The sequence below is a fragment of the Quercus lobata genome, chromosome 1 (assembly GCF_001633185.2).
Source record: "Quercus lobata isolate SW786 chromosome 1, ValleyOak3.0 Primary Assembly, whole genome shotgun sequence".
NCBI classification, from domain to species: Eukaryota; Viridiplantae; Streptophyta; class Magnoliopsida; order Fagales; family Fagaceae; genus Quercus; species Quercus lobata.
The window spans coordinates 44462928-44535016 of record NC_044904.1 but is presented as its reverse complement, the minus strand read 5'-3'; the positions used below and the strand labels follow the sequence as shown (position 1 = coordinate 44535016).

Sequence of the window (72089 nt, the reverse complement as noted above, 5' to 3'; positions counted from 1 at the left end):
CCATACTAATGATAGGCCGTTCATTGCACGGTTTAAAAAATAAATGTGTAACATATTCTCGCTCTATTATTAGAAATATTTACAACAATTTATATATTTATAATTATATATATAAATGATATTTATATATTATTGTTTAAAATTATTAACCAATCCCTATTTGAATAATGAAAAGATTATCCCTATTTGAACATTTTCCCTTATCAAACATTTCTATTCTCATAAAAATAATCCCAGCACTTTTAGTCTTGTAAGTTGTACACCAAACTATATACTTCTAAATTTAATTTTCAAATGGATAGAAAAAAGTATTAGGTTGCCGATTATAAACGTGGAAATAAAAATGCATACACATGCACAAAAAAAGGGGGGAAAAAAACTCTACATGCTAATTAATTACAAAAACTCAATGACATAGTGAAATTGATATCTAACTTGAAACTAAAGTATGTGTTTGCGTGTGTCTGTCTTATGTGTGTGTATTAGAAATAGAGGTAACTTACACAACTTTTAAGAGCAACAACCATAGAGACAATAAGCAACATGACTTTATGGTAATTTAGAGTGATCATTTTCTGAACCATGCTTTTCATCCCAATCTTCCTAAGCTTAGATTAATGAGGCATCATAAGAACCTTAGCAGATTCTGTAAGAAATACATATAAAAAAAAAGACCTGAAATACTACTACATGCCATACAAAAAATAATACATACTAAATACAAATTTTATACCGAAGACACACAAAAATTGTACAAATAAATTGATTCCTTTAAAACTAATTTTTTTTCTTAAAATTTTACAAATATTAAATTGAATAACCATACTGGATGTCTTCTAATAATCTGTATTAAATATTTATCCAATATACACCAATCAAAATTTGATACTAACCTCAAAATAATGACAATTATTCTCAAGCTCATAGAAACAATCAATCTTTGGCCATAAAATACTCGGTCAACCTGAAAGTTTTAATACATAAATGAAATATGCGAGCTAAAAACATGAAAATATATCAATAAAATATTTGAGCTGAGAGCATAAAAATATATCAAAGAATAACGTTAAAGATAAATCAAAAATTAGATAGAGGAGTAGTTGACAGTGGAGATAAAAATAGAAAATGCTTAGGAATTGTAATTTCCCCATTACAATTCCTAAGCATCATTGAGATAATGCAAATCTTATAAATATAGAGAGTTGAGTTTGTATATTTTTTTAAGGAATGGGAATAGTTATAGAAGAGTAGTAGTTTCATACGTTTTGGTAACCGTCACATCAAATTATGAAAGGTTGGGATAAACCTATAAATATAAATGTTAAAAAAAATGTTTAATTGAGTCTTAGAAATGGAAAATTAACAGCAACTCCCCATCGTAATGGGGAAAAAAAGAAGCAATCGTCAATCCGAATGGTAATTAAGAAGGAGAAAGAGACGCGGAGAGATTTGCTCAATTTCTAATGTTGATGGAAATTAATAGGGTAATAGGAAAATGAAGTAATTATGAGGTGAGAGAGAATAGGTATTGAGATGTAAGGAAAGGAAAAAAGTCATAATTTTTTTTTGCCCTTTGGGAGGAATCAACGGTATTAGGAAAAAGATGAAGACAATGAAGAGAGAGATAATTTGAAACATACATAATTACGAAAAAAATGACATAAATAACCACAAAAATGTGAATTAAATTGGCTTAAAAGTCATTACATTAAAAATTCAATTATAGAATAATGGAGAATTAATTATCTTCATAAATGAGATTTTTTTTTATTTTTTATTTTTTTCTTCACCACTTTTTTTGACAGCAAATCATATGTAATTTAAATATTCATTTTTACAACTCATGGATTTTAGGTTACTAAGGAAACTTTTATTGTGGAATAAGAATGGAAATATTTATGGAGCAATTAAGAAGTTTATAATGGGTAATTATTAAAATGGTGGAATTGATAGGGCATGTGGGTGCAAGTGCCCACGACGAGTTTTGGTTCTCCTCGTGGGAAGTACGCCTTGGCCTAGGGTGGACCTTGGCAGGGGGTGTAAATGTAGTCGCCACTTATATTAGGTCTAGGAATCATATATATATATATATATATATATAGCGTCCTTGTGAAATGAATGATCTTTACCAGAGCATGTATCTAGAGTTTAGGTATGGGGATGGGAAGGTGTTAGGCACCCAACCCACCCGACCCGTGGGTCAACCTCCACTCATTGTGTTCCACATCCTAATCCCATCAAAGGGTCTTCTAATATGTTATTCTACACACACACACACACACACACACACACACACACACACACACACACACACACACACAACATGCATCTAAAGCAATCAACATGGCATATCATCCCCAAACCTAGCATTCGTCTATCAAGGCACAAGTGTATATCACCAAGGGTAGCAAACATCACATCATGGCATTCAAACAAACATATTAGCAAATATTTAGACAACTCATGTTCAAAATACTAAAATGCATGTTTATGTGATTTATGCATGACTCACCTTGACTTACCTCATTGCATCACAGCACCCATGGATCAATGCATGTTCTTGACATTCAACAAAGATACAAACCCTAATTATACTTCTAAACAAAAATAAAACAAAACATGTTAAATTACTAACATAGGACTCAAACATGTGGAAAACAAGTTAAACGGAACCTAAACATGTGAAAGAAAACAAATAAAAAGCAAAGAAAACAAAATCTGGGTTTCTGGGCATGGGGTATGTGTGCGCATCCCAATTATATGCGTATACACACTTCAAGTATGCATATGCATACATGAAGCATGCACACGCACACACACCCAGAAACAAACCTAGAAATACAAAACAGAAAAACAAAGCAAAACAAGAAAACTGACAACCTATCATGCTTATAAAACGAACATAGAATAAACCTAAACTAACACAAGCAGATCAAAGCAATTAAAAAAAAAAAAAAAACAGAAGAAATTGAAGAAGCCAAAGTTTGAACCTTTACCTTAACACAAAAACTCTCTAGATCTTTGATTTGACTGTTCTCCTCAGTCAATCTAATCAATGACAAAACCAAAAGGTTAGTAAACTTTAGAACTCAAAGGCCAAGACCAAAATAAGTCCCAACCAAGGAAAACTTGATTTGATGATGTTTTTTTGTGTTAAAAACTCCCTCTTTGATTCAATATTTTCTAGTGAATCTTGTATATCTTGTCCTCCTTTGAAAAAGTGCCTTCTATAGATTTTTCATGGTGGTAAAATAGAGGTGTGGGGTGGCTTTTAGATGATGTGGGATTCGCTCTACACAAATTTATGTCCAAAAAGCTTTCATTTCATAGTTTCTAGAACCCTAGATGCGTGCGCATACCCTAAGTATGCATATGCATGTTTCAAGTGTGCTTGTGCATATGCATACGCAAACTTAGGGTTTCCTGTAGTCTTTCTTTTCCAAAAATAAACTCTCAAAGTCAAGATTTTGTGAGATTGGGCCCCAAATCAACCTTGGACCTCAGAGTGATGTTGTCATTGGAGAATAGGGGCCCGAGTCGTAAGAGGTATAGGATGAGGTGTCTACAGTGCAAATTTAAGTTTCTTTATTTATTTGTGACACATAGCAAAATGATTGACACATGCCAATAGTTATCTGTCATGTGACGTTTGAGAAGTGACATGTACCACAAGTTGTCTACCATGTGTATGAGAGACCTCACTTCTTGAGGGGTGCTCTCAAAAAGAGATTTGGGTGCTTAGGGCACCTCTCTTTTGGGTAATTGTGTGGAGTAGCCACTTATTTTTTTTATACAAAAAAATAAGAAAAAATAAAATACAATTACATGTCCAAAAATACTTCAAATGTCATTGATTGAATAAAAAAAACTACAATTTGGTAGATTAACCTTACAAGGCTTTGGTCCTAGTTACAATCTATGCGAAAAAATACAAAGCTTTGGTCCTAGGTACATTCTACCAAAATTAAAGACAAAACACTAATCTACTAACCAAAATCCTAAGTTCAGGGGCTACCTTACAGAATGGTAAAATGTTAGGCACCCATTCCACCCAGAAAAAGTCTGGTCTTCTAAACTCTAATGACCATCATACTTTGAATGATGTTGAATGATATGTTGTAACACACATGACAGACACTTGACAAAAATTAATTTAGACAAATTTGTCTTATGAATATTTCCTTTTTTCAAAGAAATATTAGATCTGTCTTGAAAATTAAAAAAATGAGAATTGATTCGTAAAAATTAGATTTTTTTTTGCAAAGGAAAATAAGAGATTTGATCAAGAAAAATCAGATCTGTTTTCTTGTAAGATAAAAAAAATGAGATTTGATTTGTAAAAATTAGATATGTTTTTGTAAAGAGTAAAAAAATGGGATTGGGTTAATAAAAATCAGATATGTTTTTGTAAGATAAAAAAAATGAGATTTGATTTGTAAAAAATCAGATCTGTTTTTGAAAGGGAAAAAAAAAAAAATTAAAAGAGGATTCACATTCATGAGACAAACTTACTATGCATGCATCACATATTGAAAAGAAAGACTCTAACTTAACTCTTAATTCCTTCTTTGAAATTTCAAAATTTGCAATTTTATTAAAAAAAAAAAAATTTCAGAAAAAAATTCAAATATGTATTTAATGAAAATACATATCCGTTTTATGACCAGAAAAATACAGATCTGAATTTAATGAAAATACAAACTAGTTTTGTGACTAGAAAAATACAAATCTGTATTTAAGGAAAGGCAAAAATGCAAAACTGACCCTCTAACTTTTAGCTTTTGTCATTTCGGTCCTTTAACTTTTAGTTTTGTCATTTCAGTCCTCTAAGTTTCAATTTTTGTCAATGTAGTATTCTGTAGGTCTCAGTTACTACTCCGTTAAGTTTGACTTTTAAAAAAAAAAAAAAAATTGTAATTAAAAGAAAAAAAAACTATAAAAAAAAAAAAAATGGAAGGCCCCTTCAGTCTTCATCCTCAACCTCCCTATTCTCTGTACTCTCTACCTCCAAATGCTCCGCTCTGGCTTCTCCCCCAATGCCTTCACTTTCCCTTTCATTCTCAAGTCTTGCTCCGCTCTCTCCTTTCCAATATCCGGCTCACAGCTCCATTGCCATGTCATCAAAACTGGGTGCGACCTCGATCCCTTTGTACAAACTTCTTTAATCTCAATGTACTGTAGATGCTCTTCTATTGAATATGCACGTAAGGTGTCTGATGAAAATGGTGAATCAAGAAAGCTAACTATTTGTTACAATGCTTTGATATTTGGGTACAACTCAAATTCAAGATTTTATGATGGGGTTTTGTTGTTTCTTAAAATGAGGGAGGCGGGTGTGTTAGTTGATTCAGTTACAATGTTGGGGTTAGTATCTTTGTGTATGCTTCTGGTGCATTTGAGTCTTGGGATGTGTCTTCATGGTTGTTAAGGTTGGTCTAGATAGTAATATGTCTATTTCAAATTGTTTGCTTACAATTTGAGAGAGAGACTGATCTTGAGAGAGAGATTGAGATTCCCTTTTTCCATTTTCCGGTTTTGATTTCAGGGGAAGGGGAACAACGTCGTTCCCCTTACTTTTTTTTTTTACATTTTTTTTAAATTTTTTGTTAATTGCGAAAATTAATTAATTATTTTTAAAAAATGCCAAACTTAACTGGAGGAGTAACTGATACCTAACAAAATACTACGTTGACAAAAATTGAAACTTAGAGGACTGAAATGACAAAATTGAAAGTTGAGGACTGAAATGACAAAAGCTAAAAGTTAGAGGGTCAGTTTTGCATTTTTTCCTTAAGGAAAATACAGATCAGTTTTGTGTTTAAAAAAATTCAGATCTGTATTTAAGGAAAATACAGATTAGTTTAGTGTTTGAAAAAAAAATTTAGATCTGTATTTAAGGAAAATACAGATCAGTTTTGTGTTTGAAAAAAATGTTTTGATGATCATTAGCAAACTTTGAAATCAAAGAAAAATTCAAATAGACAATCAACTAAAGAACATGTCAAAAAAATTCCAACTAAGTATCTAAGCATGGCAAACATGAATTAAGAACAAGGCATAATAAAATCAAACATATTAACCAAATTCATGCAATGAACAATCACAACATATTAATTAATGGAAAGGAAAAATAGATAGAAGAATGAAACTAGATACCTCTTGCATGAGTGTGCTCTTCAACAGAAGAATATTTTAGAAATCAAAGAAGTTTTCACTTCTTTGAGGTCTAAAATACTTTACTTACAAAAAAGAAGTTCTTAAACCAAAAGTCTCCAGAACGTCTTTAACGTAAGGGGAGCAGAGAAGTCAGAAAAAGGGTCCAGAAGAGATTCCTAAATGTTGGGAGGCCTCCCCTATTTATAGAGGTGTTAGTTGATGGAAAAATACATGTTTGTATCGCATACAAAACATGCACAGTGGAAAATTAATAGATCTACCTCATTCGCAATTGATAACATGTGCTACATAAATTTCAGAATTCAAGAATAAGAGAGTGTACCTTGGTATGGTGAATTTCAAAACCAAAGATCAGAAGTTCTTGAGAACACTTTCAATCTTCACTCCAATTCCACTTGTGCCCAAGAAGTGTGGTCTCTCAATCAGTTTCTATGAATTTGTTCAAGGGAGAATTAGAAAGTGTCTAACACTCACATACATACCATTTCATGTTCTTAAGAAAATTTTGTATGTTTCTCTACTTACAATTGATTATCTAATTGGGCTAGCCTTTTGGGTCTTTCCAATTGAGCTTTAGTATGTGGCTTGGAGTGAGACCAAAATGGAAAAAATAAGACACTAGCTCCAATGGGCCTTGGGCTTTTCTGTCAAATCTTGACAAGTCCAAAGTTACCATTAATTATATTTAATACCACCATATAAATATAATTACACTCTAGGTCTTATTAATAAATTTTATCCCAAGATTTTATTATACACGCAACCCCTTCATAAAATATTCGTAGTAATACAAAGTCATAAATATAGACTGCTACTTTATAGATTACTGCATCTTAATCCTTGAGCACCCGGTTTAATCATTTAAGTTATTCATCATATATTTATGAAATCCAATTTCATAAATATATACTTTAGTAACTATTTACTAAAGTAGTTAGACTTAACATTCTGAATAACAAACCCATTAAACTTATTTCAAGGAAATATTTTGTATCTTCATTAAGAGACTATGAATTCCATCTTAAGAATATATGTTCCATTAACGCTAAATGTGGTTGTCCAACATACTGAGGTTTTGACCGTTACTTTAGATCTCACTCCTGATATATCAAAGCAACCTACACTTCATGATTAGGTCCATTATTCTCTTAGGATTAAGAGTTCATGTAAAAAGAAGTCATGAGATTTATTATTCATTTGACAGTCGTTACAAAAATAATAAATCTCACAGCGATCCAGTTCAATATGTTTTTAACTCTTAAAACATATCAACACATCAACTAGAAGTTTCCACTTCCATGATCAAGAAAAATCATATTAGTTGATATGTTATAGTCTTCACATATGAAATGCCCAATTTCATCACCGATTACGAACTAAAATTCTGAGTTTACAAAGAACCTATGATTTATATCTTCGGTGACTTTTCACATAAATCACATGTTATGCATCTCATGGACTATATGATAATATCCAAATATTCATGTTACCATCATTTTAGATAATAATAAAGCAACTTTATTAATCACAACATTATGTCATACATAATGTTACCATACATATGTCATACAAAATAACATTCATAGCATCATACAATAGAATTTTAGGGCACTAATCCTAACATTAGTTGCTTAGAAAATAAGCCAGGTTTGCTTAAAAATTAAGTCCAATCAGCTTAAAAGATAAGCAAAAAACGTATGGGGAAAATCCTTTAAAGAAAAAGATTTGGGTAAGAGTAAGTTGAGTTTTCATATAAAAACCAGTTTCGGTACTTGGATTAGATCTTTTTACTCAAAAGTCCTATTAAGCTGAAATTTTTACACCTGAAGGGAAATTCGATTCTCTACAACTTTTTTGGAAATAGCCCAGTCCGAATTTTGAGTTCTACTATGCCAAAAGTGCCTTGGAACATTAATCTGAAATATGCTACTTGATTAGCACGTTTTTGACGTGTTTTCCAACTCTAAAACTGTATTTGGAGCTTGGACGAATTTAAGAGTTATTTTCATGATAAACCTCATTCCAAAGTGATAATTAGGACTTTTAAAATAATTATTGTGAATATAATTATCCCAAAAGCCTAATTATCTACAGTCTTTAAATATTATCAGCTTATTTGTTTTAATCCCATGCAACAAATCTCACTTTAAGAAAAATACTTAACCAATCACAAAAATTCATTTAATTAATTTTAATCATTAACCAATCAAAATTAATTTCAATTAATCACACATGATTGGCTTCACCCCATACAATGCATGTAGACTGTGAAAACTTGATCATGTGATATCTTTTAATTCGAAGGTCCGATTTGGGAATCGAACATATTGTCACGATCATTAGAATCTCAAAATCATTTTATGATATGCAATGAATGAATTAATGCATGTAATACAACTATGATTTTTTTGGGTATATGAATGGTCATCCTAGCCATCTTCCAAGATTAAATTATGGGTGCAAAATCAAGTGTTTACAATGTGACATTTGGGATGTGTCATTATTTTTTGCATTGTGAATGAGATATGTGTCACCATTTTGAAGGATCCAACTTTTATAATATATTATAGATTCTTGTAGGACATTAGTTTATAAAAAAAAAAAAAATTGATTATCCGTTTGTAAAGTAATTTTCTCCAAATTTTGGTAACAAAAATAGTAGAAATAGAATAACATTGATTAAAAGACAAAATTTGGCTATAAATTTGGTTGTAGCCTAAGGCTACAACTTCCTTTAAAAAAATTAACATTGCAACATATTTTGAGAATCTAACTGTTGGATTATAAGTTCTTTATGCTTTTAACACATATATCGAATTTTGTGTTAATCGGATGTTATTTACTATATGATCTATAAAATTATTTTTTATGAATAATTTTCAACTACAAAAACTTACAATTTGAACAATCGATTGATGACATAGCTATTAGTTTTTGATTTTTTGGAATTTTGCAAGGGTGAAGGATATAAGAAGAAAATACAATCTAATGGTGGATTTGTCAAAATTCACATTCAATAAAAATATATTGAGTGAAGATGTAGCTAAACTTAGTCTTTGATTAAATTAGACCACAACCTCTAACTTTTGTTTGAAAATTGTCTTTATACACTTTACTTTCAAATTGTTTCAAAAAAGGTCATTATCGTCATACAATAGATGGAAAAATTTGACATGGCAAATAATTTTTTTTTTTTTTTAGGTTGAAAACTCAAAAAAATATTATTAAGAAACACTGGCTAAGTCAACCTAAAAAACATCAAAAAAGTTTGGAGGAATAGACTCCATCCAAATAACAAAGCTAGAAACATTAATCGCATGCCTAGCCAACTTATGAGCAAACTTATTACCTTCCCTCCTAGTATGAGAGTAATGTAATTTAGAAAAATACCTAGAAAGTATATTAACATCATCAATCAAGAAACCATAAGCCGAAAGAGATGGATCCTCATCTTGAAGAGCTTTGATAACAGAGCTCAAGTCACCTTCCAGAATAATACTATTGATGGTGATCAACCACAAGTATTTCTTCATCCATAATGATCGTCCAAGACCAGCAATGTCCAAAACAACCTTCAAAAAGGAGAAAGAAGAAGTACACATCAGAAACATAAAATAAGGGTGTACAAGCATGTCACTAGTCATCCAAACGAGGATCTGGTGATCCAAAAAGAACGTGGTCGTCCATACCGTGGTCGTCCATACCATGTTAGAATATGGACGACCAATAAACACTTAGTAAATTTCTGAGTATTTTCTATAATCTCAAATGGTTAGATCACTAACCCTCACTTTCGGAGCGTGAGGTGAATTCTCCAAATTCGCTTCACTCTCCCCACTACGTCCATACATCTTTCATAATGTTAGTGGTTCCTAACAAGTAGACTTACTCCAAACTCTCTATAAAAGGAACCAAGCTTCATCCAACCAAGGTACGTTTTTACTCTTCATTCACTCACTACTCTTGTGTTCTAGAGAGAAAAATGACTTAATCGTCAGAGGGTCCTTGGCCAGTTCACCCCGGTCACCTTCGATAGTCACTTCCTCTTCAGGTTATCCAACCGTTGTGAAAGTCCTAAGCATTCAGCCTACTAATTTTCGTGCATCATCAGTTGGCGTTGTCTGTGGGGAGTTTCTAAGTGTTAACCACTTTGCTTTCTAAGACAAAAGGTTGCATGGTTCGGACTAGGTCGATAGCCACGAGTCCAAAACACTCGGAGAGTGGAAATGCTTCCAGTCATCCAAACCATGCACTAACATCTCTACCAGCGTCCCTCTAACAGCAGTTGCAATCCATGGCAGATGCAATGGCAGACTTGACACAACAAAACCAAGAATTAACTACGGAGGTCAATAGAAGGGGGCAATGTCGACACTGATGTGCAGAAGAGCTTGGGTAGAATTCAAAAAACGAAAGGGTGGAGAATAGCGTTGAATGAGGAGATTAGTCCAGAGGCATCGTCACTCGAAGAGTGCCACACTTGGAAAAAGAAATGGACCAGATGAAGAAAGCCATAGAATAGATGACGGATTCCATGAGGAAGGCGAATCATGTGGATGATCTCGTCCACATAATTGACTTTCCCTTTACTATCTCCATCACGAGTCTTCCTTTACCCTCTAAGTTTAAAATGCCTACCTTGGATTCATATGATGGAACATGGGATTCTTGTGATCACATTACCATGTTCAAGATGATGATGAACCTCTAAGGTGTTCCAGACGAGATCTTGTGCAGAACCTTTCCTACTACGCTGAAGGGCCCAACTAGGGTATGGTTTGGCAAACTACCACAAAACACTATAACATTGTTCCAGGAGTTAAGCAAGTTGTTTGTCAACAACTTCGTCGGAGGCTATAGGCATAAGTGCTCCTCGTCTAGCCTGCTGAACATAGAGCAAGGAGAGAACGAGAGTCTTCGGACTTTTATCAGCCGTTTTAACAGGGAAGCCCTGCTGGTAGATGAGATAGACAACAAAATCCTCTTGGTAGCCTTCTATAATGGAGTTACCTCCGATTTGTTCATTCACAAGTTGTATGATTAAGAGCCACAGATGATGGCCGAGTTGATACATTCAGCCCAAAACTTTATGAATGCTGAGGATGCAATCATTACTAAGAAGAAGAAGAAGGCTAAACGAGTGGAGGCTGGGTACATGCACCATCCAGAACAAGGCCCTTGTCCAGAGAAGGCCAAGACGGGAGAAAAAAGAGACCGAGATGGTAGGAAAGTAGGATCGTCCCTAAGATGATATTCCAACTACATGCCCTTGAATACTCCATTTGACCAAGTGTTGATGCAAATTAAGGATGACCCATCCTTGAAATGGCTGGAGAAGATGAAAGGAGATCCAAGCAAGCGGAATAAGAGCAAGTACTATTGTTTTCACCGAGATCATGGGCATGATACTGACGAGTGCTATGATCTAAAACAGCAAATTGAGGTTCTTATTAAGCAGGGAAAGTTGAAGAATTTCCTTGGACAAGAGCACAAGGTCGAAAGAATACCGTTAAAGGGTAAAGCAGAAGAGCTAATTTATCCACCATTTAGAGAAATAAGGGTTATTATTGGGGGAACATCGGCTGCCAGCTCGTTCAGATCCAAGAAGACCTACCTTCGAGTAGTTCAGAATGTTAAACTTATTGGTTGTCCACCTAGAGCCCCAAGGATGGACAGGCTAGCTATAACTTTCACTGATGAAGACGCAAGGAGACTACACCATCCTTATGGTAACAGTACGGTCAAGAGGCAGCAGTACCCTTTAACGGTAGTCTTTCGTCTCTCATGGCTCAAGGGAAGTGTTTCACACCTTCTCTAATTTATTTATTTTACCTATTTATTTATTTTAAATGAATATTGTTAGTTGGAATTGTCGGGGTGCTCTTAACCCCTTATTCAATAATTCTGTTCGTGATTTAGTTCATAGTTTATCCCCTATTGTGTTGATTATTACTGAAACCAAGGTTAGTGGCACCAGAGCCAAAAATATCACTGATTGATTACCTTTTGATGGAGCCATTCATGCTAATAATATCGGCCTGACTAGAGCATTGTGGGTTCTCTGGGATTCAGGTCAGGCTGAAGTGATTGAGTTATCGTTTACCGAACAGGAAATTCATGCCATCGTCAAGGATTTGTCTCTGGATATTTCCTGGCTTCTCTTAGCTATTTATGTTAGCCCTAGATATGCTGAAAGGAAGCTGTTATGGGAAAATCTTTCCACTGTTGCTGGACTACACTCCTTGCCCTAGGTTATTGCTGGTGACTTCAATGAAGTGCTAAATGGTGAGGAGAAATTTGGGGGCAGAAGAGTGAATCTAAGTAGAGCTATGAAGTTTCAGGAGTGCTTAATAACTGTAGAATGATTGATCTTGGTTTCTCCGGGCCAAGGTTCACCTGGTCTAACCTTCGCCCACACACTCAGTTAGTTCAGGAGCGAATTGATAGAGTGTTTGTGAATACTGAGTGGAATAACATTTATCTGGAAGCGAGTGTTACTCACTTAGAGAGGGCTCATTCAGACCATTGTACCATTGTTCTTAGGTTGAATCATAAAGCTAGTGTGCAATTTACCCGGCCGTTTAGATTCCAGCCAATGTGGTTGTCTAATCCTTCGTTTCCTAGTGTGGTAAGGGCAACGTGGAGTGCTTCTAATAGCTTGGATGCCACGGTGACAAACTTTGCAGCTAAGGCAAAGGAGTGGAATAAGAATCATTTTGGCAACATCTTTCACAGGAAGTAGAGACTTGGTGCTAGGCTTAAGGGCATTTAGTTTGCGCTTGCGGATGGCCTAGTAGCTCTCTCATTAATTTGGAGAGGGGCTTAAAGGCTGAATATGCGGAGGTTTTGCGCATTGAAGAAGAATTTTGGAGTATGAAGTCGCGTATCACCTGGATTATTGATGGAGATAGAAACACGATTTTTTTTCACATGTCAGCCCTTGTCCGTAGAAGAAGAAATAAGATTACCTGCATTAAGGATTGAATGGGGAATTGGTTGAATGGAGATTCTGTAGTTGCTGAGTTCATAAGGCAGGGTTTTATTGACCTGTTCTCCTCATCGCAAGTTAGTGTGCCTATTGCAGATTGGGTTCCCCCTTGCTGGCATTGTAGATTGGGTAATGAGGATAAAGGTAAATTAGAAGTTCCAGTGACAGATGGTGAGATTTTTGATGCTCTTAAAACCTTCAAGCCTTATAAGGCACCTGGTCTGGATGGGCTTCATGCGGGTTTCTTCCAGCGTTTTTGGCTCATTGTTGGGAATTCTATCAAAGCTGAGGTAAAATCTATTTTCTCCTCTGGGGTTATGCCGGAGCATCTAAATAAAACTCTTATTACGTTGATCCCGAACTGCAAGAGTCCTGAGTCTCTATATAACTACCGGCCTATTAGTCTCTGCAATTCAATTCAGTCTACAAGCTTGTCACCAAAATTATTGTTGGTCGGTTAAGACATCTGCTGCCTTCTTTGGTCTCTCCCCTTCAAACTGCATTTGTGCCTGGCAGAAAAGGGGTAGACAATGCAATATTAGTCCAGGAGATAGTGCATTCCATGTCAAGGAGGAAAGGTAGGACAGGGTTGATGGCGATAAAAATTGATTTGGAAAAGGCTTATGATCGACTCGAATGGAGCTTTATTTGAGATACTTTGAAGTTGTTCAACTTTCCTAATCATTTGATATCTCTTATTATGAGTTGTGTGTCCACCTCCTTTATTTCTGTGCTAGTTAACGGTGGGGGGCTTGACTATTTTTAGCCTTCTAGGGGAATTTGCCAAGGGGACCCCTTATCCCCTTACTTGTTTATTTTGTGTATGAAAGTGCTAGGTGCGCTAATTATTGAGAAGTGTGAAGCCAAGCTTTGGGACCCAGTTAAAACTGCTCCGGGGGGTATAGCATTCTCTCATCTTTTCTTTGCAGATGATTTGGTTCTTTTTGCTAAGGCTGATCGAAAAAATTGTATGGCCATAAAAGATCTTTCTGAGACATTTTGTGTGCTTTTTGGGCAAAAGGTGAGTGCTGAAAAGTCTCGTGTTTTCTTTTCCCTGAATGTCTCTAGAGATGCTTATGAGGATTTATGCAGACACTTGGGTATCGGTCTACACCAACTCTAGGGAAGTGTTTAGGATTTCCTATCAAGCATACATTAAACCCTCATGATTTTGGTTTTGTCATTGAACGGATCCAAAGCCGTCTTGCTGGTTGGAAATCCCATTTGCTTTCATTTGCACGAAGGCTTGTGCTTACGCAAGTTGTCACTGGGGCCATCCCTAGTTATACCATGCAGTGTTCTATCCTTCCCCCAAAAATTATCAAGTGTGTAGACAAGCTTAATCGAGATTTCTTATGGGGGTCTACTAAGAATAATAAGAAAATCCATATGGTGAACTGGAAGAAGGTTATGAAGCCCAAAAAAGATGGGGGGCTTGGATTACAGACAACCAAGGAAAAGAATACTGCCTTGCTTGCTAAACTGAACTGGCGTATGCACCGTGAAAAGGATTCCCTATGGGCTCGGGTGTTGACTTAGAAATACATTAATCGTAGGAGGTTTGTTGGGAATCGGACTAGTGTGGGAAGAATTAACAGCTGCTTTTCTGTGTGGAAAGCTATTAAGGAAGGGGAATCTGTTTTTAACAAAGGCACCAAGTGGATTGCTGGTCGTGAGAGCAATTTATCATTTTGGAATGATAAGTGGCTTAATCAAGGGACTCTACGAGAGCTTATTGCCGGGCCTTTTAATAGAAAGGAAGAAAATCTTTAGCTCAAAGATGTCTTTAATCAGGGTCGATGGGACTTGGGGTGTACCTCCTTCGACTTTCCTTCGATTCTATTGCAGGATATTAAAGCAAATCCTATGCCCCTCATGACTGTTAACTCAGACCGCATCTCTTGGTTTTTGTCCCCAAGTGGAGAATTTGTCTTGAAAGATGCATATAAGCTTGCTTGCACTGAAGATGGTAGCCATACTTTTTAATCTTGACACTGGTAGTTGGGTTTGGAAGACTTCTACACTTCCAAAAATCAGGTGCTTTCTTTGGCAATATTGTCACCTAAGTATCCCTATCAGAGAAACACTTGCTTCCGGAGGTATGAACATCTCTAATCTCTGTCCTCTCTGCAATAATGAAGCTGCATCAATCATCCATATGTTGAGAGATTGCCCTTTGGCCCGTTAGGTTTGGGATTCTCTTCTTCCTCCTTCTGTTTTAAATTCCTTTTATGGCTCTTCCTTGGTGAATTGGTTGCGTTCCAATTGTAATTCTAATGCTTGCTCTCATTTGGGAATTTACTGGGATGTTATGTTTCCTTTTGGTGTTTGGAGTATTTGGTTGCATAGGAATAAGGTTGTCTTCAGAGGCAACAATCCCCCAAAGCTGAACAGCTATGAAGTGATCACTAAGGCAGTCGAGTTTGCTTTCTTGGGTGTGAATGGGAAGAATGTTAGAGTAAAAACTACTATTTAGGTGCGTTGGATATCTCCCCCGGTGCAGTGGGTTAAACTCAATTCGGATGGTTCTTCAATGGGCAACCCGGGGCGTGCGGGTGGAGGAGGCTGTAGAGAGGGAAAATTCTCGACCTATCACAAGCTGACACGTCACATTACCAAGTCCACAAAATACAGCCAATTACAAAGCACCATGTATTGCTGCTAGGTTTTGCCATCACTATTTAGAAGCCAACAGAAATTTGTCAAGTGTCATGCAAAAACCAATTACGCATCAGCGCACGTGTAAGCGATGACACAGGCAGCCTCGCACGTGTAAGCGATGACTCAAGCAATCCAGCACGTGTAAGCGATGACTCAAGCAGTCCAGCACGTGTAAGCGATGACATAAGCGAACCAATCAGGCTGTGACATGTGTCACCAATCAGGCTCCGCCACGTGTTGCTCACCCACCTCCAAACTCCTATAAATAGAAGTCTTCCTAAGACATTTAGGGGGACCAAGTTTTAGAAGTGAAGAAGCTCTGCAAAGATCAAGCCTCAAAACCTTCAAGAACTTCAAGAATTTCAACCCCAAGATCGGAGAACATTCGAAGCAGAATCATCCAGATCATCTGCCTAGATCCTAAAGTTTGCGGGAATCAAGCCAAAAGTGTCCGAAAACATCAACAAATCACAAGTCAGTGAAGCTCTACGGATCCAAGCCTCCAAAGCCCCGAAGAACTTCCACCACAAACCTTCGAAGACGAAGAACATACGAAGAACACGAAGAACACGAAGAACGCGAAGAACAAAGGATTTCTAACAAGCTCATAGCCAGAGATTCATTGTAATTCTGTTTCAGCAATCTTCGATCCATCCCCCAACCAAATTGAAGGATATTTTGTGTTCAAGTCAAAACCACATTACCACAAATCCGATCAATAAGTCTTGCAAGGAGATCGAATCAGAGGATCACTCTTTTGTAATTTCAGAGAATTGTACTACACAATCATCAATACAAATTCGCATTTGTAAAACTATTTTGCTTGCTTGATTCATTTCGAATCGAGAAATTTAGTCGCTTACAGAGGCATCATTAGGAATGTAGAGGGCAAGTGGATCAAAGGGTATGCGAGAGCTATTGGAAATACGAATAGCGTTGCTGCTGAATTGTGGGCATTGCGAGATGGAATTCAATTATGTTTAGAGCTGAATCTTCTCGCGGTGATAATTGAATTGGATGCGATACTGATAGTTAATCTTCTAAGGAGTACAAACCACAACCCAAATGGAAATAACAATCTTGTTGCTGATTGCAGAGAAGGTATGGCTAGAATTCCAAGAGTTAAAATCCAACATTGTTATAGAGAAGCTAATAAATGTGCAGATGCACTAGCTAGGAGGGGTGCGCTGCTCCCTTGTAATTTTCTTGTTTTTGATTCTCCCCTAGCAGATGTTGCTTTTTTATTGAGTTTAGATGATGTGGGGTTTTTGTACGAGGGGACTGTTGCCCCTGCTTCAGTTGTTTTGTTATAAATCTTTCATTTTCACAAAAAAAAAAAAAAAAAAAAAAAAAAAAAAAACTCCATAATCCAAATCCAGAAGGTCACGTGAGTAGAGAAGAGTGAGTTTGTACATCATCGAAGCCAAGCACAACTCAAGCAGTGGCATCAAATGTAAGTATGTAAATACAGACAAAGTACACCACCAGAACACAAAAAGACCAGAGTGAAAGTGACACGTCACAAAGTGTACGATTTCTGTATAAGATGCGTCATATTCTTTGGCCGCGTACATACACAAAGTCACAAACCCCATTTATATATATATAGTAGTCTGCCTCTGCCACACGCCGCTCTAAGTGCCTAACTCCTTCCATTAACAAAGAGGTTCCTTCAAGCAAAGCCTTTGTTTTTAAGGCTCACGCTTAAAGATGCCAGAGCCAGAGACTGATATTTATAATACTACTACTTTCAAGTAAAGCCAAAGGCTCTGGTTTTTAAGAATCACTCAAGTATATAAATATGGCAGAGCCCAGAGGGAAAAAAATAAAAAATAAAAAAATAACAAAAGAAAAACTAATTACAATCTCAAAAGAGATAAAAAAACAAAATAAAACAAAACAAAAATGCTAGGATCAAATTTAAAGACAAGAGTTTTGTTACAAGTTATAAGTAATAAAATAAAAATAATAAGCTTATTTTGGATTTATCGCTCACAACTTATTATATAAACAAATTATGACTCTAATTATGGTCTTAATTTCAAAAAATAAAAATTCTATTACAATTTTTTTAATAAAATATACAACTTTTATCATAAAAAAAAAGAAAAAGAAAAGAAAAAAAAGCTGTTGTATATTAAATTTGGCCTTAATGGTGGATCATATCTCATCACTATCCCATCATCTTTCGCCCGCGGACACACCTTCCCATGAGGACTCTGGTCTAAGCAAGCCAATACACCACACAAACACTCTAGTCTCTGTCTCTGTCGGAATTTTTAGTTAAAAGGGAAAAAAAAAAAAAAGAAGAGAAATACTACTCCAGCCCAGTGAGTCTCAGTAGGAGAAGACCCCTGTGAGAGAAACAAACAAAGAATCAAGGAGTAGGGGATTCTCTCTATGTCTTGGGGTGTGGACTAATTGTCCTACGCGCGTGTCCAAACCTTTTTATTTTTATTTTTTTCTCTTCTAACTCATCATCTTCTTATACGATAGAAGAAGCTCCAAAATGTCATTATAAATAGAATAGTATTAGGTATACATAAATTAGTATAATTTTGTTTCATAATTTATTACGTGATAAGTTATAATTTGCAAGAGTGTTATAATGGATCATGTAGAAACACATTTTTACCGATCACAATTTATTATATGATGTTGTGGCATAAAATTATACTTATTTATGTGTCTTTAGCTCTACTCTTATAAATATCCTTTAGAGTAACTTTTTAAAAGTTTATTCTCTTTTAGATTTTTTTTTTCAAATTCACTTATTATATTCTTAATGGTTGTAAAAATATTGTATCTAGGGACATAATATTATATATATATATATTTATATATATTTTATAACTTTTAATATGATTTATTAGGTTTAAAATTTTATTTTTGTATAATTTTATTAGTAACATTACTTTTATTATCTACGAATTAAAATAAATAATTTCAAAATATTGTAAAAATTATTATATCTCTAAAGTCTAAACTTATTGTATTACATCTTACCTTATCATCTAGAAAAATTTATATTTTACTATATTATTTTTTTTCTTAAAGGTTACTTTGATTGTCAAAAAGTAGATTCTTTTCATTTAGTTGGTTATTTCTAATTAGGTACCCAAAGAGGTAACCACTAACGAAATAAAAGTCCACTTCTCAATATTTAATACTAATTTTCTTGGTATGAATATGAAGCATCAAAACCTCTTTGAAAATTATGATAAAAATAAAGCTCTCATAATAGTTTTTCTCTACTTTTTTTAATTATATTTTATTAAAACCTTAGTGAGTTGTCAAGTCGTCCAATAAACATAATATATATATTAAAATGGGCAATATATAACCTTATGAATGCATGGCGTCCATGGATTGGAAGACAAAGTTGTCTAGAATGTTTGGAATTGCTTGGTGCATAGAGAACAAATGAACAATTCACTTTTACATAAAGTTGAGAGAATAATAAACAAAACAAAAATTAACTAGGATTTGTTTAAACTAAATTGGAGAGTGTAGTGGACGCACTTTAGCAAGAGATTGAGATGGGCAATAGAGATGTGTGTTGGGAAACTAAAATCCCAAGTCAGAAAGCAATAATAAAAGCCTGATATCTAAAATTATAGTAGTAAAAATCAATAAAGGAGCCGTACTGATACGCTATCCTCTTCTGTTCTTAAAGATACATCAAAAGATTTTCTTCAATTACACACACTGCCGCTCTCTACTTCTTCTTCTTCTTCTGCTCAAGCCAAAAATTCTTTCTTAACTCTTTACTTTCTTTGAAGAGAGAATCTTAAGGTGAGACATATAAAAGGACAGTGAGGGTGTATAGTAACACAAAACAGAACAACAAAAAAGAAATGCAGAGTTTCAAGGCAGTTCCAGCTAACCCACAAATGTACTACCACTCCAACTTCTTTCTTCGGTACTTCTCTTTCTTTTTCTCTTCTCTCTATCTTTTTGTCTTCTGTTTTTGTGTTATGAGTTGGTGAATGGTTTTGTTTTAGAAAAATATTATATTTTGGGGTGCAAAGTTGTTTTGTAAAACAAGGTATCTCTGTTTCTTTTTGTGAAACAGGGGAGATGGAAGTGGGAGAGACCAGACACGTTTTTCGGATCTTGGAGAGCTTGAACAATCCGCTGCTGCTTTTCATCACGATGATGCTGTTGATTTAAGCCCAAGTATTCTCTTTTATATTTTATTATATAATATAATACTATGTCATTTTTCTTTCCTTTTCTTTTTCTACGTTAATAATCTTTAACTGCTTAAAAATTCATTGTCTTGTAGACTCAATCTTCAATATAAAACCGGTTAGTGTTGCTGTTGTTCCTAATAGCCTACACTATGGGACCTTGAACACGGTATTTATTCCCACCCACCTCTCTAGAGGCTTACACTACATAAATTTGAATGTTCAATGAACCATGATTGTTACGTTTCAATGCCTATTTTGATGGGTGGCTTTTGGGTTTGTGTTGAATTGCTATGTATGGTTGTGTAGAGCATTGGGTGTGTGGACACTGGGCAGCAATTCGGTATTGGTGCTGCTTTGGCAAACGGACAGCATATTGAGAACTGGGGTGACTCTGCCATGGCTGCAGACACCAGCCAACAAACTGAAACTTCCACAGATGTTGACACCGATGATAAAAACCAAGTATGCTCTGGTTTTACCTTGTCTCTGTTATGGAATGGGTAATTTTTAGCTTATTGGTGGATCAACTTAGGATTGAGCATTGTTTATTGCTTCTGTTTAGTTTGCATTGCATTAGAATCGTACTTCACTTTACATTGTAGAACTTTACTGTTGGCTTAACTTACACGATGAATCTATGATACTCATACAATCAAAAACTAAATTAACTAACAATCCTAGTCTAATGTTGATTCTGAGATTGGAATGCATGACTCTATTGCAAAATCAAGATTTTTTGCTTACAATAAGTGCGGGGAGGGGGTGGAGGGGGGGGGGGGATTTGAACCCAGGTTCTCTTCATTGGTAGAATTGAGCAATGATACTGAGCTGCAAGGCTCTTGGCATTGTGAAATATAGATTGCTACCTTGATGTAAGATTTGGAACTTTAATGTGGCTAGGATGCCATTTGATGAATTGCAATTTAGCTAATTATTTGAGCTTGCATAGTTTGTTGGGTGTATTTCTCTGACAGTGGATCTCGATTATGTTGTAGTTTCATGGAGTTCAGAATGGAGCACTTGTGGCTGTAGATTCCATGGAACAATCTAAGGGAAAATCTGGTGACCAAAAGGTTATTAAGATGAAGTTTCTTCAATAGCTTGTGGTTACCTAATGCAGTTTTGTGTTTGAAGGTTCATAATTTTTTTGTCTCATTATCTTGCAGATACTCAGAAGGCTGGCTCAGAATAGGGAAGCTGCAAGGAAGAGCCGTTTGAGGAAGAAAGTAATACTCCTATGCTATTATTTGTTATAATTCTTCTATTTCATTGGTTTATGGGGGGTTGTTTTGACTCTTCATATGTAATCATTTTTCAAGTCATATGTATTCCATTTTATTGTTCTCGATATATTTAGCTCCATTGTTTATCAATTAATCTTATCTATAAGGCCTAGATGATCTTTGAAGTCTCAACCTTTGTTTGAGATTTTGGAAGCTCATGCATTGCTTTTGTTTGGTGCTCCAATTTTATTCTCCAAGGTGTTAATATCAACGGTAAAATTCATATATAGGTAGCTATGCTAGAATTCAATATCAGTTGGGAAGATTTTTCAATTTTTGTAATTGATCAACAGCTATTAGATGTTTCAACTATATCAATCTTTAGTGAAATTGTAGAAGCACAGTGGTCATTTATGTTGGGTATTCCATAAATGTCCTGGAGATTGTTGCGGTATATATCTGCAGGTTGGGTTTGAACTAAACACTGTTTTTGATAATGTTTTCAGTGTACTTTTTGGAGGTTGTTTCAGCAATTGGCATTTAGCTCCTATTAGTGTTCTCCCTACCTTTCGGTCAAAGTTTAATTTGACATGATGCTAGTTAGCTCCCTGAATTAAATTATGTACCAATCTGCTGTAGAGTAATATCTTAATTTAATGAATGAAACATATTTGGGTCATTTATAGGTTTTGGTTTTGGATAGGCATATGTCCAGCAGCTGGAGAATAGTCGACAAAGGCTAACACAACTAGAGCAAGAGCTCCAACGAGCACGCCAGCAGGTGCAAGTTAATTATTTTCAATAATTTTTTTTTTTTTTTTTTTTTTTTTCGGTGGTGGTGGGGGGTTGGTTCTTTATTTTTCTTTATCATTGATATCTCAACTCTTTCCTTCCTGGGGTTAATACCATAATGCAGGGTTTCTTTATTGCACCTGGTATTTCTGGGGATCATAGTCATCCAATGGCTGGAAATGGTAAGGAATTTTGATACTTGCATATTCATTTTGTCTGTATGCCATCTTAATGCCTTTTCTAGATCATTCTGCACCTGGTAGCAATTCATTATGATTTTTTCTCATTGAATTTAAGATAGAAAGGGTAAGAAAGGCTTTGCACCTTGACAATACAGATCCTTGGATGGTAAAAGTTGTAGATGGATGATTCTGATTGCATGGTTTTTTCCTATTGATTGTCCTTCCAGCTGCCCTAGTATTTGATATGGACTATGCACGCTGGCTTGATGAACATCAAAAGCTGATCAATGATCTAAGATCAGCTGTGAATTCTCATATGGGTGATAATGACTTGCGCCTTCTTGTTGATGGCGTAATGGCGCATTATGATGAAATTTTCAGGCTGAAAAGCATTGGTGCAAGGTCTGATGTATTTCACATGCTTTCTGGCATGTGGAAGACACCTGCCGAGAGGTGTTTCATGTGGTTGGGAGGATTCCGTTCATCTGAACTTCTCAAGGTGATTTATTATATGATAAATTTAGTTACATATATTATTTTTCCTACATTGTCTGGATAGAAACTGTCATTCTCACTGATTTATATTAAATTTCATTTTTGTTTTTGGAAATTCAGATACTGGGGAACCACCTCGAACCTTTGACAGATTCACAGCTGATGGGCCTATGTAATTTGCAGCAATCTTCCCAGCAGGCTGAAGATGCCTTATCACAAGGGATGGAGGCTTTGCAACAATCCCTTGTGGAGACACTTTCTTCAACCTCTTTGGGCCCTAATGGTTCTGGCGATGTTGCTGACTACATGGGACAAATGGCAATTGCAATGGGCAAGCTTGCGACGCTAGAAAATTTCCTTCACCAAGTAACAACCTTAACCTCACACATTGTGCATCAAATTCTATGAACTTCTTATTCTGGTTGCTCTGTATGCGTGTGAGTGTGTTTAAAGGGAGGTTCATCCATTATAGGACAATTGGAAGCTGTAACTATAACCACTGCTTTTTCTTTCTTGCTAGGCTGACCTTTTGAGGCAGCAAACACTGCAACAAATGCATCGAATTTTGACCACTCGTCAAGCTGCTCGTGCTCTTCTGGTTATCAGCGATTACATCTCACGTCTTCGGGCTCTAAGTTCATTATGGTTAGCACGCCCTAGGGACTGATATTTTACTTCAACAAATTCCTGGCTTAGGACTACAGTAACGCTTTTTACATAATTGATTGGCTATCTACCCTCTACTAGGAACTCTATAGAAGCTATGGGACCATCAAGATGGAGAACAATTATGCGGAATGGTCCTGGAGAGTCTATTTCTGTAGCTGCTGTTCTGTTATGCCAATCATAGATAAGGTTCTGCTCTTGGCTTGTAAAATAGTGCCTGAGCGGTGGTTCCCTTAAATTTGTAATTCAGGAATGTCTTCCTAGGCATGGATGGATAGTGATGACCACGGTACAATGTGATAATATTCTTCTAATATAAGCTGATGCTTGAAAGTTGAAAGCATTTAACCGTAGTTAATTACAGACCTTTTTTCAGTCTTTCTGGTTGTTTCCCAGTGCTGGGGTAATTTTATAAAATGAACAATGGCATCTCTTCGTAATTGACTGTTAGATTATTTGATGCAATTCAAAGACCTAAATATATTGCCACCATTGAAAGTATGTTTCAGACCCAATGCAACATACTAAGGAACTTTATCGTGCTAAGTTAGTGAGAATTTGCGTTAGATACTGCGCAGCAATGCATAAATCATCACCGAAAGTATGTATTAGACCTAATGCAGCGTAATAAAGTTCTGTCATGCTAATATCAGCGGGAGTTTGCTTTACATTCCATTTTATTTGCATGTTCTAAGAGTCTAGAGTAATAAGGTAAAATTGTCTTTTTGACTAGTCTATATAGAGGCACTGCCACTATAGGCGGCCAAATTTTTAGTTCATCTAATTACTAATAAACATTTCTTTCAATTGCCATATTATATGCTGTCTTAAGGACATGCATCTTGATCATTGACTGTTACAGCAGTTGACATCTCAGTATACTGTATATATACAATCATTACTGAACTGTGTTTTCAGATCCTATGTAGCTATGTAGCTTTGTGCAATCCATCCTATCATTATGGCTTGTATATCACTTCAATACAGAGGAAGATTTCTGGGTTCTTCGACTTCTGAAGAGGCATTTGTATATTCATGAGAACTGGTTCTCCACCCGCTTGTATATTCTTCTTCTCTCATTATTCATTCTTCCTGCTGACCATGATAAATACATTAGTCACTAGGATTAGGAATCAAAATTGCTTTTCTAGTTATTGAACAAAGGAAAGCACATACCTAGATTATAATATCTTCTGGATTTGACTACCTGAGGGATGAAAACTCCTGTTCCATTTCCATTCCTCCACAAGCTTGCAAGCCACGCCGGTACTGAATTAGTATTCTCATCCTCCCACCAATTAAAATAGCTACCGCTTTGTAAACCAGTGATACAGCGAGCCTTAAAGCTGTTTGAGCTTCGCTTGGCAGCACCAAAAGACTTGGGATTATTTTCGGGAAGATCTTCATCATCGTCTGCTGTCAAAAGCAAAATCTGCCTCCTAATTTCAGCATATAGATCATCTTCATGACCATCCTTGACACCTTTGAATTCAAGACTGGAATCTATGTTCATCTCCATGTCGGGTTGGACACCAATCTAACTTGTGTACTGGAAACTTGGGGGGTTTCAGATGAATTTGTTGAATGGGGTAGGAAATGGTTTGGTTTTATATTATATCGAGGGATGAAGCGGGAAAAAAGGTACTTTGTTTGAGGTCAAAGTTATAGGTTCAGGGAAGCTGGATTGGTTAAATGTTTCCAAATGGATCCAAGTCCAAAGAATATGTTAATTTTTGTAGGTTAGTTCAAGTACATTTCTTAAATAGGTCTTTAGTACATACGTCAAGCCTAACTCTAACCAATCCAAATGGATTAAGCAAGAGATTAAAAATTACTTAACATCATGGTCAACCTATCCAATGGACGTGGTCATACCGGCTTGAGTAATCACAATTAGTAGACTTTAATTCGTGTATTAGGCAAAACATCAGTTTAGAGTATCAATTTGCCAATAGTCCACAAGAGTAGATAACTTAAGAGTTGAAACTTGGTCAGATCTCTGCCGATATTATTGTTTTTCCAAATTCTGGATCATGCTAAACCAAAAAAGAATTTATGGGCCACCAATTGGCAACTACCTTACGAATTCTGATGATTATTATTATTATTTTTTTTGCAATTATTGCTGAAGAACAATTAAAATTAAGAGCATCATCAGAAAGCTTAATAAAATGAAAAGGTGCCAAGATTTGGGTCCTTAAAATTACCAACGAAGCTGCCAAAATAATTAGCAAACAAATAAAACAAAAGTACACCATAAATTCAAGGTTTTCAGACCCGGATCGGACCAGGAGGTCGGATCGTAAAAATCGGGAATCGGATTGAAATCTCCTTTTTTAAGCATAGAGAACTAGGCATATGTGGCAATTTTGTGAGCCCCTAAAACCGGGGTTGGACCGCACAAACCGGTGGCAAGAACCATGCGGTCCAACCCCTTAGCAATTTTTTATATTTTATTTTTTTATATTTTTTATTTTATAAAAACAACTTAACACAATTTTATTCTACTTAATTAAATTATCCATCTCTTACAAGAAGTAAAAAAAATTATAATTAAAATCCTTTAAAGATATTCAACTTTACTTCAAAAATTAATCATAAATTTTAATGTTTTCATGGTTATTATTTTATTTTATTAACTTTCTTATTTAATTATTAAATATATGCTTGAAAATCATTAAATTTCCATAATTACGGTTTGACCCCGGTTCGACCTCGGTTCGACCTCAAAAATCTTGAATCTTTCACTTTTATGGTTCAATGAATGGTCCGAGTCTGAAAACTTTGCATAAATTGACTATTGGATGTAGATTTTGAATTGTAAAATGTCCTTTCCCTTTGGTTTCCTGTTTTGTTATTGAAGGACCGTTTAAGATTTGAAACCCCACTTTGTTGTTAGTTTTGGACCGTATCCAGGATGTTTCTGTTGCTAAAATTGTCAAGACCATATTTCTATTGTTAGACCTTTTTTTTTAACCCTTACAATAAGGAGAAAATTAGAACTTAGGTTTGAACCGAACTGGACAATATTATTGAGTGATAAGGTTCTTGAGTCTTGATATTGACATACTTTTTTAACTACTAATAACAAAATTCTTTGTGCCCCATCAAAAAAAAAAAAAACAAAATTCTTTGTGTGAGGGCTAATTATTGTTTCGTACTCTTAAATGCGAAATGTTTCACACGTTATCAACACCTTCACACCAGGTGTTCATATTTTACACATAATGTAAATATGTGTGGATATTGTGAAATGTGAAGTCGTCAAATCTCTTGCGTAAGAGAGAGAAAGCAAGAGATAGATGTTAGTTTTGGACTCTAATCCTCAATCTAAGATTGTAGAATGTTCCTAGTATTAGAGATGAAAACTAATAAGAAACTCAGGGTACTAACTCCCTTGAAATTTATAATTTTGTTTATATATATATACACTCTTCATATCTGACCCTAAAATTGAAAATCACACCCCCTCCCCCAAATTGAAAATTGGCTCAAAAAAATCCAAAATTATGTTGTCAATTAGCCCACATGTGTGGTTGGTAACCAACTAACCCCCTTATAATTTTTTTTTTTAAAAAAATTTAAAAAAACCCCTTTTTTCCTATCAAAACAAAGACAAATATCTTAACAAAAAGGAAAAAAAATATTTACTTCTAAAAATTGCAAAATGACTTAGGTGTTATGACAATTCAGCTGTTTTAATTTTTGGGATTAAAGAAAAATTTTGTGAACTTGAAATCTCAGTTTATCCAACTCTACTTAAGGAATCTTTTTTTGTCATCATCAAGATGACTTTACAATTCAGATTGGATAAGATATTTTCCGGACTGTAATAAACTTTCTTGGTTTAGATTTGAATTCTCAACATGGTTTTGAAACCTAGACCGTTTAATGAACCGGAAAAGAGAGAGGTTCAAGATTTTTGAAGTCGGATTGAGTTTCAACTGAGGTCAAACCATGATATGTCATTTAATTTTTTAATATATTTGATATTTAAATTGGTTTATATTTATTAATTTTTCATTCCTGACCAACAAAATGTGTGTGGCCCAGTGGTTTGCATGCTGGACATGTTATTTCACTCGTTGAAAATGGAACTTCATGAGCATATTGTAGTGAGTATGTAGTGTATTTGCTTATTCTTAGCTCATATTTGGATCCTTGTGAGGCACATGAATCTTTTCAAAAATGATGATATTGTTTGTTGATATATAAGTTTTATCTTCAAAATTTCATAATATCAAAAAAAGGCGAAATTACGTTATTAGTCCTTGAAGTTTATCCTATGTGCACAATTAGTCCCTTAAGTTTTAAGTAAGCACAATTGGTCCTTCAAGTTTTCAAAATGAGCAATATAAATATTTTGGTTAACTTCCATTAGTGGTGTTGCTTACGTGGCTAACAGAATAATGACCTTACATTTTTTAAATGACGTGGCATTTATTTTTATTAAAAAATTCCAAAATTGAATTTACACATACGAAACAGACTAACCCATTCCAATTCAAATATTTATCCTAACCCGGTACAAAAAATCTCCATTTGTAATATGATTTACAAACCATGAAAGAGGGGAGAGACAATGATAGATCCAAGGCCTAGTCGCTGCTGCCCTCCACTAGAGATGGAGGCCTCCTGCTTCACACATCCTTCTCCAATAGACAACCACTAACCCGCCTCCCTCCTTATCTCGCACAACCACTGACCCACCTCCATGACTGACTCAGTGCTGGTTTCCCAAAACACGTCCTCTTCAGCTTGAGTTTTCATCCTAAGCAGCCTTGAGACTTCGAATTGAATCAAAAAGCCCATATTGTATGGTGGATGATCTCATAGTTTGGACCGCTTTGAGCCTCGCAAATTGCTGCCCGTCTCTATCTTTAGAATGAAGCAGTATTCGTCATTGACATTAATGATTTTTTCTCCAATGCACATTGCATCCATAAATAAGTTAGCTATGGCAGTGGCTCTTGGGTCCGAACCCAGCTGAAAAACAAAAATTTTCATAATACAAGTGTTAACTTACAAGTCAAAACAATGCAAATAAATTTATGAATATGTGCTTCCATTGAAAATCATCAATTTCGCTCTTTCACCGTAAATGGAGATTTTTTTGTACTAGGTTAGTGATGGGAGTGACGAGAATGCATTACCTTGACGAAGTCAACACTAATGACGAGGTCATCCCTAGTGACGAGAAAATCAGTCATCATTGACGAAGATAGGAAAATCATTCAATGAAACCAGCCAGTAACCTAAGCAGTTACGAAACCAGCGAAATAGACCGTTGGGAGTCTATTAAAAGCCCCATTATTGGGCAGGAGGTGTTACTAAGAAAGACATTAACGCTCCAACGGCTAGCAACCAAAACCACATATATAAAGCCCTCACATTGGCAGCAGAAGGTACACATACTGACACTCTAAGAAAGTACCCATTACTATTCTAGTTCATTCATTTCCATTTCGCGAATTGCTTTTTGTTCTAACTTTGGCATCGGAGGCGTTGTGGCAGGCACCACATCGGTGACCCTCTTAAAGGATACGTTAGTGCTGACAGGGAGTTCCATCTGCCCATTTCGACTGACGAATTCACGCTTCATCAGTTAGAATAAATATTTGAATTGGAATGGGTCTAGTTTCTTTCTTATCTTATGTGTAAATTTAATTTTGGAATTTTTTAATAAAAATAAATGTCACATCATTTAAAAAATGCCAAGTCATTATTCCGTTAACCATGTAAGTAACACCACTAACGGAAGTTAACCAAAGGATTTATATTGCTCATTTTGAAAACTTGAGGACTAATTACACTCGCTTGAAACTTGAGGGATCAATTGCGCACACAGTATAAACTTCAGGGACTGATAATGTAGTTTTGCCTCAAAAAAACTACTGTTGAAATGGAACTTTGCCATTATGAGCATATTGTAGTTTGACATTTGGATTTAAAAAATGGTAAATATTTAAAAATTGTGCTAATGGCTAATAAGATAAAGGAAATGCTAACGGATGCTTTTAGGACAATGATTAACAATCCATTTAAAGAAATTTTTTATGTGAAATGAAGAAAAAGTAATTAATGTTTTAACAGTTTTTTCTATTTTCCATAAAAGTGGTGTCATAACTTTCTTAAAATGGATTGTTAACCATAGACAAAACTTAGGTACAGTACCTTAAATGCTGTTTCTTAGATTCATCTTTTAAAATTCAGCCGTGTGGCTACTTAACTAAAAAATACATTTTCATCCTATGAGAAAAAATCTGCATAGCAAAATCTTAAAAGGGGAACCTAAGGAACAGCACCTAAGTACTGTACATAAGTCTTGCTCTATTAACCATTGTTCTAAAGGCACCTATTAGCATGACTCAAAACATAAAATAAATAAATAGCCTATGAATTTGCTATAGAGTAGTTGCACTTGTAATTACTCTTCCACTTTCTACCATAATTATGACGAGTATTTCCAAATAGGAATATTGTTACTTGAGTCATGTTGTTCAGAAGATTAGAAATTGACATTTAAATAATTTCTCTCTTCTTTTGAAAATAAAAAAAGAGTCATGTTGCTCAGATTCACGGATTTGCAGGGGGTCTCAAGCCCTACTTAGTTGCCTAATAATGACAAAGGCTTCTGAAACTAAAAAAACTAGGTTATAAAATTAAAAAAAGAAAAAAGAAAAAAAAGAGTGGAGATCATATCCTAACAAACTCTTTGATTTTGTGTATTAAAAGAGAGTAAATAGTATTTTTTTTTTTAAAATAGTTAGAATTCTGTTTTGATAGATTATAGATGAGTGTTTGGATCCACGTTGAGCTGCGTTTCACGTTTGCGTTTTCCTTTTTTTTTTTGATTCATGTGCAACAGCTTTTAGGAGATAATGCACTGGTCATGCACTATTCACTACTGTTTCTGCACTGTTCATTAGGAAAAAAAAAATATTAAAAATAGGTCCCACAGTACTATTCACACATTTAAAAATTATTTTGTTATAGTGTTTTCAGTTTTCAATTTTCAGTTTCAGCAAAAATAAGTTGTATCCAAACGGACCCCTAGATGATTGAATTGAAATATATGGGGAAACAATCATTATGTCTTTTACTTTGTTAATATCAGCCAAAGATGTTGTAGTTGAAATGGCACCTTCCTCATGCACAAAGTGCTTGAGGGTTTAAAGGGAAAATGTTCGAGCGGTGGGGTTAGCAAAATATTGTAATTATCTCTAAAAAAATACTTTGTTAATATTAAATAAATGTTAGTTTTATTTTTTATGTTTTTAATTTTTAATTATAGTATATTTGTTATTTTTGAGTGGTTAAAATTTTGTATTCATGTTTTGGCCTCCTAAACAGAAAATTACTGATACCATCCCTACCAGTTGCTAAGATTGTTAAGATTATATTTTAATTGCTAGACATATTCTTTTTAAGCCACTTAATACCACAACTCTACATTCCAGCAATGCAAAGAGAGAGGTATAGCAAATGAATCAAAATAATTTCTTCATTATTCTATGCATTTAAATCCATCTTGGCCTGTGTTAGACATTTTCATTTTACTGACAGAGTATAAAAAGGGAGATTACATCTTAAATTTAAGAGCACTCACATGAGTGAGTTTAAAATAGAAAAAGTGGTCATATATACACAATTTGCCTAAAAAGTACCCACATTAGCAGGTTTAGAGATGTGCCTATATACAATCTTGCTATAGTAACAATGCATATATCCACAATTACTATTCATTTGATAGGGATGGAACCAAGATTTGAACCTAAGGGGGGGCCAAAGCATGAACCAAAAAAATTTCAAGTGACATGGTTTAATAAAAAAAAAAAAAAAATTCATGGTAGACAAAACAATTGCACTTTATTACCTAAATATTTAAGCCAAGAAGGAAATAATATGAACCAAAAAAGTTGAAAGTTACAATATAATATTCTAACCTTTTCGAAGAAGAAGAAAAAAAGAAGAAGATGACTTCGGATCTCCAGATTTTGGGTAATTGGAATTAATATGTTGATTTTATCACGTTAACCAACTCACCAATATGATAAACCCATACTTTTGGATGCGACTGAAAATCACACTAATGAAGTTTTCAAAACTTTGTTTGAGGATTTTAAAAAATTGGGATATTAAGAGTTGGCAATGCTACGTCATAGATATTGGCTTCTAAAAGAATTTTGCATTTTACCTTTTGAAAAAAATTTCAATATTGTAATTGACTTTCCTATAATTTATAAATCATTTAAAAAGAGTCATATAAACTATTGTAACCCCCGTAAGAGAATTTTTTTTTTCTATGAGATTTTTTTGGTTATGAATTATTGAATTATGATATTGGTTATTTGGAGATTTTTTGTTGTGTTGTTTTTGGATTATGGAGGGGCTAAGGGCCCAAAGAAAGGGTTAGGTGATTAGTTTCTTTTGGGCTATTTGGACGAATCCAAAAATTTGAGGGGGTTCAACTATAACAATTTCACACTTAAACTCTAAAATATGAGTCATTTGCAAATGATTTTTTAATTCTTTTTTTCTCTTACTTCATTAAAGACCCATTCTATTCACCTTCTTCCTAAATTTTCTCTTCCCCTTGTCTTCCTCTTCCCCTTTGTCTTCTTCCTTTCTTCGTACAAAATTGCTGCCCTAACCCAACAACAAAACCATCGTTTGGCCCGGCCTCAACCACCAGTCAAGGAAGTATCACTCAAATACAAAAACCCCAAAACTAAAATTAAAAATAACCCATTATAAAAACAAGCAAAACCCAGATGAAATCAAAACCCAAAATTAACCAAAACCCAGATAAAATTAAATGAGGACCATGGCAGTGCGACATCAAGTGGGAAGGGATCGGAGTTACTGGTAATGGGTTGCTGCAACTGGGGCTTGCTTGGCGGCAGTGTGATGCTGGTGACTGTAAGGTTGTGTCAAGTTTGAGATGTTGCTGTCTTTCTTGTAAACTTGTGTTTGATTTGATTGGATTTGTGGTTTTGATTTGGGATAAGAGAAGAAGAAGAGGTGGCGGCGACGGCTGTTGCCGATGTCATCAAAGTTGCTAATGCCGCCGGAGCTAATGTTGTCCCTAGAGCCGTGTGTGTGTGTGTGTGGGGGGGGGGGGGGATGAGAGAGGGGCAAAGATTTGAGAAAGTGAGAATCGTGTGTATTGAGATGAGGGAGATGATCATAATAATAATAATGGTAATTTAAATAAAATGAAGTGTATATTAGATAATCTGATGTGGGTATTTTGTAAAAGTGGTTGTGTAAAATAGAAAAAGTAGATTCCTTTTATTAAATGGACATAAATTTTTACACCTACTGGTGCGATTACTCTAAACCCTATGATTTAGGTACAATCTTTTATATGTAATACAATAAATTTTCCAATTAAATTTAAAGACATATTTGTATTAAAATTAATCATCGTAGAAAAAAAATCAATACTATCACGTATTTAAATTTAATTGGGAAACTTGATGTACAACACTTAAAAAATGGTACCTTAACAATTTAAACTATTTTAACAAAAAATGTTCCAAGGAATCCAGTGCTCACATATGTACTCTTTATTAACTCTTCCTTTATCTCTAAACTACTAAAACTTAATTTTTATAAAAAATAGAAATTCTATTCTAACTTAATCTAAGTGTATATGTGTGTGAGACTCCCTCCTAGAGACTTGAACTTCAACCCTTACCCCCTCACACCCCACAAGAACTTAGTACTTGTGGAGTAACCATCATGCTAAGAGAGCGCGGTGATCTTTCAAAAGTTATTACCAAAGGACAACTTTCAAATGCCACATGCTCATTAGAAGAAAATGACAATAGAAATGTTCAAAGTTCAAATGACATTTCTTGGTGTTACCAATGGAGATCACATCCTAGATTGGAATCCCTCCTGCCTTCTAAAATGTATAAAAAAGAAAAGGCCAAAAAAAAGGTGAATTAATAATTTACCTAAGGATATTTTCTAAAATCCATTTTTTTTCTTTATTTGTCTTTCCATTATTGGATTAGAATTTAGGGCTTATTTGGTTTTCATTTTTTGTAATGATTTTAGAATAAAACTATGGCATAACATTTTCACAATAATTTTATATCAAATTCTAGGTAGCAAGCTCTAATGGTAGATAAAAAAAAGCGATGTTAGTGATGAGCTCATATGAAAACTAATAAAACTTTTCACATAAGTTTGTTGCAAAATTGTTGTGAAAAAGTTGTGCTGAAAGCACTACTCATGATTTTAATTCTTTTAATAAACAATCAATTATCCCGTATGATATATATATATATATATATATATTTTGTCTGTTTATAATAAAGTATTACTATTTTGATTTTATGTTACTCTTAAATTAAACAAATTTGCAATAAAAATGGATTTAAATAATTTTTAAGAATTCAAATCAAATGGGCCATTAGGGTTTTTTGTAATAAGGTGAGCCTTTCTGATTAGGATCTAACCTGATTGATCATCAATTTAAGTTAGCAAATGTTTGATCAAGAATTGGTGGCCTAACTAGAGAGCTGTGGCCTCTTGGAGCCTAGACTTAATTAGGTTTAGGGGCAATTGTAGAAAATTCAGCAGTGGTTTGACCCGAAATTACTTTGCCTACTCAAGGTTTAAAAAATCTCACTTTATCCACTTGAGGTATGCTTGGTTCGACTCTCGTAACCCACCTCTGTTAAAAATGAGGGCAAATTTGTATTTTTTCCTCCTTCTATATCTCTCTCCTCTCAAAAACAAAAACACAAACACCATACAAAAACAAGATTCTAAAAAAAAAAATGTCATTTGTAAAAATGGTAGAAACGTGATAAAGAATTTCAAGAACACAAAATTGCAAATGTAACCTGAAAAATATATAAAAAAACCAAACAAACACAAACTTTCTACCCTTTCTATGACTCAGGTCTCTTCTCTCTCTCTCTCTCTCTCTCAAACTCCATACCCAAATATCTCTCTCTTTGCTCAAACCCTAGTTCAGTATTGGTTGTGGGTATGTGTAGGTTAATGGAACATGACAAGTGATTGAACCTAAAGCAAAACCCAAGATCAAAATCCCAAATCTTCTCTTTAACAATTTGAACATAGATTTAACACACTATCCAAATCATTGCCCTTATACCCAAAAGTAACTTCATAATTTATGGTAAACAACACCACAAACCTAGAAAAAATTACTGGGAAATAACAATGCACGAGTATTTAACCTTGAGTTGGGAAAGAAGTCTCGTGCAAGTATAGAAATTGTTCCTTGAACTTGGCTTTGAAGAGCTTGAATAGCTGAGAGACCTCTGCTAGCTTGGAATCCAAAACTGTGTTTATCTTCCCCTTCGCTTTGGATCCAAATTCCAAGAAGAACTAGTTCCACAAACAAAGTTAGAAGATCCTAGGCTTTCTCTACCCAATTCACTTTTAGACAGAGCACACACCATTTACATTAGAACTCACCTGCATTTGAATCCCTCCTAAAACCAAACCCAAAAGCTAGAACCCACTTGCAACAATACACACATCCAAAGTCCCAGAAACCCCAAAACCAAATCATAACATACCCATAAATCCACAAACAACCATAATCAAACCCAATATTTTGTAATCCCAAATCAAAATCATCAAATCCCTTTCATTAGAAGAAAACCTAATCTCTAAATCAACCAAGAGAAAACCAATCATAAAACTGAACAAAGAAGGCAACTTTCGGCCACAAAAAAAGTAATCAAAGAGAGAAAGAGAAACAGTAGCCACCGTCCTCCTCGTCCATAACCTTGCACCACTGTTCATGTTTTGCTCTCACTTACAATTATGTTCTGGTTATGGTCTCGAGTTTACATTTAAGGTGGCAATTAGGCGGGTCATAAATGGATTTGATGGTTAAGTATTGAAGAGAGCTGGACATCTCCTGCTAATTTAAATATATACTGACAAATGATTGTGGGTCACGTTTTATTTAATTTGTGTATGTAATATGGTAATTTCTCATTAAATAAAAAGAAATTTCAATTAAAAAAGTATTGTAGGTGAGTCAAACTCGTTGGATTTTTGTTTGTATCACACTTAAGTTTGAAATGCCCAGAAATTCTTTAAACTTTTTTACCAAATGACCATTTTTTTTATCTTGTCTTTCTCTGCTTTTGAATTTTTATTATTATTATTTTTTGTTAGGAGAGGGATATAAAAAGAGAGTAAAAATATATGTTTACCCAATTTTTAACAGAGATAAGTAACAAGAGACAAATAGAGCTTACATTAGGAAGATAAAGTAACATTTTTTAAATCACGAGTAAGTAAATTGATTTCGGACCAAACCACATGTGAGTTTACTACAATTACCTTTTACCCCTTAGGATTTTAACAAGTTGGACTTAATTTTTATCTTTTCAACAAAAAAAAAAAAATTATAATTATTTAGGAATAGAATTTGGCAAGATTGAAACAGTATTTTAAAAATGTAATATTATCCAGCAGGGATCTTTCGTTGGAAGTTTCTTGTCTCAAAGTGTGGAATTTTCATTTTACAATGGATGATATTTTTTTTTTTTTTTTTTTTTTTTTGAGAAACTGATATTTCATATTTGACATATTTAACACAAATATTTTATGAAAAAGTTTTTGGACCAATATTTTAATGATTTTTTATACTACAAAATGGTTATTAAACTTTATGATTAAAAGCATATTATCTCACTTCTGAAAAAAAAAAAAAATTGTTTACCTTTTCTTTTCCTAATTAAATTAATAATTTCAGTTATACGAATAAAATTAAAAATAAAAGAAAATAGAATGTAGGCTATTTTGAGTATTGATATAACTAAAATAATAAAGAACATATTATGTTTTAAAAATCATCTTCGTCTATTTTTATTTTTATGTAATTTTGGTGCGTATTACATATAAAATATTGAGTATTGACATAAAATATTGATGATTTTTGCTAAAGTTGTTATTTTAATTAGGAAGGTTATTTTAAATAACTTGAAAAGAAAACAAAGTAAAAGTTGACAAATGATATAAGTTGTCGTACCCTTGTGAGAATACTTTTGTTGCAATTGAAATTCATAATGAAGTTTTTTATATATAGTGTAATAATCATTTATTATCGAGATTAAAATATATATATATATATATATATATATATATAGGAGAAGAGTAGCTATGAGTTACACAGATGTAACATGTAAGAAATTAAGAGCTATGAATTACAAATGATGATATAATAACTTTACTCAAAAAAAAAAATGATGATATAATAACCCACTAACTTTTTTGTTTTATGTAAATACCCATTAACTATACCTATGAGTTATATAAAATACAAACCATTAAATGGGCAGTTTTTTATTTTATTTTATTTTATTTTTTTAAATGTGTTATACCAAAAGATATGTATCCATGTATCGTGTTGATTCCTGTATTATATTTAAAATTTTAAGTTCGACAATTTTTTTGTTTTCATTTATAACACAAAATGAAATAAATCTTTTTTTTTTTTCTTTTGAACTCAAAAGGATGTAAATCACTATATTTTTTATTTTGTACTCATTTTTTCCCCTATAAAACTTAAATAGAAATGGTAATAAATAGGTGTGTGTAAAACAAAAGTGTAAGTGTAGTATATTTAATTCTAGAATCCCCCTAAATTATGTGTAGGGATATTGGGCTCAGGAGCTCATTATCTATGTACATATTGGGCCTGGGGCCCAATCCGAGGACGAAAGGTCATCTGAGGAGGAGTAAACACTGTCAAGGGAGTCTGTGTTAGTAAATGAGAAAGTTAGTTTTGGTCAAAAGGGACCAGGAGGGTGGGTCGAGGATGAATGCCTCCTCGGCTAACCAAAGCTGAGGTCCGAAGAGATGGTTTGCCATCAAGGGGAATGTTCCAAGAAATTCTGTTGGTATGGATAAGCATTACAGGAACATAAGACAGGGGGAAGTCCTAAAATATCTAAGGAGAAAGCTGCTACCATCGCATTAAATGCTCTGCAGCTAACCCTCTGGCCGCATTAATGTGGAGATGATACCTGAACAGTGATTTCAGCCTTACAGCTACTACATAAAGACTTCAGGAAGATGCTGATGGGACAAGTATCAACACCAACCATCTAACTTGCATGTGGAGGGTAAAGATGAAAGGAGAAGAGAATATAAAGGAGGAAGGGGTAATAAGAGAGGGGGATGGAGAAACGAAGAGAAAAATATTGTAGCAGTCAAGAACTGAATCTGTAATCCAACTTGAGAGAAATATATAAGAACTGATATCCTCGGACTTTGCCGAGGACGATTTTCTTTAGTTTAGATCAGTCTATTTTCTTTTTCGTGTAATCTGAATTCATTTTACTTGTCATCCAACTCATTAAAGCCCAGTTTTCCAACCTACTCTCTGCAAATTCATTGTATTGGGCTTTTTGGGCCTAAGTTCGTCCATTACTTGGGCTAGGGACCCAAATTGCATCCTTACAATTGGCATCATCTATGGGAAATTATTGGTGTTATAGTGAGTCTAACGTTCAACGATGGTAGAAAAAGTCCAAACCATGCAGAATCTATGGAGTCTCAGCGTCAAGATCACTTCCGTGATCTTGAACAAAGAAGGGACCAGGAGGGGATTGTGCATACTACCTATACTAGTAGGAGCCATTCTCGGGGTGGTAGCCACCTCTCTTTCTCTCATGAGAAAAATACCAAAGCCATGCAGTTAAAGATTGATCACTTGAAGAAAAGCTTACGCCACGAACGGTGAAAGCAAGCTCCTTCCAATTTTGACTTCTCTTCCGACGATGAAGAGGATGGTAGCTATAGGCACAGATCAAGGACCCCTCCTAGCGAGTCTTTCTCGTATGATGAGGACTACCATTATGAGTGTAGAAACAGAAATTCATCTTTGAGAGGCTTGGGAAATGATGCTATGAGTAGAGCACTCAACCAAATTTCTAGATCACCTTTTACACGCAGAATTTAGGGAGGAAGACTTCCTCGGCGGTTCACTTAGCTCATGTTCACCATGTATAATGGTTGAACAAACCCTGTGGAGCATGTTAACCACTTCAATCAAAGAATGACTGTGCATTCCAAGAACGAGGCCTTGATATGCAAGGTATTCTCATCTAGCTTAGGGCTTGTGACGATGAGGTGGTTTGATAGTCTGGGTGCAGGTTCCATTGATTCCTTTAAGGAACTCACTCAGACATTTGGATCTCACTTTATTATGTGCAGTAGGGTTCCTCGGCCTTTAGATTCCTTGTTGTCCCTGTCCATGAGAGAAGAGGAGACCTTGAAAACATATTCAGACAGATACTGTGAGATGTTCAATGAGATAGATGGTGACTTTGACGTCGTAGCCATCAGGACTTTCAAGGTCGGCCTGCCTACTGAGCATGGCTTAAGGAAGTCTTTGACTAGGAAACCTATTACCAGTGTACGCCAACTCATAGATCGGATTGATAAGTATAAGAGGGTTGAAGAGGACCAATAACAAGGCAAGGGAAATGGTAAGGTTATCCCTCAGGAGATGAGGGATTTTAAGTCAGACCGTTACAATAATAATAGATCCTAGAGGGATTTTACTGGGCAATCTGGGCCTACAGTTCCTTAAGTGGTAAACACGGTGTTCCGGGAGTTAGCACATTAAGTCTTGGAGAAGATCAAGAATAAGCCATACCATCATGAGGCACAATCAAAGTCTTCATTGTTAACACCACCAGGAGCGAGGGCATACCACTGAGGATTGCAGAACTCTGTGGAACCATCTAGAGCAGCTGGTTAGAGAGGGAAGGTTACAACAGTTTTTGTATCGGCCCAACGGACAAAGAGACCAAGAAAGGTCAGAGGCTTAGGGAAATGTTTCTTCAAGGCCCTCGTTAGGCATGATTAATGTCATCTTTGCTGCACCTGGAAGAACTGGTTCCCACCTTTCCAAGGTGATGTCTGTAGCTCGGTTACCTGCTGAGGACCTTAATTCTGAGCTGAAGAGGGCTAGAGTGGAGATCCGACAGATGATGAGTTTTTCGGACGAGGATAAGATTGGAACCATCCAGCCACACGATAATGCTTTGGTGGTCACCCTTAGGATAGGAGGGTATGATGTAAAGAGGGTGATGGTAGACCAGGGTAGTGATGTAGAGATTATGTACCCTGATTTGTACAGAGGGCTGAGCTTAAAGCTTAAAGATCTGACAGCCTATGATTCACCTTTGGTAAGTTTTGATGGGAAAGTTATAATCCCAAGAGGTTAGATTAGATTGCCCATGCAGGCAGGTTCGGAGGTGGTAGAGGTTGAGTTTATTGTGGTGGATGCTTATTCCCCCTACACAGCCATTGTGGCAAGACCCTAGCTTCATGCCTTGGGGGCCATTTCCCCCCACTCTGCATTTAAAGGTGAAATATTCATTCGGGGACCAGATCGAAAATCTTGTTAGGAGTCAATCCAAGGCTAGGCAGTGCCTAGTGGCCGCAATTTTGCATCAGCTTGTGGCTGAGTCCTTGGCCCCTGTTGAGGAGGACTCATAGCAATTAAAGACCCTGGTGTTATCTGTCAATGGGCCGGTCGAGGAGATGAAATGTGAAGATTTGGAGAAAATTGTTATGGGTGATGATCCATAGAAGTTATTTCAGGTTGGAGCTCAGTTGCCTCCTCAGGAGAAGGAAGAGTTGATAGAATTTCTCAGGAGGAACGTTGATGTGTTCACGTGGAGTGCTTACGAAGCTCTGGGGGTGGATCCGAGCCTCATTTTCCATCATTTGAATGTCAATCCATTAGTCACCCCCAAAAAGCAACCACCTCGGCGCTCATCTAAGGATCATTCTAATGCTGTCAAAGACGAAGTGATGAAGCTCAAGCAGGCTGGAGCTATAAAGGAGGTTTTTTTACCTTGAGTGGTTGGCCAATACCGTAGTGGTGAAGAAGAAAAGTGGGAAGTGGCGAGTGTGTGTAGATTTCACAGATTTAAATAAGGCTTGTCCAGAAGACCCCTTTCCCATGCCTTGGATTGATCAACTAGTGGACGCAACTGTAGGCCATCCTCGGATAAGCTTTTTAAATGCCTTTCAAGGATACCATCAAATACCTTTAGCCTTGGATGACCAGGAGAAAACTGCTTTTTTCACTCCCACTAGGAATTACCACTACAAGGCGATGCCCTTTAGTCTAAAGAACGCGGGATCTACCTATCAAAGGATGATGACCAGAATGTTTGAGCCATAACAAGGAAAAAACATTGAGATTTATATAGACGACATGGTGGTTAAGAGTAAGTTGGAATCTGAGCGCATTAATGACCTCGGGAATATCTTTGAGATCTTGAGGAGGCATAAGCTACGACTCAGCGTTTCTAATTGTTCTTTTGGGGTCGGATCAGGGAAGTTCTTGCGGTACATGGTTACACACCACGAAATTGAAGTTAATCCTGACCAGATTAAAGCAATCAACAATCTGCAACCACTTCGGAATCCTAAAGAGGTCCAGAAGGTAATAGGGATGACCGTTGCTCTAAACCGATTCATCTCTCAGTCAGTGGACAGGTGTAGACCTTTCTTTCAATTGTTGAACAAGTGGAAGGGATTTGAATGGACCGAGGAGTGTGTCTTGGCTTTCCAGCAGTTGAAGGAATATCTTTCTCGGCCACCCATTATGTCCAGACCTGAGGTGAATGAGGTTTTGTTTGCCTATATTGTTGTGGCTTCCCATGCAGTAAGCTTGGTACTTGTACGGGTTGATAGTGGTGTACAAAGGCCAGTCTATTATGTGAGCAAGTCACTGCATGAGACCGAGTTTCGTTACCTACCCCTGGAGAAGACCATTTTAGCAGTTGTGCATGCTACGTGCAAGTCTCCCACTACTTCCAATCACACACAGTTGTTGTCCTGACTCAGCTTCCGCTTAGATTTCTACTTCGAAGTGCTGATTACATAGGAAGGATTGACAAGTAAGGTATGATCCTAAGGGTTTTTGATATTAAGTACATGCCTCGTACCTCTGTCAAGGGTCAAGTCCTCATCGATCTGGTGGCGAGTTTGCTGAAACCCCATTAGAAGTAGAGAAGCAGAACATGAATGAAAAATCAGTTGGTGCAATCTCCTTACAAGAGCCTTTGTCCTAGAAGGTATACGTTGATGGTGCTGTGAACCACAGAGGATTTGGAGTAGAGCTAGTTCTGATATCTCCTAAGAGGATTGCAATTGAGAAATCCTTAAGATTGAGCTTCTCGGCCACAAACAATGAGGCTGAGTACGAAACTTTATTGGTAGGAATGACCATGGTTCAGAAAATAGGTGGAAAAACAATGGAGATTTTCTCTGATTCAAGGCTAGTGGTGAGTCAAGTTCGGGGAGAGTTGGAAGCCAAAGATCTCAGAATGTAGGAGTATTTGAACCAGGTTAGACACTTGTAGTCAGCATTTGAGTCTTTTTATATATCGCAAATCCCTAGAAGTAGAAATACACATGCCGACTCTCTTGCCACGCTGGCAACCTCCTCGGCACAAAGTTTACCTCGGGTGGTCCTTATGGAAGACTTGTGTAAGCCTACTGAAGTAGGGATAAACGTGGCTCATATTCATCAGATTAGGGTGGGACCTAGCTGGATAGAATCCATAGTGTTATTCCTTAAGGAGGATATCCTACTTGAGGAGAAGTCAGAAGCTGACAAGGTGCGAAGAAAGGCTCATTGGTTTTGGTTGTCCGAGAACTAAAAATTGTATAAGAGATCTTTTTCTGGCCTATATCTGCTATGCATACACCCTGAAGTAGTTGAGCTACTCCTAGAAGATTTACATGAAGGAATTTGCAGAAGCCACACAGGGGGTAGATCTTTGTCTCATAGGGTCCTCACTCAAGGTTATTGGTGGCCAAATATGTAAAAGGAAGCACAAGAGTATGTGAAGAAGTGTGACCAATGCCAAAGATTTGCACCAAACATTCATCAATCGGGAGGAGTCCTTAATTCTCTGTCCAGCCCTTGGCCTTTTGCTTAATAGAGCTTGGACATTGTAGGTCATTTTCCTAAGGCAACAGGGAATAAGATATATTTGTTGGTCGGCACGGATTACTTCACCAAATGGGTTGAAACTGAACCATTGGCGAATATTAGGGACATGGATGCTAAAAAATTTGTTTGAAAAAATATTGTTACTCGGTTTGGAATCCCTTGTACCTTCATCTCGGACAACGGTCTTCAGTTTGATAGCATTGCTTTTAGGAGGTATTTCTATGACCTGGGCATAACGAACATATATTGCACCCCAACATATCCATAGGGGAATGGACAGGCTGAAGCTGTCAATAAGGTCATAGTGAATGGGCTTAAAAAGAGGCTGGACGACATAAAGGGAAAATCGGTAGAAGAGTTGCCACACATCTTTTGGACATATCGGACTACATCTCGTAGGTCCACTGGGGAGACTCACTTTTTAATGACTTATGAAGCTGAGGCTGTTATTCCTTTGGAGACTGGATTCCCAACGCAGAGAACGAGTTCTTTCACTTCGAGCAACAATGATGAGTTGTTAGGAAATAGCGTAGAATTAATTGAAGAGCGAAGAAAAAATACCATGGTCCAATTGGTCTATTATCAACACAAGCTCATGCAAGGGTAGGATGCCAACGTGAAGATAAGGCCACTGGTGCCTGGAGACTTGGTGTTAAGAAAGGTTCTGGGTATTGCAAAGAACCTAGCATGGGGAAAGTTAGGGCCCAATTGGGAAGGGCCATATCGCATCACCTCGGTGGTTGGAATACGTTCGTATCATCTTGAAGACCCAGATGAGAATGTTGTACCACACCCCTAGAATGTAAATAACCTGAAAATGTATTATTATTAATGAAAGTCTTCCTTGTCACATTCTCATTTATTACATTATTTGTTGAGCTTCATATTATTGTTATTCTAAGTATCAAGTAGAAACTTGGTTATGCCTAACTTCTCGGACCACATACCTAGTATAAATTGGTATCTCCAAACATCTTTCTAAGTATAATATAGAACCTTAGTTATGCTTGATTCCTCAGACCGCATGCTTTGGGTAAATTAATACTTCATACTATTTTTCTAAATGTTAAATAGAACCTTAGCTATGCCTGGTTCCTCAAACCACATGTTTTGAGTAAATTAATATTTCATGCTATCTTTCTAAGTATTAAACAGAACCTTAACTATGCCTGGCTCCTCGGAGGAGCCTCTAAACTCTTAAAGAAGGGTGTCGGAGTCACGGTACTCACATATCACTTCCTCCTTCGCCTGACGGAGTTGTTTCTTGGCATCATTGATTTTCTTTTCCTTGTCCTCTAAGACTTGCTTCAACAGCTCCGTCTGCTTCTCCAATTCACCCCAAAAGGCAGGTCTTTTTCTTTAAGAAACAATTTTTCTACATGCATTTATCATAATAAGATGAGTTTATTCAGATATGACTAGCGTATTTAAACAGAACCTTAGCTGTGCTTGGCTCCTCAGACCACGTGCTTTGGGTAAACTAATACTCCTTGACATCTACTTTAGTATTAAACATAACATTAGCTATGTCTGGCTCTTCGGACCACATGTTTTGGGTAAATTAATACTCCTTGACATCTATTTAAGTATTAAACAAAACCTTAGCTATGTCTAGCTCCTCGGACCGCATGCTTTGGGTAAATTAATACTTCCTCTCATTTTGCCAAATGTCAGGACAAAGCCTTAGTTAGTCCAGACTCTTTGGACTACATACTTAAGGTAAATTAATGCTTCTTATTGATTACTTGAATGTCAAATATGATCAGTCACTCTAAACAACAAAGATTTTCACTGTAATAACAGGCTCAAATGGATGCTCATGAGCATCACTTAAAGCATTTGCAGGTATACCTGTATTTGTTTGAGAATTGATTATCCCTTTAGTCCTTTAAACTTACTAATGAGTAGGGAGCAAAGAAAGTTTAAACCTGTATGTATGCTACATTACTGTGTATGTTCTTGAAGACAAAATTATGCTTTGCCGAGATGATGAACTTAGTAGATTTAACATGTTTTACTGCTAACCATATGAGACAGGATAACTTTTCTGCTACATATGCAGATTAATGAGAAGATTTTTACCTCATTACTACGTCTATTAAGTGTTAGATAAGACATAAATTATATCAACACCAGTATGAAAATCATAGGAAGAAAGAAAATATGCATAACTTTCATTAATTAAAGCCTTAAAGCAAGGTAGATTGGATACAAAGAGGTAACACTAATTACAAACTTTGAAAATAAAAATAGTAGTTTAAAAAAAAAGAAAAAAAGACATCTACACTAGAAGTTATTTCTTTTTTATTACAATCTTTTCTTTGGGAGGGGCTTTGATAGGCTGAGTGGATGGTACTTCTGAGGCCTTGGGGTCCTTGCTTGCAGGATCAGCCTTGGCAGGCAGAGGAAGAGTGGCCAGGACAATCTCCATATTTTTCGAAACTTCTTTCTCAACAGGGGGGTGCTGGGTGGCAGTTAGGGGCTTCATGGCATCAGGGACAACTCCTTCATTTGTGTTCTTTTCTTTTTCTATGACCTTGAGCTACTCGGCCTCCACAGAGGGGTTGTCAGAAGACGTTGGAACATTGACTGTACTGTCCTTGCCTACTTCTGTCACCTCGGAGGCGGTATTAGTCCTCGAGCCAGAGGGAACAGACGCTCGGATGGCAAGAGGGTAGTATACACTTTCTGCCTTCCTAAGTACAAATAAAGTCTCAACCCCAGCTTGGTTGAGATCTTCATTCTACACTTGGGAGCAGTAGTTCCTACATACCCCCGAGACCTCAGCCCTAATGGCTTCCTCGGTCTCCGCGACTCCTACATCATATCCCTCTTACTCGGCGTGATCCCAGGCCCTCTCTACTCGTTCCCTTGCCTTCTCGGCCTTCTCCAGTTTCTTCTTGAGGGCAACGACCTGTGCTTTGGAGGTAGCCAGCTGATCCTCGGCATTGCGAAGGAGCAGCCGTTGGCTTTCAGCATGCCTCTTAGCGCTATCCAGGGCAGCTACAACACTTTTTCTTTCCCTCTCCTCCTCAAGCAGCTTACTCTTGAGCTCTTGAATACTCTTTTTGGCCACATTGAAGGCCTCCATATCGGCGTTGCGCCTTTCTTCCTCTTCCTTCATCTGCTGGTGGCAGTAGTTGGTTATCTCCTCCACCCGGAATGTGGCTTGAATAGCCTGCCGAGGAAAGAAACATAGATTAAAAAGAAAAAAAAAGAAGGAAAAAAGAGGCTAAGTAAGGGACATACCATAGCGAGGTACCTCTTTAAACTGAGGAAGACCTTGTTCCTCCTTATGGATTGGAGCTTGGCCATGTCCTCAGGGAGCAGTAAAGCCTGCTCCACTGCATCGGCCACATAGTCGGCCATCCCTCCTTGGAAATCCCTGATGGAGGCACTGGCGGGCAGAGGAACCTCATCCAAAATTGGGGTGGGGTTTTAGGCCAGAGGTACGACTTGGGGATTAGCCCTCTATTTGGCACCTTTCTGCGCCACTTTGGCTTGCTTGGCCGCTCTTTGGGCCTCATCTTTTTGGAGGGGGTGGGTTTTCCTTCCTTCCACCACCTTCTTGCCATTCTGCTCCCTTTTTCTTTTAAGGTCGGTAGGTTCAAGATGAAGGGGCTGAGCGGGTGGAGGGATGGGAAGCTTAGTTTGGGCTGCCTTCCTAGGGGCGTCCCTCCCCAATTAGGACTCCAGTAGTTCTTGTAGGGTAGACCTTGGCTTTCGTTGGATCCCCATCTTGTCTAGTATTGGTGTGAATGGATGGCCGAGGTCACTGGTTGAAGTTTCTGGGGACAAAGGTTGATTGAAGACTTCAAACTTGTCCTCAGAGTCAGATACTTCAACTATTTCTTCCTCTTTTTCTTCTTTTGTGTTAGCAAGGTGAGAAGAAGTGGCCACTTCAGTTGTCTGCTATGGTGGCAAGGCTACCTTTGGTATGCCTTCGGGTATGGGCTCGGTGGTGAGTGTGCTTTCTGGAATGGGGCTGGTGAGGAGAAAGCCTGGTGCAGCAATGCTGATCCGATGCAAACGAGGATCCCTGGCTTTGATGACGCACTTTGGCACCTGAAAACTATTAAAGATAGGGATGTAGTCCAATATTAAATGGGCTGCCCTAAGTTGATCGTCTGTGTGGACGAACACCTCGGCCTTCAAGATCTTGTCCAAACTCGGCTGGTTCACAAGATTGAAGTTGGGAATAGCAGTGTTCTTGTTTGCAAAACCATTAGGGAGAACAAAAAATATCATTAGTAAAGAATAATGCAAATCAAAGGAAATTTCATATACAAGTACAAGCAAGAGAAAAAGAAAATGGGGGTATCTTTAAAATAATCATCCTAGGTCTGAAACCCAACTTGGTTGCCCTTCTCTCGTCGGGTAGGGGAGGCCATCATGCCATTCCGCTGACACAATCAAGAAGTCCTTATTTAGGCCTTTATTGGATTTGGGGAGGCATTGAATGAGCCTAACTTCAGGGTATCTAGATTTTAGGTAATACTCATATCCCTTTAAGTGGTGGAGGTTGTAAACCCAGTTGACATCATGGTGGGTCAACCTTAAGCCCATTCTTTCATTAAGGGCGTCTACACTCCCTAAAATTCTGAACATGTTTGGGGCATACTAGGTGGGAGCTAACCTATGAGTCTTAAGGAAGTCCCTGGTTACAGTACCCATGGGAATTCTCATCCCACCCTCTATGAAGGCAATCATTGAGATTACCACTTCTCCCTCTTGCCTTTTCTCGTGCCATTCTCCATCTTTACAATATCTAATGAATGCTCCTAGAGGAATCCTATACAGAGCTCTAAAACTCTCTATTCCCTCTTCGGAGTCTACCAAATGAGCGAATCTACCCATTCTTAAGAGAGACTTAGAGATACTCAGAAGATAATGAGAAGGAAAAGGAGCCGAGGAGGAAAAGACACAGAAAAAAAAAGAGTGTATAGAAAAATAAAGAGTAAAGGTTTATGAAGACTTATAGAAAGAATAAAAGTGTCCTTGGACAGGCTTTTGGTATTTGTAAGGGCACGAGTGAGTTGGGAAAGTTTGCAAGTTTAGTGTATGTGCGCTAAAACGAAATGAATACTAAAGTGAGATGAGTGATTGATTTGAGTGAAATTTATATCAAGAAGGGAGTTAGAAGTGGGAAAATTTCAGCTCGGTTCCTAGCAAAATCCTCAACCATTGGATCCGCATCGCACCATAGAACGTGGGAGCAGAAAGCCATAAAAATTTAATAAAGGCACATCTTGTATGCCAAAGCGTCAGGAGCATGCCTCAAGCAATTAAAAAGGCACCTATGTAATTAGAGGTAACCTGTAATGAGCAAGTGGTAAGTGCAGTGACATCGAAATCCTCATTTCTTCCCAAGAAGTTAGGAAGAAGAATCTCGAGGGGCTATTGTAGGGGTAAGCCCAGGAGCTCACTATTTATGTATATATTGGGCCTGGGGCCTAATCCAAGGATGAAAGGTCGTCCGAGGAGAAGTAAACACTGTCAAGGTAGTTCGTGTTAGTAAATGAGAGAGTTATTTTGGTCATAAGGGACCAGGAGGGTGGGCTAAGGATGAATGCCTCCTCGGCTGACCAAAGTCGAGGTTCAAAGAGATGGTCTTCCATTCAGGGGAGCATTCCAGGAAATTCTGTTGGTATGGATAAGCATTACAGGAACATAGGACAGGGGGAAGTCCTAAAATATCTGAGGAGAAAGTTGCTACCATCGCATTAAATGCTCTGCAGCTAACTTTCTGGCCAGATTTATGTGGAGGAGATACCTGAACAGTGATTTTCAGTCTTACAACTACTACTTAAAGACTTCAGGAAGGTGTTGATGAGACAAGTATCAACACCAATCATCTGGCTTGCATGTGGATGGTAATGATGAAAGGGGAATAGAGTATAAAAGGAGGAAGGGGTGATAAGAGAGGGGGATGGAGAAACGAAGAGAAAAACACTGTAGCAGTCAAGAATTGAATCTGTAAGCCAACTTGAGAGAAATATATAAGAACTGATATCCTCGGACTTTGCCAAGGACGATTTTCTTTAATTTAGATCAGTCTATTTTCTTTTTCTTGTAATCAGAATTCATTTTACTTGTCATCCAACTCATTAAAGCCTAATTTTCCAACCCACTCTCTACAAATTCATTGTATTGAGCTTTTTGGGCCTAAGTTCGTCCATCACTTGAGCTAGGGACCCAAACTGCATCCTTACAATGTGTAATAGTGATACCCACTTAAATGAAAATGGCAATAATTTAGTTTTTTCTCCCCTAAAACTCAAATGATAGGTGTAATTATATAATATAATATATATATATATATATATAGAGAGAGAGAGAGAGAGAGAGAGAGAGAGAGAGAGAGAGAGATCTACATTTTGTTTTGTTTTTTGTTTGTTTACACTTAAAATAGAAATATGTGTAGAAATTTTTTTTTTTTTTAAGATTGCCTTTTAGGTTACTCAACCCCCCAAAATAACTCCTTTTAGGTTACTTTTATATATATATATATATATAGTGGATATTTAACTATATTTTATTAAAGAATTTATTATAAAGGTAGAATTTATAGTGTATATGTAAGAACAATTTGGAATTTATAGTGTGCATTTAAGGACAATATTTAGGATTAAATGTATTGACATATGTCAGATGTGTTATGTTATGGACAAATTGCTTTCGCCATGTGACACCATTTGTCCACATCATTCTAAATAGATAGAAGATTGTGGCACTTGTCATCATTGTGTGCATCTACCAGTTGTGAGATCCAACTTTTATAATATGTTAGTTATTAACCCGTGCTTCATATGGTTATTTTTTTTTTTAATCAGTTATTTGGTTTAAAGTTAATAAAAACTTATCTTTAAATTGTAAAGAAAAATTTCAAGTCTGAACTATTATTGAAAAACCATCATATTTCAAGTATTGAAAACTCCAAATACGACACATAACACTTTCTTGATGACTTTGAGGGGGAAACAAAAACATCATAATTTAAAGAAAAGATTTAGGGTTTATATTGATATGAAATTAATGAAAAGAAAAATTATAAAATGTTGGTAGAATGAATGGGAACAAATAGTACTTTCTTTTAAGGTACTTCATCCTAACAAAGCACAATTACAAATAACGATAACTATAATATATAAATTGTCAAAGTGAAAAATTAAATTAATAAGAATTTTTACTAAATAGAAATAATTTCCAACCATGATTATGCAAATGATGTCACCAAAAAAAAAGAAAAAAAAGGTGAGAAACATCTTACAAAAAGTATGGAAGTATATATATATAGACACACACGTTTCATTGCACTTTTGATGATTCTGTAAGCAATTGCTATATACATAAATTTGCCAAAAAAAAATGATACTGGGGAAGTTATCTTTAAAGATAAAATTTAAAAATTGTGGAGAAAATTGCTTCTAAATAATAGACTAACTTTTAGGGGTAAAAAACTAAAACATGGGTTTTTTTTCCCTCTTTTCTTTTAAGATAAAATTATAAAATCATGGAGAAAATTGCTTCTAAATAATAGGCAAACTTTTAGGAATAAAAATACCTGGGTAAAAACCTAAAACGTTTTTTTTTTTTTTTCAAATATAAAATTATGTTAGCCTCTGAACACGCGCGTGAGGTTCTTCTATTTTTTTTTGGTAAAAGTTAATAATTTGCATAAATTATAATTTGAGATTAATATATTTTTCAATTACAAAAAAAAAAACCTAGGGGTGTGATGAAAAAATTATTTCACCACAAACGCTTAACACTCATCACATCCCTAGGTTTTTTTTTTGTTTTTTTGGTGATTGGAAAATATATTAATCTCAAATTCTAATTTATGCAAATTATTAATTTTTACCAAAAAAAATAGAAGAGTCTATAAGCACGCGCGTGAGCGAGTGCTCAGAGGCTAGTTTAATTTAAAATTAGTTAAAGCTCAATAAAAATTCAAATCTCATGTTCAACCCCACTACCAAGCAGTTCCAAAAACCATATTAAAAAAAAAATTCGATTTTCTTTTTAAAACTTATCCTAAATTTAGAGTTTTTTTCCATTAAAAAAAAAAAAATAGAGTTTTAGACAACACTATCTTTTCTTTAAATAAATAAAAAATACTCACGGGGACTAATTTATATACTCTTGTTTTATTTTATTTTTCTCTTTTTCACTCACAATCTCCTTATTATCATAATCAAAATTGGATAACTACTTCAAAAAAAAAAAAAAAAAAAAAACTATACACACATTTTTCCATTTGAATTCAAATTCCTTTTTTTTTTTTTTTTTCCTGATTTACTTCAAGCTAACAGCGTTTAACTTCTTATTCTTATCTTTAAAAAAAAAATTGTTTAGGATTCTCTCTTCTTAGTTATTCCTTATTAAAAAAAATTTAAAAACAACAAAAAGGAATATCTCTTATTCAAACTTCCTCTATTTCCCATGTTTCACATTTCCACGTTCTTTTTCTGTTTTACCATCTCCATTCTAATTGCATCGTTTAAATTGTTAATGATGTTGATTTCAAGAGTCTGAGCTGTGATTTTGTAACCCTTATGATCATCATTTCCTCCGCCAATTTGCGAAATCTCTTATTCTTTCAAGAGTGCTAGGAAGTTTGATCTCATTCCTATTTCCTATGATATTTGCTTTCATTTCTTCTGCTTTTATGAAATAGTCTTATGGAGTTTTGATCTAATATGTTTGCATGCCATTTTGAATGAAAGGATTTTGGTTTCAAATTGGTGGATGAGGATGAACGGGCATTATAACTATTGGGAAACATGTACTAAAAGGTATGTTTGCTCTATTCAATCTATTCCATTTTTCTGTCAAATATTTTCTTTTACTTTATTTGGACCAAAAACTCTTGAGAAAGACAGTAACATCCTTATTCCATTCACATTGTGGTTTGCAGATGCGTGTTTAAGCTGAAAGCACTATAAAGTGACCTTGATAGATCAAAGACTGGTGCCAATCTAGGATTTTAGCCAAATGAAGGTGTTAAGATTGCATGAACCCCAAGATTTTATGAAGAAGTTACCAAACTTTTACATTTCCTTTTCTTACTTATGGAAAGCAACAATTAAATAATTAAATTCTTTTTTGAATGGCGTTCCCTTCTTTATCATTTTTATTTTATTTTATTTTCAAAAGAAGAGAGAAATTATTTAAATGTCAATTCCTAATCTTATATCTATGCTTTTGTTTACCTTTGCATGTTTATTTTGGAAAATTTTGACTTTTGCATATGTATGGTGGGTGATTTTTTTTGGCGAAACTACACTATTGGTCCTTGAAGTTTACCTTGTGTGCGCAATTGGTCCCTCAAGTTTGAAACGAGTACAATTAGTCTCTTAAGTTTTAAAACTGAGTTGTATTGGTCCTTTTACTAACTACTGTTAACGGTGTTACTTACATGACTAACGGAACAATGACTTGGCATTTTTTTAAATGATGTGGCATGTTTTTAATTAAAAATTAAAAAAAAAAGTTTTCTTGTTAGATGAAATTGAAAAATCATATTGACCGGATTAAAAACAAATCTGGATTAAAAATAGATCTTTGAGAAAGCTCCTCTAGTCTAGTCATCGATTGGGCTGCTTTTGGAACCGATGCTGGCTTTCTTAGGCAATAGCATGTTGTGAATGTTGGGCAAAACGCCACCGTTTGTGATGGTCACAGACACAAGAAGCTTACTCAGTTCCTCGTTGTTCCTCACCGCTAACTGGATATGACGTGGCACTATGCGTGTCTTCTTGTTGTCTCTCGCTGCATTCCCAGCCAATTCCAAAACCTAAAAAAATGAAAAATTTACCACACAAAACTTCTTTTTAAAGTCGATAACAAAGAAGTAAACTTTTACTTTTAAAAGAAACGAAAGTAACAGAATTTGTAACTGTCAAAAACTGTAAACTGACCTCGGTGACGAGATACTCGAGGACGGCGGCGAGGTAGACAGGGGCGCCACCGCCGACGCGTTCGGCGTACTTGCCAGTTTTGAGGAAACGGGCGATACCGCCGACGGGGAACTGGAGACCGGCCTTGCTGCTCCGAGATGTGCTCTTCTTGGCGGTGCCTGCGGCGAGAGATTTGCCTCTTCCGGCCATTGAAGAAAGCGAGAGAGACAAAAGGGACTTTTGGAAATTGAAGGAGGTTTGAGAAGGAACTGAATGCGTGTGTGAGTTTCTTTGAATAGTGTGGAATGTGAGAGAAGATGAGTTGGGGTGCTCTCAGATCCTTCTCTTCAATCTCAGATCCTTTCTTCAATCTGATATTCCGGCTAGCCAAAATGATGCCGCCGGAGCAAATCCTTCGCCTACAATGCAATGGCTATGCTTGATGATGGTGGATTGATCATTGATAGGAATTTAAAATATCAGATTTGTTTTTAATCCAGTCAATATGATTTTTCAATTTCATGTGGAAACTATTTTTTTAATTTTTAATTAAAAACATGCCACATCATTTAAAAAAATGTCAAGTCATTGTTCCGTTAGCCACGTAAGTAACACCATTAACAGCAGTTAGTAAAAGGATCAATACAACTTAGTTTTAAAACTTAAGGGACTAATTGTGCTCGCTTCAAACTTGAGGGACCAATTACGCACACAGGGTAAACTTCAGGGATCAATAGTATAGTTTCGCCATTTTTTTTTAATAAAAAAGAAACAAGATTTTATGCTACTGATGTTCTTTAACAAGTTAACAAGGGCCCCCCATTCTTCAGGATTCTCCATATGTTACAGGGTAATTTTAGTTAGGAAGTTGGGCCACATGAATAGAGAGATCTAAAAATGAAGTTGATGACAATATTAAATTGTTGCTTTATATTTTTCAATCACAAACCCAATTTCAGCAATCTTCTACACTTTCTAATTCTTTTTTTTCTTTTTTTCTTTTTTTTGATGAATCTACACTTTCTAATTCTAATTATATTATGGTTTCCAAAATTTATCTATTAACATTCACCTTAGATTATAGACATGGATAGATAGATATTATAGATTATAGACATAGATAGATAGATAGATGTATACAGTAGTTGTTAACCTGTGAAATGCATAGATATATCTTTTATTTAAAATACTATAATTATTCCAATTATTTTTCACTTTTGCTAGCATTAACCATTAAGCTCATTTGAAAAACATTTGTATGCATTCCATAACAAAAAACACAATTACAAATATTTTTATTAATTGACTATAATGAGATATGAAAATAAGGTATTACTTTTAATAAATTATGTATATGACGTATAGTATTTTGTATAAGCACAGTTGATAGTGATTATTTGTTTGAGCTGTTTCAAACTATCCTCCTTTTTTTTTCCTTTATTTATTTATTTTTTTATAAAAAAAAAAACGAAGTATATATTTGAAGGCAAAGCGTAGGATACAGATATTAAGGCCTTTAATCAACAATCTAGAGATTATATTTCATAACTTAAAACAAAAAACGATATAAGAATATGATATGTGTCATTTTAGCATCAAAAGTATACATTTATTAATGGATATGAAGGGTTCTTTTAAATATAGGGAGACAAATATAAAAACAACAAATGGAGACATCTACGGTCTATGTTTCCTCTCTCCATATTGTAACTCTCTCAAAAAAGAAAAAATTGGAGAAAAATAAATAAATCATTTATGAAACTTGTATGACAAACTTAACATGTATTATTCCCTCTCTCCCATTGTAACTATCAAATTATTAAATATATATATATATATATTTTTTTTTTTCATGTATGAAAATCTTATGAAAACATAAAATGCATTTCAAAAAGTCCTGCATCCAATGCCCTTGCTTAAGTTGTGACACTCAAAATAACTTGGAGTCAAACCATTGTTTAAGCCCTTGCTTAAGTTGTGGCATTCACAAAATTATACAATAAAATAGATTGCAAACCTCCGTTTTGATCAAACACCGGACTCCCTCATAACATAATTGGTATCCTTGTTTCATTTTCATTCTAAGATCTAGATCACCTTTTTTTTTTTGGGGGGGGGGGGGGGGGGGGGGGGGGATAAACCCACATAAATCATAAAAAATCCTAAGTCAACTAATTCTAAATTAAATTATAAATCTAGCATTTATAAAAGTACCTAATACTATCACTCAATGCACATTCGCGATTGCTGATATTGGAATTACTTTACTTTAGTCCCATTTTATTTTATTTTATTTATTAATTTATAAATAATCTACAAATAGTTCCAAAATTTTTAGACAAAGACAACAGTTGCAAAAAGCCTCCCTTTTGTCCATACAATCAAAGATTTATCTATATGAAAAGAAAAGACAGGTTAAATGACAATAACAAATCATAGTTCCTCTTGTCAAATCTCTACTAATTCTTCTTTGTAAGAAACATCCGGGCTTTTATGATGTTCCGGGTAGACTTACACCCAGCTAGCATTAGCATATATAGTCATTTGTTGTTATAAAGCTTCTGGCTTCTGCAAACAAAGGACTAACATTTGCACAATAACTTCATGGGCAGGTTATAAGCCTTCTTTAGCATTCCACCATAACACGGACCAAGTTTTGGCAAGGAGCCCTTCGAAAGCCAAGGAAAAAAACTATGTTGAGCGTTGATTAATCAAAGATGGACTTGAGGGAAATAAACAAGGATAAATTCCAGAAAACTACCCTGAGGTTTGGGGAAATACCGTTCAGGTCCAAAACATTTCAAAATTGACCCATTAGGTCCCTAAAAGACGTATTAGTCCTCAATACCCTTAACACTGTTAAACCCTCCGTCCTTTTTCTTTCCCTCACTCAGAATTCTCTCTAGTCTCTTCTCTCTGGTTCCTCTCCCTCTTTCAATCCCAGCCAAAGCCATAACAAAAAAACCCAAATCTTACCACAAAACTCAAAGCCAAAAAGATATAGAAACCCTTCGAAGAAAAGAAGAAAACTCATTTGACACAATTCAAAGATCAATAATTTGCACACTCAAAAGCTAAAAATAAGATGTAAAAACAAAAACCCAGATCCAAAAACAGCTCCAAAACAAGAAACAACACAAAAGATCCACAGATTATTCAAGCTGGGGTCACACACGGTAAGATTTGGATAGCCATCAACGCCATCCAAACCCTCAAGCAAGCTCACAAGTCCTTCTCCACCACACCCGATTACTCCCCCATCCTCTTTCGCCTCCTCAAATCCGACCTCCTCGCTACCTTACGCGAGCTCCTACGCCAAGACCACTGTGTCCTCGCTCTCCATGCCTTCTCCGCCGTCCGATCTGAATACAACAATCCGGACTTGTCCCTCTACGCCGACGTGGCCACTGCTCTCGCCAGGAACAGAATGGTGGAAGATCTCGACCGTCTAATCTGTGACTTGGAGACAGATTGTGGTGGGATGGGATCCAGTGTGACGGCAAGGGGCTCATCAGGTTGATCAAGGCGGTGATTGGTGCTGATAGGAGGGAATCGACGGTCAGGATTTACGAGATGAAGAAGAGGAGTGGGTGGGGGTCCACTTTTGAGGCGGATGAGTATGTGGTTAAGGTTTTGAGTAAAGGGTTGAGGAGGCTTGGTGAAGAGAGTTTGGCTGTTGAGGTTAAGGGGCTCTCTAGGGGCAATTTGGAGGGTTTGAGAGTGTAGATACGATATAGTTTTGTGGTAAGATTTGGGTTTTTTTGTTATGGCTTTGGCTGGGATTGAAAGAGGAAGGAACTAGAGAGAAGAGACTAGAGAGAGTTTTAAGTGAGGGAAAGAAAATTGACGGAGGGTAACGGTGTTAAGAGTGTTAGGGACTAATATGTCTTTTAGGGACCTAATTGGTCAATTTTGAAATTTTTGGACCTGAGCGGTATTTCCCCAAACCTTAGGCAGTTTTCTAGAATTTACCCAATAAACAAAAACCAAGTATTCGACTGTTGTGAACAAAAAAAAAGTAGATAGTACTACTTATGTCAAACATGTTTCAATTCGAATACTTCTAACATAATCGAAGAGAGGAATAAGAAATTACCTTCAAATTATAGAAACAATCATTGGTATAAATGGATATCTTACTCGGTGTGTAGATCTCATCAACGTTGAAATCCACTAAAAGAACAACTTAATTCATAAACAAAATAATCCCATCACTTGCTATTAAACCCAACACACAAAAGAATTTACAAAATTTTTAGGATTAAAAAAAAAAAAGTCATGAGCATAATACATGCTTGAAGATTAGTTTATTCTGGAATTGAGTATTATTATTAACCACATGTGGTTGTGCCCCACCTAATCTGAGTCAAGAGAAAAGCTTTTAACTTTTAAGGAATAGAAATAGACGAAAGATATTTGCTTATAAGAAAGAGTTTATAATTAATTAAAGACAAAGTTTAGTTACAAAATTAATTATAGTATTAGGTTATAACCTTACTCAATATATTTTATTAGATGTGAATTTTGACAAATCCACCATTAAATTCTATTTTTTCTTATATCCTTTATGTTTACAAAATTTTTAGAAAGTTAAAGATCAAAAATTGTGTCATTAATAAATTGTTTAAATTGTAAATTTTGTAGTTTAAAATTATTCATAAAATATAAACTTATAGATCATATGATAAATAATACTCGATTGACACAAAATTTGATATGTGTATTAAAAGTGTAAAAAACATGCAATTCAACGATTAGATTTTCAAAATATATAGTACTCCCTTAACAATTCAATAGACAAGATAATAAATGATGTTCTTTTAAAAAGTTGAGTTTTTGAAATAGGACAAACAAATTGACACGGAGGGAATAATATTTATTTTATCGAGTAAGGTTATAAGTTATAACCTTAGATTACAATTAATTTTGTAATTAAAATTTGTCCATTAATTAATGCTAATAATAAGTTTATTATGCGTTGGATGAGGAAGGAGAAAATGGGGGTGTAAAATTGGTGCTAATAACTACCTTGTGCAGTTGGAGAAGAAGGAAAATTATTAGGTACTCTTGGAGTACCATAATTGCATACTCCTCCCTCTCACATGAATTGTGAGTCCAACTATTTATGTGAGAGGAGGGAGTACGCATGTATGGTACTCCGAAAGTACACAATAATTTTTCAGAGAAGAAATCCTGTTGAAGACGAAGAGCTGAGAAATTAATAGGTAGAGTTTAATTATCTTTTTTAATTTGGGGAGATGAAAAATCAATAAATTTGAAATGAAATTACTTAAAAGGCTATTAGGTATATAATATGCATGTGTGCGCGCACGCGCGCACGCGCACACACACACACACACATATATATATATATATATATAACATTAAGTGACAATTAAAAATTTTTTCAAAAATTTAAGGAGACACATTTATTATAAAATTTCTTTTTTTTTTTTTTTGAAAAATTTACTATAGAATTAAATGCAAATATTTAAGTAACAGCCTTTACAAATTTCCAATATGTATAACAGAAAAGTAATTTATTTAGGTGAATTTAATTAGAGCATCAGCATCAGAGAATTCTATCTTATTCTATTTTACCATCTCAAAAAGCCACTTTATTACTTATACCATACCATTTTACAATACCTCCAACATCCCAAAATTTTATTTTACAATACAACACATTAAAATAATATTTTTATGTAATAAAATAATATATCCAAAACCCAAATAAAAACAAAAACCCAAATCACCTCAACCACCTGCTGCCACCGCCACCACCACCACGACGAAGAACATACCCAAACCGAAACCCATGGCCACGCCACCACCCCACGGCGACCCCATAAACCTCAGCCCTGAAACCCATGGCCACCACCATCACCACAGCAACCCCCCAACTTCACCACCATGAACCCACATATGACCCATAATAAAAACCCCACCCCCTTTCACCACCACCACCACCACCACCACCACGGCAACCCCCAACTCCACCATCATGAACCCACAAAAAAAATCCATCCCAAAATCAAATCAAACCAATAGCAAATTCCGAATCCAAAATGACCCACAAAAAAAATCAAGTCAAAATTTACACAAACCCAGCTACAAACCGATCTCGTTGCTGCAAACCACACTGGAAACCCATGAACATGCCACCGCAAACCACCATACCACGCCGCCGTATACCCATTAACCCAGAAAACGTACCCAAAAATACGCAGAAATCACCACCATACCATGCCGATCTGACTTCCCAGTCTCACCTCCACGCTGGACTCACGACCCACGCCAGAATAGCCCATCGTGAGAGAGAGATGTGATGAGAGAGAGACGCCGTTGTGGAGAGAGGAATGAGAAGAGAAACAAAGTAACAGAGAGAGTCAAAAAATTGGGAATAAACAAATATTATAAGTTTTAGAATTGTACTATAGTACAATTCTACCTTTAGAATTGTACTGTAGCACAATTCTAAATATTTTTGCAATACTCCCTTTTGACATTTCCTGATGCAGTGGTTATTAGGTGCATTCATGCTAAAATGCTCTTAAATATGGCATTAGCATCAGGAGATGCTAATGCTCTTAGACTCATTATGATGCTAATGCTCTTAGACTCATTATGACATGTCTAATATCTATGAAATGTGCAAATCAGTTTTTGCCGTACGGGATGTAAGATTACGTCTCCATTTGGATTGCCTCTACGTCCAACGCGTAAGGCGTTGAACAATGCTAAACAGTAGTTAACAATAATGAACATAGTTAGAAATTATTATTTTTAGTTTTCAACAAAATAATCGATATCAAAACGCATCTTATATCTTTAAAAGATAAAATGCATCTTGTTATATCTCCTGCTAAGCCACTTTTATTTTATAATATATATTGTAGATTATAAATTATAAACTATAGATAGATAGAATTTTTTTTTTTTGAGAAAGGTTATCGATAGATAGATATATTCTAGAATATAGAAGGTGAAGGTTTAAAAAAAAAATTCCTCTTAAATCGTGTCAAAATGGTTTTTTGATAATCTAAATCATGATGTCAATTTTAGTTGCATTCATCAGGCGCCGCCCTGCCGGTGCAGGCTTCGAAACTCTACGACTCCACGTGGACCTCCGAACCAACCAATCACAAGAATTCACACCCCACGAAGCCCAATTTCGAAAATTTCAGGCTTTTCAGCTTCCACAAATCCAAGGGTCAAGAATAAATCTTAGAACCAAATATAACAAAAATCAAATAGCCAGAACTCCTCCCCTTTTCTCCTTCGCATCGTCAAATACAAGTACAAATACACCACGGATTCATAAAACCCTCTAACTTCCTAAACCCTAACAAATTTCTTCTTCTTTCCCTAATGGCTCGGAAACAACTTCCATCTCATCTGGATGATCATCCAGCTGTTTCATCTTCTACTGAAGAAGAAGAAGAAGAAGAAGAACAAACTTTATCCGATGATGATGATGATGATGAAGAAGAACAAGAAGAAGGAGAACAAGAAGAAGAAGAAGAAGGAGGAGAACAAAGTTCATCTGAAGAAGAAGATGAAGCAGCTAAAATTGAATCTTTACCATCCGCTCCACCAGTGAAACCCCATTCTTCATCATCCGGGTCGGAAACCAAACCCATGGAACCCGAATCGACGAGGTCCACGAGATCCTCCACCATGAAGAAGAAGCGTCCAAACAGTGAAACGACGGAAACGACGCCGTCGAAGCGGGGCAAGAAGAAAGACCCAAAATCCCAAGGCGGTGGCGGTGGGGAAGAGAAGAAGCTTTTCCAGAGGCTGTGGAGCGACGACAATGAAATAGAATTACTGAAAGGGATGTTGGATTACAGAGCTATACACGACTCGGATCCCGCCGCAGATGCCGCCGCGTTTTACGAGTTCGTTAAGAAGAGTCTCCACGTGGAAGTTACCAAGGCCCAACTGGTGGATAAGATGAGAAGGTTAAGGAAGAAGTACCGCAATAATGCTAGGCGAGGAAAGAAAGGTAAAGACCCAACCTTTTCGAAACCCCACGAACGAAAGACATATCAACTGTCCAAGAAAATCTGGGGCTGCACTGCCACTGCCGCTGATGATGGGGTTTCGGGGAGATGTTTGAATGGGATGTTATTCTTTAATAAGAATGTGGTGTTGGAAGAGAGTTTGATAAAGAAAGGACTTGAATTGATTGGTCAACAGAAGAGGCTGGAATTGGAGGAGAGGTGGAAGAGGGTGGAGTTGGCTGCGTTGCAAACGTATGTCGCTCGGACTGAGTTGCTTAGGGACCAGGCCAGCTTGATTCTTGACGCATACAAGGGCCATTGAGAGGTAAACAGAGTTGTTTGTTTTGTTTCCTCAAATTGTTTGTTAGTTTTTCGGATTATGCAGTTTTCTTTATTGCACTTCTGATGTTGCCCTGTCAGTCTCTCTATTTGATATACTCAGCCTCTGTGATTTGCTGACCTTGTCCAATTATGTCACTCCTTGTCATAAATATCCCTTCAATCTTAGCCTTAATACCAAAGATTTATTCCTTGATTTTGGTGGTGGATTACAGTTATGCTCTATAAAGAGCTTTTGAAAGATGTACCCCAAATGTTGGTCTGCTTTAGATATGGCAAGCTTGACGAGATAGATAGGAAAAGATGTTGGCATTAAAGAGTATTAAAATTTGGAATATTAGGTTTTCAAAAAATTTGGAATATTAGAATTAGAAGTAGCTCATACCAACTATGCTATCATCCTTGTTTGTAGTTTGGCTTTAATATTTTGGAGTTAGTGTCGATACTATTATTCAAAGTGGCTGTACTCTGCTGGCTGTGAGCTTTAGCTATCTTTGTAATGTTTATGCTCTTTAATATAAGATCTAAATTATTATATTTTGCTTTGTTTGTAATGTTTTTGCTCTCTATCTTTGTTTATGCTAAGTGGTAGGTTGTTATGGGAGGACAAAAAAGTAATTTAAGTTGTGAATTCAAATTAGAATCAATAACAACTTACCACTTATGATGTGTTGTGAAAATGTTGTGAATGTAGCATTTCTCAACTAACAATTCCCAAATATAAAAATTAAAATGAGTTTGAAACCAAAATATTTAATAAAGAAATATATATTATAATAAAACTAGTAAGGCATGCAATTTATTGTTTTAAAGTCCCACTAACTTTTGAAAAAGTATCATTTTTTGATAAATAACTTTTGAAAAAATATCATAATCAGCTTATATTGACTTTTGCCAAACTAATCTTGACTTTGTCCACTCATTATGCAAAAAAATGCTTATTGTTGTTATTATTATTATTATTATTAAAATAATTTTTTTTTAAAATTAAAAAAAAAAAAACTATCAGGTAGGGTATTACTCGTACCCAACCTGTCAAATTTAGATGCAAGAAATGCCCATTCCCACTACCTGAATTTCCTATTGGGTAGGGTAAACCCAAAAACTTCGGGTTGAGTAGGGTAGGGTAGGGTATCCACTGCCTGACGGGATTGGCCATCCCTAGACCCTAACTCCTAAAGCTAGAGTCAACAAGCACCATAGAGATATGAATTCCCCAATTACTAAATATTTGACCATATAAATAGAGAAAGAGTAGTGATGTGGAATCAACACTAATCATTAGAAATTGAAAGTAGTAATTTTATGATAACAGATTAGCATTGTTGCACATGATCCAGTGCATGAGACTTACTTCTTAATCATATCATATCATATACAATATAATAAAAGTTGGTCTTAGACGCTGTAGTTGCGCCAAGTGGCTTCACCATATTGTAGAAATTTTTTTAAATTTTAAAAAGAAAAAATTTATATAAAAAAAAGTCTAATGCATCTTAAATTTCAGCAATGTAGACATAGTGTAATCTAATTCTTCTTATTTTTTAATTACTACACTAAAAAAAAAAAAGAGGTCTAATGCATCTTAAATAGCAGCAACGTAGACATAGTGTAATCTAATTCTTAAAGTAGTGACTTTTTTTTAGTGTAGTATTAGGTGGATTTAAGAAAACATTTATATATAAAAAAAAGCCTAATGCTCCTTTTAGCAACGTAGTGAATTATAAAAAAAAAAAGTCTATTATAAAATTCTATACAACTAATCTATATATATATATATATATATATATATGCAAAGCTGAGAGAAAATCCAATTAGATTTCAAATTGGAATTCAATTAAATTTTACAATTGAAGACTGAAGTCCAATTTATGCCATGTATTCTAAATTATTTCATAATTTTTTATTCAAATGTAGGACCACATCATAAACATCCATCTAAGTGAGTGATTGAGTACAAAAGCCAAGAAGATTAACGTTAATGAACCTGAAATTATCTAATCTATATTGTGTCAATTCATTGAACCCAATAAGATTTTATTAATAAGGTTTTGGGGACTTTTTATTCAAAGTGGCTCACTAATACTTTTCTCTTGTCTTTTGTAACCACAATTAGCTTTACCGTTCGTCTCCTTCTTGGTAATTTTCTGAAATCTCTCTTCTGCTTTAATATTTTTCTTTTTATTTCATATGGATTCAAAGAACAATGCTTTTGTTCTTTCTCTGTTATACGATTATAATGGTTAATAATCAAATAACCATGCTTTCAAATGTATAAAATTTATCAGATTTGTATTTCATATGTTAATCAAATATCTTTAGATTAGGTTCATTTTTAAGGACATGGTTTAAGTTTCTACCATGTAGGGAACTTAGCTTTCAAAATTAGGCAACTCGACTAATTTGATGAATTTTTCAACAAATGCTTTTTTTTTTTTTTGGGGTTCATCCCAACTAAACTAAAGGCCAAGCTAGATAGGTAAGACAAGAATTACAAATATCTAATATTTGCACTTCTCCAAATTGATTTAGGAAACTTTGAAAAAATACTTTTGGAATCCCATATTCAGGTTAAATATCTAAAAGCTAGATAGGAATGATGGTAAATGTGTTGAGAGATGTAAGCACATGTTGCAATCAGTGGACCTTTAGATATCCTCAAATTTGAAGGTGCAATTTTTATTTTTATTATTTATTTTTTTATAAAAAAATTACTTCTTTAAATTTTGTTATTTTTTAATTTTCTATTTTCGTGGTTTAGAATTACTATTGTTTGAATTATTAATATACCCTTCTGGATGTTTCACATTTCAAATATAGTCCTTGAAATTTTTTTTTATTTAAACAATTTATCCTTGAACATTAGATTTTTATCCGGTCAAACACCATGTTAATGTTTTTGGTTAACACATTCATGATATAATTCGTAACGTTATACGGATATATTAACACCAGCCTCATTCAATGCGTGCAGTTCAAAGATTTTATTTTTTTTGTGCTACAATATTCCATTCATTTCAATTCAAGATTTTTGCGTTAGTTTAATGAGATTACATATTTGCCAATCACCAAAATAGCTAGGTGTGAGATTTGATTTAGCCCCAAAAACTTAATCTAAGGTGTGTGTATAATTGTAAATTTTTTTTAATTGTACCCATGCATACGCACGGGGTTATAGACTAGTATTAGATTAACATTAGACTTTCTTTTCATTTCAACTTCTTCAATGTGGAGTGTGTACAAATATATATATATATATATCAAATAATTCATAATTATTTCCAACTATACTGTTCTTCTGCTCTATTCTTCTCTTCTTCTATTTACAACCTTGCAAGTATGTATTTGTTTACTCAACTTTTTTTTTTTCCCATCAAATTGAATAGATTTTGTGTATTTTTTGTCAATTGTTTAAGCTAACTTCCTTAAGTTTAATCCAATTTAGAGAATTGTTACAGATTGCATACTTTTACTTTTGTTTGTATTTAATTTTTTTATTATTAAAATGTTAGTTTGATTGTTGAGAAAATGTATAAGAAATTGAACTTTCATGTCTAATTAACTAAGAAATTAATTTTTGAGTCCAAACACAATAAAACAACAAAATATACAGTCAATATTTTCTTTTTTTCTTTTCTAGGGTTTTCTTTTCTTCTTGGCATGTAGAGCTAATATTTAGGCTCTTCTTTTCTTTTCTTTTCTGTGTTTTGTGTGTATAGATGTTGAATGTTTAGGCTTTGTAGTGACGTGTATTAATTTATTTTTTTCTATGTTCTTTCGTATTGTGTTGTTTTATATTTTTAAAAAAATATATAATTTTTCTTCTCCTATAATTTTTAAGTTGATAAAAATTTTAATTGAATTATAATCCAAATTCTTCATCTAATCATTTTCTTAATATATAAGTTGATAAAAGAAATATTTATTAAAAAAAAAAGAAACATTGTACATATTTAAAAGGTCCATCTAATCCATATATTTTTAAAATATATGATAGAGTTCACTTTGATTACAATCCAAATTCTTCATCTAATCTTTCTCTTAGAATCCGTTTGGGAACAACTTATTTAGCTGAAATTGAAAGTATTTTGCTGAAAGTACTGTAGATAAAGCTAAAAAGTAACTGAAATAGTGAAATATGACCTATGAATAGTACGAAAAAGTGTAATGAGATCCATGAATAGTAGCAAAAATAAGCTAAATAGTTAAAAAAAGTTGGCTTATTAAGCCAATGCCATACACACACTTAAAGTAAAGGTTTAAGTCCATCTAATCCTTATTTTTTTTTTATTACTACACGTTAAAAGGTAGAAATAGCTTCTTTTTTTTTTTTTTTTTTACATTTATTTATCATCAATAATTTTTTTTTATTGTGTTATCTAATAACTAATAAGTACAGAACTATGTTTTTACACTATTAGTATTTTACTAGCCTTAGGTTTCTCTTCACTTCCGAGTCTATTTCCATACTTTCTTTGTATTTTATTATTTTTAAATTAATTAAAAATATTACTCTCGTTATGATTTAAAATTCTTAATTTGTTAGACCTCTTTCAAGTTGATAACTTGATATATCTTCTATTTTTTGGAGAAGAGAAACTCATGCCAATATATAAAATCCTAAATTCCCCGGTTGATAACTTGATATATCATCTATTTTTTTTTGGAGAAGAGAAACCCATGCCAATTTATAAAACATTCATGGCCGGTTTGCATTTCTCTTATTTTTTTTTAAAAACTTTTTTTATAGGTTTTACTTATTTTCTTCTGTTTCTCAAGCTTCTTGTGGTTTTTAATTATAGAAAGTTTAATTTGTTTTGGCTTACCATTATGTTTTGATTTGGACGATTTGCACAATTACATCTTATCGTTGTAGTTTGTTTAAAAGCTTTTTGTTGCTTGCTTTTGTAAATATTGTATTTGTAAATATTGTATTCTGATCTAATTTTGTGCTAAATATGCAGGTTGGATAAACCATTGTCTATACTTATTAATGCTAAAGGTATGTTTTATCGATAGAAATAGAATAATTTATTAGAGTATTCCTAACAATGAATTTCTTGATTATTCCTAAATACTTTGTTAAATGATTGTTGCAACATCACATGATTATTTTGATACTTTGTTAAATGATTTTGTTGTCAACATGAATAACTAAAGAATTATTTGGATTAAACTCTTCACGGTTTACATATTTATTGCCAATATATTTGTACATCTCACGTTTAATTAAAAATTTATGTTCTACACTTCTACTTTTATTATATGAGAAAATTTTACTTTTTTGAATTTTTAGTAGCATCAGGTGATTACCGTTTAGGTCATTTTTTTTTGTCGTATGTTAGTCTGCATCATGTTTAATTAAAAAACAAGTCTATTTTTTTATTTTTATTTTTTATATTATGTCATTTTTTCGTACATTATTTTTTCATACATTATTTCTTGATTAAGCCATGCATTGCATGAGTATAATACTAGTTATATATAAATTGCATGCCTTACTAGTTTTATTATAATATATATTTCCTTATTAAATATTTTTGTTTCAAACTCATTTTAATCCTTATATTTGGAAATTGTTATTTGAGAAGTGTCACGTTCACAACATTTTCACAACAAATCATAGGGGGTAAGTTTTTATTGGTTTTAATTTGAATTCATAACTTAAATTACTTTTTTGTCCTCTCATAACAACCAATATCATCCTACCACTTAGGATTTGTTGTAAAAGTATTGTGAAAATATTGTGAACATAACATTTCTCTTGTTATTTACACTGACAATATATTACCAAGATTGACAAGTCTAACTTTGTAAAAACAAAAATAGATTAACAAGTCCAAGTAAATGTTTACCATTGATTAGATTTTTTTTTTTTTTTGTTTTTGGAAAGCACATTGTCCAAGAAGCAAAGAGATGGAAGTTATTTCTAATATTTAATCTCATTGAACATGACTTTTAAATCGGATTCCATAGTCTATGTACAGCAATATGTCCACAAGTTGTTTCTTTTAAATTTACTTTTAAAAATCTTTCTCAAAAAAAGAAAGAAAAAAAAAGACTTTTAAAAATAGTAGTGATGTTTTACTTAATAATTCAATGCTTTTTTCAGTACATTCGGGGCCTGCATAACATAATGTACCTTGAGAGCTCAGTCAAAGGGAATCATATGGTCATGGGAAGTAAACAAAAAAAATTAACTTTTACAGATAACAAAGACTTAAAGAAGAATTATAATCCAAACATAAGAGTGGTACATTCTATAATATAAGGAATAAAAACATAGTCATGGTTTTCCATAATGGTTTGTAAGTAATAATTTTTGTTCAGCACAGTTTTACAATTTTCTAACCTACGAAGTAGTCATGGACATATATGGTTCTTAAGACCTCTATGAAAGCATGAATTTGACTTTCACTTGTATGGAGAGAATTATTGCTCCTTTTTGTAAAGTCAAATATTTTATATCATGATTTTGACTTTCACTTGTATGAAAAGTATTGATATCACTAGTATAATTACTTTTCACAAAATAGATTAAAGTAATTTTCTCACAAAATTTACTTAAGAATTTATAAGGAAATACGTTAAATAACGTATTATATCAATCATCCTATTAATTGATAATTGATTTTGTTTGTGCATGTCAAACCTTCCTATAAGTTGCGTATTGAAGTAATTGGTAATTTATCATAACTTAAATTTCTTTTTTGTCAATTCATAAAAACTAATAACAGCCTACCACTTAAAATTTGTTGTGAAAATGTTATGGATATAGCATTTCTTTTTAAGTAATAGACTAATAGCAATTGGATATTAAGTAGGAGTAATAACAGCTAGTTTCAGTGGATATCAAGTAGGAGTAATAACAGCCAGTTAAGTCTCTAGTTGAGTTATTACTTATAAAAAAAGTCATTACTTGAGTTATTTTATTTTATTTTATTTTTTTTTATAAATTTATTGAGAAAGAGTTATTATGGAAATTTTTTATATTTTGACTATGGGTTGAGTGCGCGTGTGTTCATGGCCAAGGATTGACGGGTGGCTATTGACAATTTTTTTTTTCTTTTTAATGACTTGGCGACGGTGTGTGTTATGCTTTTATATATACATCGAGTTGTTTTTTCAACTTGTTCATTTTTTTTTTCTTGATTAGGCTAGACTAGTCATGTGTTCTTCAAAAACTGTTTTTAATGTGGTTGGGACAATAACAAAAGGGAAATCATGTAACTTTAGGTGAATATGATGAAATTAAATTTTTATGTCAGAGGAGAAAAAAAAAAAAAATTTAGGTGAATATAATGAAATTAAACTTTTATGTCAGAGGAGAAAAAAAAAAAATTTAGGTGAATATAATGAAATTAAACTTTTATGTCAGAGGAGAACAAAAAAAAAAAAAAAAAAAAAACTTTAACTTGTACTTTTGTTTATTATTTTCCCTCCCCTAAAATTGTGTTTTATTTTTTTGGACAGCATATTGCAAGGCTATTGGGCAACATTTTGGACAGTATTTTGGATAGAATTTTGGACTGGTATTTTTGGACAGCATAGATGACTTGGACAATTTTCGAAGTTAACAATTTAGACAATTGGTTGCCCAGCTTTGTAGCAACTCTTTTGGAAATCTTTTGGAACTAATGAAGTTACTCAAGCATGATAAATTCTCAGTGTATGTTTATAATACCTCTGTTTAAACACTAAGCATATATGCAAACGAAGAATAATTTTTATGCAATTGTACATTTTATTCCTATATATTAGTTTTATATGTGCATGGACTGGTTATTCAAGCTGAATGATAGTTTTGAATGGTATGGTCAAGTTTAATTATGAATGGTTATATGGCCAACTTGTTCAGCAATTTCCATTACCTTCTACCAATGTTGTAAGAGCATATTCAAGTTGAATGATAATTTTGAGTGGTATGGTCAAGTTTAATTATGAATATTTTATGGCCAACTTGTTCAGAAATTTCCATTCCCTTTTACCAATGTTGTTAGAGCATATTCAAGTTGAATGATACTTTTGAGTGGTATGGTCAAGTTTAATTATGAATATTGTATGGCCAACTTGTAAGAGCATTCCATGTGAAAATTGGGCCAAAATGGCCCATTAGCATTAATTTTTGAAATATTTAGCAACAGAGTACTGTTTCGGAAATAATTAGGGAAATACCACTTTTTCGGGTCCTATAGCGGCGTTTTCCTGCAAAATTTTTTTATAAGTCCCATAACAGGTTCAAGGGGCCCTATAGTGGCGTTTTTAAGCCCTATAGTGACGTTTTTGGGCCCTATAGCGGCATTTTCCTGCAAAATTTTTTTATAAGTCCCGTAACAGGTTCAAGGGGCCCTATAGTGGCGTTTTTAAGCCCTATAGTGACGTTTTTGGGCCCTATAGCGGCGTTTTCCTGCAAAATTTTTTATAAGTCCCCATAACAGGTTCACGGGGCCCTATAGTGGCGTTTTTTAAGCCCTATAGTGACGTTTTCGGGCCCTATAGCGGCGTTTTCGGAAAAAGTGGTATTTCCCTAATTATTTTCGAAACAGTGCTCTGTTGCTAAATATTTCAAAAATTAATGCTAATGGGCCATTTTGGCCTGAAAATTGAACCCATCTCCACTGTTAAAGCCCATCAACCCAAAATCCAACCCATCAATGCAAAATCAAACCAATTAATCAACCTTCTAAAAAAAACCAATTAATGAAAAACCCAAAATCAAACACCACCATGAAAACCCAATGTCACCACTAGCACCATCACAACAACACCATTGGCACCACCACAAAAACCTAGCTTTACCCCCAAAATGTTAGATAAAAAATAATTGACCCAGCAACCACAGTTAAAATAATCGACTAGCAGCACCAATATTGGCCACCCACAAAGACCCATAAAAAGAGAAAGTGGACCATCAATGTGATGATGAAACCAGTTAATGTGACTAAATAAAATAAAGGAACTACTGAATGTGACAATAAGATCATTCGTGATGTTTGTACTAGTTAATGTGATATTGGCACTATTCAATGTGACTAAAAAAAAAAAAGAGAATCACTGAATGTAACAAAAGTATGACCATGTGTGATTTTGGTATTGCCCAACGTAACGATGGAATCATCCAATGTAAGTAAAAGAATTAGGGAACAACTGAATATAACAATGGACAAAACTTAGGTACAGTACCCTAAGTGCTGTTCCTTAAATTCATCTCTTAAGATTCAGTCATGTAGCTACTTAACTAAAATATACATTTCCTTCTCATGAGAAAAAATTCTCATGGTAGAATCTTAAAAGGGAAACCTAAATAATAGCACCCAAGTACTGTACCTAAGTCTTGCTCTATAACAAAAGTATGATCATATGTGATATTTGTAGTGCTTAATGCAATGATGAAACCGTTAAATGTGCGTAAAAAAATAAAAGAACCACCAAATATGACAACAATAGGATCATATGTGATGTTAGTACTATTAAATGTGACGATAGAACCATTAAATATGAGTAAAAAAAAGGGAACTAACAAATCCAACAAAGTATGGTCATATGTAATATTGGTATTGCTGAATGTAAGAAAAAAAGAAGAAAAGAGAACCACCAAATGTGACAATAGTATAATAATATGTAATGTTGGTACTGTCGAATATGACGATAAAACCATCAAATATGAGTAAAAAAGGAGAACTACTGAATGTAATAAAAATACGGTCATATGTGGTGTTGGTACTGCTTAATATGATGATGGAACTGTCAAATGTGAGAAAAAAATGAAATCACAAAATATGATAAAAGTTCCATCACATGTGATGTTAGTACTAGCCAATGTGACGAAAGAACCGTCAATTGTGAGAGAGAGAAAAAAAGAAGAAGAAAAAGAAGAATCATTGAATGTGACAAAAGTACCATTACATATGATGTTGGTACTATCCAGTGACGATTTAACCATCAAATATCAGTAAAAAAAAAAAAAAGAACTACCGAATGTAACAAAAGCAAGGTTATATGTGGTTAGTATTGCTTAATGTGTTGATGGAACTATCAAATGTGAGAAAAAAATGAGGGAACTATTGAATGTGTCAAAAGTACCATCAAATGAGATGTTGGTACTGCTTAATGTGACGATGAAATCGTCAAATGTGAAAAAAAAAAAAAAAAGAAACCACTAAATGTGACAAAAATATCATCATATATGATGTTGGTGCTATTCAATATGATGATTGAATCGTCAAATATGATGTTTTGATAACCTGGTATAATAAGTTGAAGGTACCCTAGAATTACCTTATCTCTATGTATATATTGGTTATAGGAGGGGACCATATATGTAAGCTAGCTTTTATTTATTTTTTTTGGATTTCTTTGAAGTTTGGACCAATTTACTTTTTGAAAGGGAATTAAATATAATTTTTGAAAGTTAAATTTCTTATTTTAATTATGTATACCATAGAATAGTTTAGTATGAGTCTATTTAGATAGGCTTTTGCGAAAACATGTGTTTTCGATAAAATCGGTTGCGAAAACATGAGTTAGGTTTAAAAGTGGTGTTTGAAGAAAAGTAGCTACTTCGTTCATTGTTAAAACACGAGTTTTGGGCATTTTTAAAAATGCAACTTCTTTAGAAAATGGCGAATCAAATATATATATATATATATATATATATATGTAGGGTCACGTTTTTCAGCCCAGGCCCAAGATGCGTGGGACCTTAGACCAGTGAGCCCGGTATAATGAATTTGTAGAGAGTGGGTCAAAGAACTAGGCTTTAGTGTATGGACAACAATTAACACGGTGTTCTTCGCGATCAAGCTGAGATGAGCTGAGTTTTCCAAAGAAGATTGGTCCTCGGCATGGTTTGAGGAGTTTTTTTTGGAGCCTCTGGTATGATAGGGGTTTCAACCCCCCTTTCTGTCTCTCTCCACCCCCTTTTATAGTAGTTTCCTTCCTCCTGAATTGGGTTCCCAGGGCAGGTACTTGTCCCATCAGCCCTTCCCTCCAGTTGTTGGGAATGGTTGTAAAAGCAGAAAAGCATGGCCATGTCAAGTTCAAGGTACTGAATGCAATAATGACAGCCTTGACAACTACATTTTTACTATAATTTCAATTCACACTGTTATAATTAACCCTAAGTAAGGCTTATATAGGGAGAGATAGAGAGATAGAGTTAGGCATACATGGGCTTACAATATAATTGGGCTTCTTGGGCTTACACATATAAACATAATACCTCTAACATCCCTTCAAACTCAAGGTAGAGGCTTGATGACCTTAAGCCTTAAAAATGCTTTGAAGATGACTATAAATAAACCGGATAATGAACATGTGAAATGCTAATGTTGACAACTATAAAAGACTTCCAGAAGATAATAAGTCCCTAAGAAGGCTACATCAGTGACCAAAGAGGGGCTGTTATGGCTTGAGGACTACTACACTGAAGGCTTGAGGACATTTGGCAAACAAGGCATTGTGCATTT

General features: G+C 34.9%; 4 protein-coding genes across 6 annotated transcripts; 2 read left to right on the top strand and 2 right to left on the bottom strand.

Annotated features, from left to right (window-relative positions):
• Positions 1–19478: 19478 nt before the first annotated feature.
• Positions 19479–23734, top strand: LOC115990767 (transcription factor TGA2.2). Of its 2 annotated transcripts, XM_031114559.1 has the most exons (12): positions 19479–19748; positions 19902–20005; positions 20115–20188; positions 20329–20484; positions 21018–21095; positions 21189–21248; positions 21949–22026; positions 22162–22219; positions 22447–22718; positions 22835–23080; positions 23235–23359; positions 23462–23734. In XM_031114559.1, the coding sequence occupies exons 1-12, from the start codon at positions 19684–19686 to the stop codon at positions 23562–23564; spliced, it is 1419 nt and encodes a 472-aa protein (XP_030970419.1). In that variant the 5' UTR covers positions 19479–19683; the 3' UTR covers positions 23565–23734. The 2 variants fall into 2 exon arrangements, with proteins under 2 accessions (XP_030970419.1, XP_030970427.1); XM_031114567.1 differs by having other exon boundaries at positions 23235–23554.
• Positions 23735–24195: 461 nt separating this feature from the next.
• LOC115957572 lies at positions 24196–25049 on the bottom strand. Of its 2 annotated transcripts, none has more exons than XM_031075891.1 (2): positions 24557–25049; positions 24196–24475 (listed from the first exon to the last, which is right to left on the bottom strand). In XM_031075891.1, exons 1-2 carry the CDS (start codon positions 24897–24899, stop codon positions 24414–24416), a joined length of 405 nt encoding a protein of 134 aa, XP_030931751.1. In that variant the 5' UTR covers positions 24900–25049; the 3' UTR covers positions 24196–24413. The 2 variants fall into 2 exon arrangements, with proteins under 2 accessions (XP_030931751.1, XP_030931821.1); XM_031075961.1 differs by having other exon boundaries at positions 24196–24472.
• Positions 25050–51960: 26911 nt separating this feature from the next.
• On the bottom strand, positions 51961–52614 carry LOC115957491 (probable histone H2A.3). The gene is made up of 2 exons (XM_031075779.1): positions 52298–52614; positions 51961–52173 (listed from the first exon to the last, which is right to left on the bottom strand). The coding sequence occupies exons 1-2, from the start codon at positions 52484–52486 to the stop codon at positions 51961–51963; spliced, it is 402 nt and encodes a 133-aa protein (XP_030931639.1). The 5' UTR covers positions 52487–52614.
• Positions 52615–59412: 6798 nt separating this feature from the next.
• LOC115990758 (STOREKEEPER protein-like) lies at positions 59413–68417 on the top strand. Its single transcript, XM_031114554.1, has 3 exons — positions 59413–60607; positions 65586–65623; positions 68095–68417. The coding sequence occupies exon 1, from the start codon at positions 59648–59650 to the stop codon at positions 60602–60604; it is 957 nt and encodes a 318-aa protein (XP_030970414.1). The 5' UTR covers positions 59413–59647; the 3' UTR covers positions 60605–60607; positions 65586–65623; positions 68095–68417.
• Positions 68418–72089: the final 3672 nt, after the last annotated feature.

What these genes read in the sequence shown, in the direction of transcription:
- LOC115957491 (XM_031075779.1), bottom strand. Translation starts at nt 52,486, where the DNA reads ATGGCCGGAAGAGGCAAATCTCTCGCCGCAGGCACCGCCAAGAAGAGC. An exon ending in TCGAGTATCTCGTCACCGAG is followed by an intron (nt 52,174 to 52,297) that starts GTCAGTTTACAG and finishes TCATTTTTTTAG; the next exon opens with GTTTTGGAATTGGCTGGGAA.
- LOC115957572 (XM_031075891.1), bottom strand. Translation starts at nt 24,899, where the DNA reads ATGGAGATGAACATAGATTCCAGTCTTGAATTCAAAGGTGTCAAGGAT. An exon ending in CAGAAGATATTATAATCTAG is followed by an intron (nt 24,476 to 24,556) that starts GTATGTGCTTTC and finishes TATCATGGTCAG; the next exon opens with CAGGAAGAATGAATAATGAG.
- LOC115990767 (XM_031114559.1), top strand. Translation starts at nt 19,684, where the DNA reads ATGCAGAGTTTCAAGGCAGTTCCAGCTAACCCACAAATGTACTACCAC. An exon ending in ACTATGGGACCTTGAACACG is followed by an intron (nt 20,189 to 20,328) that starts GTATTTATTCCC and finishes ATGGTTGTGTAG; the next exon opens with AGCATTGGGTGTGTGGACAC. An exon ending in TAGAAAATTTCCTTCACCAA is followed by an intron (nt 23,081 to 23,234) that starts GTAACAACCTTA and finishes CTTTCTTGCTAG; the next exon opens with GCTGACCTTTTGAGGCAGCA.
- LOC115990758 (XM_031114554.1), top strand. Translation starts at nt 59,648, where the DNA reads ATGGCTCGGAAACAACTTCCATCTCATCTGGATGATCATCCAGCTGTT.